Here is a 72089-nt window from a genome sequence, read left to right as displayed (position 1 = left end):
TTGGTATTTGAGGGCAACTATTGATTATGCATTGTTTTATGCAGCAGGTGTACCATTGCAGCTATATGGGTACAGAGATGTAGAGTGGGCAGGTAGCATCTCAGACAGGAGATCTACCAGCGGATTTATATTTTCATTAGAAGTGCTGCTGTGACATGGAGCAACAAGAAGCAGCCCACAATTGCCTTGTTGAGAGTACAGAGGAGCTACGATGGCAACGTGTGAGGTAGCTTGGTTACATAAGCTACTTTGCTGATTTGGGGTTGCATGTGGAGAGAAAGATTGTCATATATTGTGACAATCTTAGCAGTATACAGCTGGCCAGGGACCTAGTTTTCCATGCGCGAATGAAACACATTGAGGTACATTACCACTTCATCAGGGAGAGAGTCTTGGCACACGACATCGACTTGGCCTACGTCAGCACACACAGGATCAGGTCGCTGACATCTTTACGAAGGCCTTGGGAGCTGAGTAAAAATTTGTCACGATTAAACTTAAAAATATTTAAGTTCATTCCAATTGAATATGACATTAAAAGGTTAAAAATTTGGCGTGATAAACTAGTTTAATTTTTAACAACCATGATTATCTCAAGTTATTCACTCATGATTCTCTTAGATATTCACGTCATGATTTTTGAGTTAGGTCATTGGTGAATGGTGCATAGCCAAACCAATTGAGGGAATAGTGCTAGTCAAGAGTATTACCTTAAATTTAAGGGAAAGGTAAAAAAAGTTAGACATGAAAAACCATAGTTGTTCACACCCTGAATAACTCAAACTTTGGGTAACTAGAGGTGCAAAAACAAAAACTTTATCAAAAATTGAAATTTAGCCTACTAAAACACTGTTGCATGCACTCGAGATTTGGAAAGATTTTGGGAGATGAAGTTGCTCGAGAAGAAGTGCATGAAATAACCAAGGATCTTCCTACCATAGGAGTATTAGATCCACGCCTTTGACTAGCACACATCAAAGTATCTTTGTATGGAGAGGTTTATATTCAAGCAAAACTAGTAGCAAGGGATCCATGGAAAATGCTCGGATGGTTGATGACTAAGTGGAAGAGAAAGTTTCAAGTTCCCCCACAGTTTTCGCTGTGCCTTGTTGAACATTGCCAAAGGGTGATTTGGAGTATTGCTGGATATGGAACAAGAGACTCACTTTGCCGATGAGGGTCGTGCAATGAGAAACCTATTAAGGATCCCAAGAGGAAGAGGAGTTAAATAAGAAGCACCTTCTACATAGGCTTTTGTGCTAAGGAAAATCTTCATCCATCCCCAAGAGTAAATCTCTTACACTCCTAGGATAAAGAGGGACACAAAGTGTATCACCATAACTAGAGAGACCTTTTTCCCTATGAGTGAGAAGATGGAGATATAGATGAAACAATTACAAATGTATAACCAACGAAAACAAGAACTGGTTGCTAGAAGGCCCCTCGCAGAATAGAGACACTAGGAAAGGGTGTCAATCCTAGAGCTAGACATACAAGAAAGGGATAGATTGGAGGTTGTGGTGCAAACCCAAGCCCTAGCACAAGCATTGGCAAAAGGTATACCCTCTCAAGAGGCCAATCCAGGAGGAACCAAAGGGTGAGCGGGAAACGACTACCCACCAGGGTCTAGTAGAACCTAACTCAAAAAGGGGGAAAACTACAAAGAACAATTTTACACTAAGAAGGACATTAACAAAATAATAACCAACCTTGATTTCCTAGTGTCGAGACTATTATTACAAGGGAAAGAGAGATTTCCCCAAGGGAGATAAGCCTTGAATATAGAAATCACATCCTTTGCCACCATGACCTTGAGTAGGAGTGTCATTAAGAGAGACTAATCCAGAAAGTGGAAGGGGAAGAGGGAGAGGACATGCACACTTCACAAAACCAATTCCAGTCTTAACCATAGCTACTCCAACTGATTTATTAAGGATGGGAGGTTGAAATCTGTACGGGGTTGCAAGGAAATTGGGGACTTCTCAAGTTCATACCGCAAGGCCAAATCCCATGAACCCGTTTCATATAGCAAAATTAATGCAAAGCTTCATTGTGGAAATGGGGATCCCATCCAACACGTGGAAATATTTGAAACCATTTTTGAAACATATGGACACATTAATGGGCTCATAGAGATCCATTAGTGGTACATAACACATAAGCCAAAGTATAAGGTCAATTTTACTTGGCTTAAGAACGTCTTTGCCAAGATTTGCTAGAAGCGGTGACAAGTGAAGCTAGAGGATGTGGAGCTAGAAGATAAGGCTGATTTTACTCGGCTTAAGAACATCTTTATGCTAAGCTTTGCTAGAAGCAATGGTGACAAGTGGAGCCCAGTGGGAAAAGCTCTATAACATTAAGCAAGAAGATCGAGAGTCAATGAGGGATTATGTCTCTCATGTTAAACATTTGAACTCTTAGTGTTAGCTTTGAGAGAGGCTCACCGATGAGAATAGTTATTGATGTTCTACTGGAAGGGAGTACGAGACCCTAGAATAGTTATTGATGTTCTTCTGGAAGGGAGTACGAGACCCTAGAATGCATGATTATTTGCTTTGGTCAAAACTAGCCACATTGGATGCGTGTTGCAAATTGGCCATTGAATTTGAGGATAACATGGTAGAATTATCCCAGCCTAAGGAAAATAGACTCCATCGTTGGCTATACCATCCTGAGTGTCAATTCATCACTTAGACACTAGGGAAAGGATAGGTAAAAATATAATGGTCGATGAATTAATCACTTTCATCCTGAAAAGTTTAAACCATTGCTCTATTATTACGCACATTGTAGATGCTTGGGAAATCTTAAGACATCCATGTGTAAATATGGTGCTCAATCATTTAGTATAAATTATAGATGCTTTGAAAATCATGAGACATCCATGTGGTGCTCGACTGTGCACAAATTCCAATAGCTAGACCAACCCTAGCTTTACCACAGCGCACCAATCCCCTATAATTGTAGTACTAGATCTACTTCCATGATGCAAAGATAAGGTTACACACATGGAATGTAGAGGGTACCTGACGTGCCCTCACCACCATGTTTATCATGCTGCTTCTACAACTACCTCCACTAAAGATCACTCTCATCAATCGAAAAATTCTGGAAGAATTTGAATATCCTTGTTGTGTGAATCTGAATTGAATCATGACTACTGAGAAAAGACACAAGATATTGTGCCTGATTTTTATGTTATGCAAGGAGCAATGTCAATGCCCGTGTTTCAAACCTTTATCTCTATGGAAGGGACATGAATATAGCACCTTGGAGGGCCACATTTCAATATTATCATTGCCAAGGACCTCATCATGCTCCACAACTAAGCTCCAATGTTTACTTGTATGAAGTTTGGAGTGGATAATCTAATCAAGGACTATATCCATATAGGAAGTCAAGCAAGGAAGCGAGAACTTCCACCAATATTGTAAACAAGCCTCCACTTGATAAGTATATAACTAGGACATATTGTATCCCCACTCAATGTGTTAACTCCAGCCCATCCCCACGAGTTAAACAAAGATAAGCTGGATGTTCACCAGTCACAAGTTTCTACCTCTAAAAAGGGTCGAAGAAGGTGAATACAAAAGGTAGGCAAGGGTGATTCAATGGTCTTATCCAAAAACAATAGAAAGAGGGTCAATAGAATCGAGTCAATACAAAAGGTCCTTATCTAAAAAGGGTCGAAGAAGGCGAATACAAAAGGTAGGCAAGGGTGAGTCAATGGTCCTTGTCCAGGATTGTTCTAAGGAGGGAACAATAGAAAGAGGTCAATAGAATAAGCCAAGAAAGTGTCCCTATACAAAAAACCACCAAACAAATGGCGTGGAAATATTGATAACCCCCAAGGGCATGGGAGAATATCCAATGCTGAAAAGGTGTTATGAGAGTTACTCTTGGTTATTGGAAATTATATTTCTTATTTTATATCAAGGACTCTTGTGTGTGTTGTGCCTGTTTGGTATGTGTATTTTGATATTATGGCTGTCTATATCTCATGAGACATTGTGTATTAGAATTTCATTAATCATTTGTAGCCTATCATGTGGCTAGATTATTTTATGTGCGAGTGAGCACAAGATTATTTTAAGTGTGAATGTGCACAAGGTTATTTTATGTATGATGTGCACAAGATTATTTTATGTGTAAAGGCCCATTAGTATTTATCATTGGACAAAGGTTTTGATATATAAACCCTAGAAACCTTGACAAGGTTATTTATATGTAAAGGAAAATCCCAAAACTGGAAAAGCAAGCTCAAAATTGTATGCACAACTATTATTAACTCCTTGGGCTATTTATTGAATAGAATTCTCGAAATACTCAAGTCGTGGAGGTGGGAGATGCATGCTTGAGGAGGGAGATTGAACCCAATACTTGTCTTTTGTGTGGTGAAGTGTTGTCTACTCTATCTCATGTTTTTATTTTATTTTATACTCAATCTTGTCAATTTGATTCAAATCTATGGTTAAATTTTTGATGTATAAGTGAGTTTTGATTAATTCTTCAAAAAGTACAGATAACCATAATATCAAAATACACATACCAATATGCACAACACACACGGGAATCCCCGATAAATAAGAAATATAATTCCCAATAACCAAGAGTAATTCTCATAACAAAGGGAGATTAAGAAACTAGAAACTTCAAAGGGATTAATTCGAGAAGCCCAACGGAAGTTTAAATAAAAGCTAAAAAATAGTAAAACCCATGGCATAGTGTATCCTCGAGAGGAGATGAGGTGAAATAGAGAATTGGACATTCTGAAAGATCCCTACCCCCTCCGTGCAACGAATTCGGGAGTGCTAGCAGCGGAAGTAGCACTTCTTGCGTAGGGCAGAGCCTCTCACTCGGGGCCTTGCCCACGGATATCCGGACAAGAGATTAATCCCTTGTTTTATTCCCAAACTGAACCCGAAAAAACGTCCCTCGCCCAGAAAGCATGGGTGATTCTTCCAAGATATTTTTTATTCTAATGTAGTCAAGAGCCTTAACTAACCAAACTGATCTGACCGAACCAGTAAGTCACATGGTGAGATCAAGGAAGAGACTTGCACTTGGATCATAGAGACCAACGCTTTTTTCCTCGTCAAAAGGCATAGCCATTGATTCTTTTCCATAGAACAAGGACTATCCGAGATTTAATTCACCCATCGTAACATAACAGAATTGAGTCTCATTTTAGGGATCCATCAGTCCAACCTAACCCCATCTAGTCCCATGGGTTAGCAACTACTGTGATAGAATCCATTTAGGAATTTGGTTATGTTTTGTCCTGGGTACCAGGGAAAAGAGTTCCCAGGCCCCCTAGCCAGCGGTTCAAGCAAACTTCAAGATAGTCACACCACATACACACACCCAATATGAAATTGCATGTTTCAAAGATTCAGGTGTTTTCAAAACAATCTTTTAATGAAACCATAGTATCATTGATCATAATCCTCCAAAATATCCAGGTTGAATTCTAATTTCCAATCATTCTTTCATCGGTGTACCTATGGCATCATTGGCAACTAGAACGCTCACCACGTGTTCACTCAGGGGCCTTTTCAATAGTTCCTAGCTCATAGTACCCGGAAATATATTCACTTATTAAAATCAAGATGGACTCTCCGTTGAAGATCAGCAAGATCAACCAACAGATCCATATAAAAGAGCCATGGACTCATCCGTTGATCAGCAAGATCAACCAACAGATCCATATAAAAGAGCCATGGACTCATCCGTTGATCTGTTGGTTGATCAGCAAGATCAACCAACAGATCCATATAAAAGAGCCATGGACTCATCCGTTGAGGACCAGCAAGGACAATCAACCAGATCCATGCCCAAGTTCAGAAAACAACTCTAACTCCTTGTTCCATTTTCTTCCTTGACGCACGTGTGGGTATCTTTGGCGACCTAGAGCTCGAGCACTGTATGGTCAGCACCCTCTAGGCTCCTTCACAAGTCACCTAGCGCTTCACTCATAGGCCACTTCCTTGGTCCCTTATCCACCGTACTGGAAGCTCACCATTTAAATCGAACCGAGGCTGGTCAAGACCTCGATCGACCTTGCTACGCGAGACGTCCTCTGTTGACTCTCCGTCAGCTGTTACAACTTTATCACTTAGGTCTCCATGACCTCATTCACAAGATGGTCAAAATGCTTCCCCAACATTCTTGACATAAAACAATCATTTAAAAACAAGTCATAAATACAGTTTCTAACGAACTCTCATCTTTCCACATTGTTTCACATCATTTCTCGTTATTCCACATTCTTCTACATCAATTCACATTGCTTAATCCACATCCAATATGTATTCCCATCGTCCTTCATCCATTCTCATCTAGTCACATCATATTACATCTCATCTAGTCACATCGTATTACATCTCATCACATCTATCCTCATCACATCTCATCTATTCACATCTACCCATATCCATATCACATCACATCACATCCATTCACATTACATCTCATCGATTCACATCTATCTCGATTCACATCACATCCATTTCACATCACATCTCATCCATTCACATCTATCTCGATTCACATCACATCACATTCATTCACATCTATCCCGATTCACATCATATCCATTTCACATCACATCACATCCATTCACATCACATCTCATCCATTCACATCTATCCATATCCATATCACATCACATCACATGCATTCACATTGCATCTCATCCATTCACATCTATCCCGATTCACATCACATCACATTACATCACATCCATTTCACATCACATCACATTTATTCACATCATATCACATCCATTTCACATCACATCACATCCATTCACATCACATCACATCCATTTCACATCACATCACATCCATTCACATCACATCTCATCCATTCACATCACATCACATTCACATCCATTCACATCTATTTACATCACATCACATGTCATCTATTCACATCTCATCGCATCCATTCACATCCATCTCATTCATTACATCCACATTACATCACGTCCACATCTCATTCTCATCTGTTTACATCACATCACTTCCTTTCACATATCATCACAGCTCAATCTCATCTCATCACATTCACATCCACATCCCATCCACATCTCTTCACATCCACATCCATTTACATCACATCACATCCCATCCACATCTCTTCACATCCACATCCATTTACATCACATCACATCCCATCCACATCTCTTCACATCCACATCCACATCCATTTACATCACATCACATCCCATCCCATCCACATCCATTTTACATCACATCACATCCCATCCACATGTCATCACATCCACATCCATTTACATCACATCACATCCCATCCACATCTCTTCACATTCACATCCATTTACATCACATTCACATCTTATCACATCCACTCACATCTTATCACATCCACTCACATTCTATCACATTGCATTCACATCTTATTCTCATCTTATTCACATCGTATTCACATCGTATTCACATCTATTCACATTTAGTAACATTTTCTACTTTTGATACCGATGGGACTTTTTCTAAATTTCTGCCCAATTGCTTAGCCTAGTTAAAGGTACTTTTTCTCGATGGATATTTTCATATTCTTTCTCAAATTTCTCAAGTGAAATATATTCAATATTCTTCTTTTGAGTAAAAGATTCATGGGATTTACAAAAATCAATTCTACCCATATTTTCCAATAATGCTCAAAATTTCACTTTTGATAAATACTAATAATTTGAATTATGTTAAAAATTCCTCTTTTCCCATTTAATTTCTTGGATCTCAAATATCATGGGAATTCCTCTTTTTGCATTTAAAGGATTGAATTCCAAATGTCATGGGAATTCCTCTTTTTGCATTTAAAGGATTGAATTCCAAATGTCATGGGAATTTCTCTTTTATCATAAAATAAATTTATCTAAAATTTCTCTTTTCTTTAATCAAAATATCCATTATTTCAAATATGCCAAATAATTCCACTTTTACCATTTAAATGATTGAATTCCAATTGTCATGGGAATTCCTCTTTTATCATTTAAATTTTCTCATGCATAAAATAAAATTATCTAAAATTTCTCTTTAAATTAAATATTTATTATTTTAATATACCAAAATTTCTCTTTTTTCATTTAATTACATGAATCTACATTATCATGGGAATTCCTCTTTTTGCATAAAAATAAAAATATCAAAAATTTCTCTTTTTTTAATTAATTATTTATGCATAAATACTAAAAATTAGTTTCCTATGAATTTGATGAAAATCATTCTTTTAGTATAGGATGTATAATCCTAGAATATGGTAGGAAGTCCTCTTTTCACATTATGTATAAAAATGAGTTATGTATTAATTTCTAAAAATTTTACCATAGCTTCACTGCTACTACTGATAATTTTCAATATTTCTAGAAAGAATAAGACTTTGCAATACAATTATGATAGAATACTATCTTTAGACTTAAATCCAATTTATGGAATTAAATCATAAGTTTACTATAATTTTATTAGCATAAAAGCATAAAAAAGCCACTTTCTTAACCTCTAGCTTAACAAGCTTAGATATTGATTTTGAATTAAGAATTTATCAATGAGAAGCATTCTTTTGCTAAAGATTTAGTCATAGGAATGACTATTCTTTTGGGGAGAGAGAGATATACATAAAAAGCATCCTAATTAAGCATAAAAATTAACTTTTTTATGATTAATCATTAGAATTCTTATAGAAAGCTTGATTTGCATTGAAAACAATTAATTTGAAACTTCTCAAGCTTGAGAGGGGTTGAGAAGTGAAATCTTTTGAGAACATTAATGAAAACCATGAAATTACTTCTTACCTCCTTGATTTGGCTTGCTTCTTTATCTTAGAAGGAAGCCCCCAACCAATCAATTGGTTTAGTATGTTGAGAAGAAAGCTCCAAGGATTGTTGAAGAGAGAGAGAAGCTCCAATCTCTCCAAAAGTAGAGGATTTTTAAGGGATAATAGAAAATATCATTATTTTAATGTAATATTGGCATGGTATAGTTCACAGATTTTTTTACAAAAGACTAAGGATCTATTTACAGGTGAGGGAGGCCACTAACCAAGTCCAACTGGGTTCTAGAATTTTCCAGGTTCAGTTTGACTCAATTTGGACAAGATTTGGACCAGTTTAGCTCCCTTTTTGATTTGGTTTGATCCAGGAGAGAGGAGAGATAAAAATATCACAATTTGTTTGAATTAAAAACTCATCCACATGTGTGAATTAGGCACCTATCTCAAGATTCTCCCCTTCCTTACCAAGGTGTCAAAAATTTATCATTTCTCCAAAATATCTCATTTTTTAGTAATATCTCTTAATTTTTAACTAATAAACCTTGTACTCAGTCAACTCTTCATCTTATGTGAGCATTTACTCATTTTTGGGTATTTTCTTTTATTCTTTGGATTTATCTCATCCCAACACTTGGATTAATCCTATTGGCCCATAGGAACCTTAATTGGACCATAATCCAAAAATTTCTAAAAATCTAGACCCTTAGGCTAAGGTCCCTTATATCATTTTTAATTGATTCCTAATGCACATTGGAAAGTTCATTTTGAACTTCTGTTTCAAGGGAAACTATTTTAGACACTAGGAGGATTTTTATATCCAAAGATATCTCAATTTTGGATTACCTCTCTTTAGACATTTTCTCTCTCTAGGCCAAAATAGGGTAAAACACGATCTTTCTTCTATTTCAGAGAGGGGAATAATTACAAGAACAGAAGGGGAGGTTCTTGCACCTTTACACCTCAAAAGTTGCAGGAAGGAATCTTACACATTCCAAAGGTAACTTGAGAATAAGATGAGAGCAAGAATGTCGCTCCACAGAAGGATCAGGAGATGATCTCGTGAATAGAATGTTTGAAAAAGATGAGGTGTGGCATAGTGTATCCTTGAGAGAAGATAAGGTGAAATAGAGAATTGGACATTCCAAAGCTAACTTGAGAATAAGATGAGGAGCAAGAATGTAGCTCCACAAAAGGATCATGAGATGATCTCATGAAATAGAATGTTTGTAGGGCTTAATTTGAGAAGCCCAAGGGAAGTCTGAATAAAATCTAAAAAATAGTAAAACCCATGGCATATTGTATCCTTGAGACGAGATAAGGTGAAATAGAGAATTGGAAATTCCAAAGCCAACTTGAGAATAAGATGAGGAGCAAGAATGTAGCTCCATAGAAGGATTAGGAGATGATCTCATGAATAGAATGTATCCTGATCAGAAGATAAGATTGAAGAACTAGTTAAAAAAAGTGAGATAGCATACGGACCATGGGATGTGGCTAGCTCGATGGCATTCTTGTCATCTCACCAACGGAGGTGAAAATGTCTATTGGACCCTTGCTTATAGCAATCCTACCCTAATCATACCTTGTGGAGGGACGTAAAAGAATAGGTTGAAGGAACTTTAGAACCACATGTTAAACCAGGACATGAGCAAGAGGTTGCAACCTTATAGCAAATAAGGATGAGAGGTTGCAACCTTATAGCAAATAAGGATGGAAGATTGTAATGATCCTAAATTCGTATACATCCCGCTCAATCAACCAGGAAATTACTACAACAATGAATACACGAATGATGTCATTCCTATCTATCATAACGGATATCATCAACTACACTCTTAGATGATGGAGTGGGGGGTGGGCATCATTACAACGAAACGGTGGAAAAAATGGGAAACACTGGGAAAATTTTGGACTAAAAAAGGGCTCTCTAAGAAGAGCCATTTGATCACTTTTCTTTAAAAAAAGGGGGGTCATGGGTGAACCTTATGTATCTTACATCAAAACCTCCACATGTGACATACCATTGGGAAAGCCCTTGAAAAGTAGATTGTAAATCTACCACCTCCCGAAGTTGATATGCTTAAGTTATGCCTTAGCTACTAAAAGTTAGGTTTCAATAATTATGACATCCACATAACATGGATGTCATATCGTCGGATATCCCTTGATACGTAGATTCTAAATCTACCACATCAGACAAATTTGGAGTCGATATGCTCAAGTTATGCCTTCCCCACTAAGAGATAGATTTTAAATCTACCACCTCCGGTAAATTTGGAGTCGATATACTCAAGTGTTATGCCTTCCCCACTAAAAGTCAGATGTGGTAGATTCTAATCTACAATCTCCGACAAATTTGGAGTCAATATGCTCAAGTTATGCCTTCCCCACAAAGGTAGATTCCAATGATTATAATATCCATATAACATTTACTACCTCTAACAAATTTAGTCTATATGCTCAAGTTATGCCTTCTCCATTAAAAGGTAGATTAGAACGATTATCACATCCATGTAGCATCTACCATCTCTCGATAAATTTGGAGTCGATATGCTCAAGTTATGCCTTCCTCACTAAAGGTTAGATTCCAATTATTGTGACATTTGTTACATAGATCTCACAAACTATATATTAGTGGGGAAGCCATAACTTGCCCATATCGACTCCAAATTTGTTGGAGGTGGTAGATTTAGAATTTGCTTTTAAGGGCTTTTCCAATGGTATGTCACATGTGGGGGGTTTTAACGTAAGATACATAAGATAGTTACATGGATGTCACAATCGTTAGAATCTAACTTTTAGTGGAAAAGGAATAACTTGAGCATATCAACTCCAAATTTGTCTCACATGTGGTAGATTTAGAATTTATTTTTCAAGAGCTTTCAACGGTATGTCACATGTGGGAGTTTTAACATAAGATCTCAAACGACCTCTTTGTTTTTAGAAAAGTGATGGCATAGCTCTTCTTAGAGTTCTTAAGTCCAAATTATTCTTAATGATCAGCTTTGGAACAAAAGGATCTTATTGTAAAAATGGTCGATGGAACATCTACAAGGTCCAAGGGAGTCTTGTGGTGGACTAAATTATTATTATTATTTGTTTCGGTATCATCACACATTTGTAGTGATGAGCTTCTTGTGCTAACCAGATTCATATGATGTCATACTTGGTAGACCTTTCATGAGAGTAAGTGTGCAAACCAATAATTCTTCCAAACAAGGGTGAGGAGGAGGACATGATGATGTATGCATCCCTCCCTTCTCTAGATTTTAGTGAAAACTTGATATATGTGTTATCCACGATCGATGTATTCCCTAGTTGAGGAACTAAGCGCATGGGTTTGGACTCAATGAAGCAAGGTCCTTCAACTTATGCCATGATGATGAGAGTTGGGATCTTTGTAAATGTGTCAAAAACAAAATTTTCAACAAGCTTGAATTGCGAATCATTGACCAAAAGAGAAGCACCTTAGAAAATGGTTAAGGTAAAATCGCTATTAGCCTAGATATAACAACATGTTATAATTCTAATTGATGGATGGCATAGTGGTAAAGACACACCAAAGCTACAAAGGTGCATGAGGAGTTTACTAAAAATTGGAGTGAAGAATCAGAAAAAAAACAATGTCCATGGTAAGACATAGGAAAGACCCCAATCTCTATAAAGTTGAGCCCCCGGCTTTCTAGATTCGAAACGTGCAAGAGAAATAAAGCCTTGGCAAAAGGGAAATAGGAAACCAAGAGGATATTGGCCCAGATGGAGGCAAAAGAAGATGATGTAATGGACTCAAGACCAGTCCTTGAGCATTATAAATCATATATAGTGGGTAAACAAATAGTTGTTCACCTTAGAGTCAATGCTCTAAGGAAGAGCAAGAATGAATTTCTTATGATGGGCCCCCTAAAGTCAAGGAGGTAGACCTAGCTAAACCTAGGGAGGATCCCCTCATCAAATGAGGACAAGAAATTGTAGACTTGGTGAGATAATTCAAGGATTACTTTGCCTGGAAGTACATGGATATGAAGGGAGTGTCGCCTGAGGTGTGTCGCCTGAGGTGGTACAAGACACAATCCCTATCTTAGAAGGATCAAGACCAACAATGCACTTATCAAATGAATCCTGAATATTTTGCCATTGTGCAAAAGAATAAATTGACAAGCTCATTGTTGTATGTGATTTCATTTATTATGAAATCGAGCACACAAATTGGGTATCACCCATTGTCATTGTGTCAAAGAAAAATGGAAAGTTGTGTGTGTCTGGACTTGAAAAAATTCAATGCAACCACACGAAAAGACCATTATCCATTGCCATATAGTGAACACATTTTGAAAAGAGTTATGGTAAAGAGGTCTACATCTTCTTGGATAGTTTCTTTGGCTATAATATTAAGTTTCCATGGCACCCATTGAGGATTAGCACAAGATTGTATCTTCAAAAAAATTAATTCATGCTCTTTGAAAATTATTCACAATTTCTTGAGCTTATATTTCAAGTAAATCCATGGAAAAACCAGGTGCCTGCAATTGAAGAAACATTTGAGATAATTTTGAAGGACACTAGATATTGTGAAGATGGCAATTATTGAGGCTTGCTTTTTCCCCCCCTTATCTTGTTGATTTCTAGTTTAAGTCTTAATTCAATCTTTAGATGTGCCTAAATTTTTATTTAGCATTAACACACTAACTAAATATTCAAAATGTTTCAAAATTTATTTATTCAAACAAGAAACAAAGAATGGTAATGCTACCATACTTTTGAAAAACAATGAATTTCTCAATAGGAAATAATGCATGACATGCTTAGATGTTTGAGCTATCCATGTACAAGGCTTTTAGAATTGTTATGAATAATTGAATTTGAAAGAGAAATATAAAAAAACAAAACAAAAGATCAATTGGCTCACCTTTGAAAATCATGTAATTGGTTTCTAATTAGAAGAGCTTCATGTCTGCAAAACTATTTGAAAGTAATTAGTGAGGAAACAAGATAAGAATTTTATTTTTCAAAAGGACAAAAGTGAATTTTCTTTTTCTTGAAATTTAAGTAATGAAAACATTTTATCATTAAGTAAAACTTGAAATGTAACAAAATGATTATCATTGCAAGTCTCTATTAGTAAAGGTTGTATAAGACAATAATCACATGAAGAATCAATGTTGTGTTACTAATGTCCAAATATAACAGATGCTTTTAAGCCCCACAACCATGTGCTCAATTGAAGGATGATTTGATGGATAATATGGAACTACTAAAGTAGATGATGTTTAATTTGATGGACAATATGGAACTACTAAAGGCGAGGATGTATTAGTATATGAAGCTAGTGTGTAAAAGACAATAAAAGTGAGAAATATTTTGTGGATAGGTTAGAACAAGACTCTCTAAATAGCCTCTATAAATCATGTTTAGTTTTGGGACTCCAAGTTTGTTGCACTACTAGGTGTTGACTTGTTTAATGTGACCTTTTTTTGAGAGTAATGGAAAACCTACTAGGGTGTAGCTTCCAAGCCCATTTAAATTACCATATTGCTCAAATGGGTCCCATAGCTCGAGGAGAGGTTATCCTATACTAAAGACCACTAATCACATGTATGGATCTATAAGGAGATATTGGTCTACACAAGTACATGGCCTATTCAACACTAAAATGATTATAAGACATTTTGTCGCCTAAGACAACATTCCCTACTAAGAATTTAAGTTGTTTAACCATGGCTTCTACACATATACAAACACATGCACATACACACATACACACAACCACACCATACTATAAAAGGAAACATATTATCATACTATAGCTTTAAGGATTATCAAAACAATCATGGTGTCTGTTTGTGCATGTTTAGGCTCCAAGGAAACGTTATCATGCAATTTATAGGAAACTTTGCCGAATTCTACTAAAAGAGAACTATAAACCATATAGCTTCCTAAACCATCATCCCATGCTAGTATCCTAATTGTTTAGTCTTGAGATTCCTTTGCGATTGTGTTGTAGGTTTCAATTAGGTTAATATGACCATCTAGTAATAATGAGTCACAAGATTGTGTGGAAGATTTCAATTAGGTTAATATAACCATTTGGTAATGAGTCATAAAATTGTGTGGTAGGTTTCAATTAGGTTAATATGAACATTTGGTAATAATGAGTCATAAAATTGTGTGGTAGGTTTCAATTAGGTTAATATCACCATCTAGTAATAAAGAGTCATAAGAAACATATTATTCTAATGTAGCTTCCAAGCCATCAAAACCATAATAGTTCCAATTTGGGCCCACAATTGAAGGAGATGTTAGTGCGAGTGAGCTGGAGCCTCACAAAAACCAATTTGAAAAAAGCAAAGAAGTAAGAGAGAGAGAGAGAGAGAGAGAGAGAGAGAGAGAGAGAGAGAGAGAGAGAGAGAGAGAGAGAGAGAGAGAGAGGATGATAAAATAAGTATACCAAAAAGTAGCTACCAAGACATAAAAAGAAGGAAGGGGCAAAGAAAAAGAAGAAGAAGAAGAGGAGGAGGAGAATTAGAAAGGCCAATAATGAGACACATAGAGTTAGGAAGGAGGTAGAGAGTTCAATACCGTTTTTAAAAACAATAATGAGACACATAGAGATAGGAAGGGAGGTAGAGTGTTCACTACCATTTTAAAAAACAATAATGAGACACGTAGAGATAGGAATGGAGGAATAGGTTTACCATTTTAAAAAACAAAGATGAATATGTGGTTAGAGAGAAAGGTGTTATTTACTAACGACTCACCAAAGGGTCTATGAGACCACAAAGACGTTACATAAACTTGGCAAAATTATGAATAAATTAGAAGAAGGAGAATAAGGGGAGAACGGAAAATTTAATACGTGTAAGCACAAGAGAGAGGAGGAGCAAAGCAAGAGGAGCAAGAGAGTATGCAAGAGTAGTAACAAAAGAAAAGGCAAAGACAGAGAGGAGGAGTAGGACAATGAATAATAGCTATAGTAGGAGGAGGATGAGTAGTAGTAGTAGCAATAGAGGAGGAGGAGGTGGAGCAATAGAGGAGGAGTAGTAGCAATAGAGGAGGAGGTGGAGAAGTAGGACAATGAACAACATCTATTGTAGGAGGAGAAGGAGAATTAGTAGGACAATGAACAATAGCTATAGTATGATAATAGAGAGGAGGAGGTGGAGTAGCAAGACAATGAACAACAGCAGCAGCAAGAGGAGAAGAAATAGTAGGACAATGAACAACAACTATAGTAGGAGGAGGAGGAGGAGAAATAGTGGGACAATGAACAACAACTATAGTAGGAGGAGGAGGAGCGGTAGTAGAAATAGAGGAGGAGGTGTAGTAGTATTTTGTGCATGATGGTATGCCCATGATTTAAATGATGTTATTGGTTCATCTATGAGGTGTATTCATGATGTGCAGTACCAACACAACATTGGTAGTAGACAAGGAGGATGAGGAGGAAAAAGATTATGACAATGTGTATGTTATGTCCATGATGTGTATGGCATGCTGTGATATGTATTGTATGTCCATACATGCCATACAACATCCGAATTTGGTCACTACGTCACCACATCAGCAAATCCTTTTTAGAACAAAAGCTTGCAAAACAAAAAGATTTCTCACCAAAAAAATAACCCAGACTTCAAACCGATGGCTTGCAATAAGATCAAAAGAAGAAGAATAAGGATGAACGTCTATTAAAGTTTGTGTGTCGAAGCTCCCCCAAACTTGGCCCTAAAAATCCAAGCCCCATGTTTACTTTCTCTCTTACTTGGTTATTTAAAGTCCCTTGGGATTAGTCTTGTGGAAGGCATGGAGCTCATATAAAAATCAGCAGGCTCTAGTTAACAAGCTCAAGTTGGTGAGGTTTAGATTGAGTAGTAGTGCCCTCAGCTAGGGGAAAAGGTCTTGGGTTCTAACCCTAACACTGCTATTGTGAGAGTGCATACTCAGAAGATTGTAAGATTGCATTAATTTTTGACCCTTATGAGCTAAAAATTATTGTGAGCACATTTAGAAACCTTTAGAAATTGCTAATGTGTCAAATTTTTATTGCATTTGTACCCCCCTCTCCCCCTCCTCTCTCTACCTTCCTTTCTCTCTCCCTTTTTTACAGCCTTGCTGACTTAGCTCTCCCAAAATCTATGGTTAGCCATGCACCCAAGAGAGAGAGGGGGGATGAAGCCTCGAGCTTGACCTCATATACCCTGCACTCCATGTAAGCTTCTAAACCTACAAAGCTTCTCTGTACCCAATGCCTTCGTGAAGATATCAACCACCTGATCCTCTATAACCTTCTCACTCACAAACTGATAATACACCTCAATATGTAATACCTTCATGGAGATGTCAAACCCCTCATCATCCTAGCAATATACACTGGGTTATTAGCCCGATTGTATGTTGCTCATATTGTCACAATAAATGCCCTATCCATGGTGCCATCTCCATGGGCTCACCCATATCTGTGGGTAGCTTTTTAACCCAACTACCTCACATGTCGCCATAGCAGCACCCTTGTACTCAGCCTTTATATTGGGAAAACTTCTTGCTGCTCTAGCTAACATCATCACTCCCAAAAGAGAACATAAAGCCACTAGTAAATCTCATGTTTGAGACACTACTAGCCCAATCTACATCTGTGTGCCCATGTACCTATATCCTAGCCTCATAGAGAAGTCCACAATGTATTGTGGACTTCAAATCCATAGAGAAGTCCCAGCTTCATCGAGAAGTCGATAATGCATTGTTACAGACTTCATGTACATGTACCGTTATCCTGACCTAATAGAGAAGTCCATAATGTATTGTGTAGCCGTGTACATGTACCTGTATCCTAACCTCATAGAGAAGTCTATAATGTATTGTGGACTTCATGTTTATCCTCCTAGCTGCATAAACTAACTCACCAATCCAACGGAATAGCTCAAGTTTGGCTTGGTGATAGTCATGTAAATCAAACTATCTACTATTCATATGTACATAGTAGGGTAAGAGATCACCTATATCAACACTGAGATTAGCTTACATCCTATCATCCCATACTTGGATATCATATCCAAAGCACACTACCTCTGCAAAAGCTGAATCCTATCACGTGATCTAATCACCTTATACCTAGGAAGTATAGTAAATCTTTCATTTCAAACTTCTTCTCAAGAAGCATCTTCAACTCATGAATGTCATATCACTATCACTTGTGTGACAATCAAGTCATCAACATAGATGACCACTAGCATAATCCCCCTATTAGTCTTTCTCACATAAAGTGAGAAATCAACATAGATGACCACTAGCATAATGGTTAACAACATAGATGACCATTATGTGATATTGGTCATCAACATAAATGTGAGCTGCATAATCCCCCTGTCAGTCTTTCTCACATAAAGTGAGAAATCACCATTGGATATATCCAAAATCCAATAGTGACAAGATTCTTCCCTATCTTGTCTGACCATGCTCTAGGTGCTTGCTTCAAGCCATATAAGGCTTTGCATAACCTACAAATAAAATTTGGGTGTGCATGATCATCATATCCTGGTGGTGGATACTTGGTGGGTGCATCATGTAAACTTCCTTTTCTAAGTTACCATTTAAAATGGTATTCTTTACATCCATTTGATGGAAAAAGACCACCCTTAGCTACGAGCAATAGCAATGACTACTCTTATAGAATCCTTCACCTGCATATACCATCTACTCATCTTATCAAACATAACATCCTTGCTCATGTGTAGTGGGTTATAGTTGTTAAAAGAAGATACATGGGAAGCTCAAAATTGTTGCTTGATTATTATGAGAGCCAATAGCTCTTTATATATAACTTATAAAAAGTAGAAACTCTAAAAACAACGAAAATAACTTTGCTAAAAACACCTAAGTGGGAAAAAACTTTGCACGCAAGCTGGACCGTTAGACTCGCCTTATCCTCGCCAACATCTTGAGCTTGTATTTTCTCAACAATCCTCCTCAAGCTCAAGTTCTTTAAAACAGATAGCCTGTACTACCACTCGTCTTGTCCTCGCCAACATCTTAAGCTTATCTTTCTCAACACTCCTCCTCAAGCTCAAGTTCTTCAAAATAGATAGCATGTGCTACCACTCGTCTTGTCCTCACCAACATCTTGAGCTTATATTTAACACTCCTCCTCAAGCTCAAGTTGTTAAAAATAGATAGCTTGTTCTACTACTCTTCAAGGTAGCTCCATCAATTATTCCCTTTAAGGCTTTCAAGTCTTCAATGTTGATGGCGAACTCCATTATTGACAATTCTATGTCATCAACCACCTTTGTGGTGTCGAAGATTGAGTCACTCTGACTCTTGGCCTTTCCATTGCTTTTATCTTTATCTTTTCTTGCTTTTACACTTGGTCTGTAAACTTTGACCATTCTTGAACTAAGTTCTTCTTCGAAACTTTGAGATCCATCATCGATGGATTGAGAAATATATCCAAATTTTCATTATTCTTGTGTGTAGTCGCCTCCTTTGGTGATCGATCCTCTCTTGGTGATCTTTGAACCCTTGTTTCATTCTTCGATGTGCTTGATGTAGACCAAACTCTAGGTTTTCCTTTCCAAGTCAATGTAGACTTTGAATTCCTTGAGTGTTTTTCATGTTCTCGAGATGTACCAATGTACCAGCTTTTTGATTCATCAAATGTCACTTCCCTTGTGATGTGTATTTCTTTTGTTAGTGGGTTCCAACATCTATATGCTTTTCTATTTGTTGCATATCCAAGAGATATACACCTCTCTGTCTTTGACCTTGTATCGTCGTTTGGTATACGAACATAGGTAATGGTTCCAAATACCTTCAAGTAAGATAGGTTAGGTCTATAATATGTGTACACTTCTTTTGGACTCTTGTATTGTCCATTTGCTATCCTATTGAGGAAATGTACTGCTATAAGTATAGCTTCACCCTAAAGATTATCTGGCATTGCTTTTATATTTAACTCTGCAACTCCATGTTAGGGTTAACTATATCTCCTTGTTGTTTTCGTATGCTATGCATCTTCAAAAATTTATCAAATTTCCATGTAGAGTCTTCTTGGCCATTATCAAACCTCAAGCATCTCACATATTTTTGAGTTTGTTTTTTTCACTAATGCTTTCTTTCCTTGGAATTTCTCCAAGGCTTCTTCCTTGTTTTTCAACAAGGAAATCCATGTCTTCTTGATGTAGTCATCAACAAGTGTCATAAAGTATATGTATCCACTCATAGTAGATGTCCTCTTTGGTCCATGTATATCCATGTGTACAAGATCAATCAATCCTTTGCTTTCTCGACCATTGCTTTCTAATGGTAGACTAGCTTTCTTTTTGAACTGGTAAGTTAAACATGTATGTGGTGTGACCCATCATTATTGAATTCAGGCAATCCTTTGACAATTCCCTTCCTCTGCATGTCTTTCAACTTGTGAATGTCTATATGGCAAATCCTTTTATGCCATAAATCAATGTTTGACACCTCTTTAAATCCTCTAGTTCCTTCCATATGTGTCATAAGAAAGGTATGTTGCTTCACAGCATCATCCTTGATGTCATTGCGATTTCTTTATTGGGAACCTTTCCTTTTAACATGTCTTTTATTTCTATAGCAATCTTTTGCTCAATGTCCTTGTTTTCCACAATTGTTGTATGTATTTCTATTATGCATATCATGTCTTTTTCCATGTCTACATTTTCCTCTAGTGAATACTCTTGTGCTCCCCTTGTGTCTATAGTCTTCTTGATATACAATCCCCCTTGTGGACTTTTCGAACATGCACAAAGTGTTACCCTTATCCATGTACTACTTTCTTTGCTTGCCTCTTGAGCTTATTATGCGAACCGTCGCTCTAAAACCATGAGAAGAATAAGGGGGAGAGTGTAAGCAGACACTCTTTGGAGGTGATCTAGACAAATGGAGAACAACCCATTTTCTTCTTTTTCCTTACTTCTTTACAACCATAACATAAAAATAAGAGTACATACTATATAGGAAAGTACTTTCCTACTAAAATATACAAGGTCCATAGTGTGAACTCGAATATAAGAAAGATGGAAGACAACCCATTTTCTTCTTTTTCCTTACTTCTTTACAACCATAACATAAAGATAGGACTATATACTATATGGGAGGACTATATACTATACTCGATTATAAGACAGATGGAGGGACTATATACTATACTCGATTATAAGACAGATGGAGGACAACCCATTTTCTTCTTTTGGACTATATACTATATGGGAAAGTACTTTACTACTAAAATATAGAAGGTATATAGTGTGAACTCGATTATATGAGAGCTGACGCTATAACTATGCCATAACTCTAGTAACCAAAGTGGCTACCATACAACTTGTAAACCATTGGTGGTACTTTACTACTAAAATATACAAGGTCTATAGTGTGAACTCGATTATATGAGAGCTGACGCTATAACTATGCCATAACTCTAGTAACCAAAGTGGCTATCATACAACTTGTAAACCATTGGCGTTTACTAATCATAATCTTAGCAACCATGCTAGTGGATAAGCGTGGAGGTGTCATCCATATCCGCACTAGTTGAGCGATATCTCAACCATGTTTGTGGCATAAGTGTAGAGGTGTCATCCATATCTGCACTAGTTGAGCGATATCTCAACAAGAGTGACACCATAGATGAGCAAGAATAAACAAACTCCATAGCTAGTTGCCATCTAAATAAGATAAATAGAGAGAGAGAAACTTATACCTTTTGGAGGGAGAGAAAGAGGAAGTTCCCCCCTTCCTTTTTTTGAGAAATATATATATATTTATATTAGTATGTTGTCCATCTACATGTACAATAGTCATCCTTTTACACATACCTAGGAACATCCTTTTTATACGTATCAAAGGAAGAGTTGAGTTCTGAACCAAAAAAAAGAGGAGAACCTAGCACACCACACGCCAATGAATTTTAATCCATATAAAATTTTCCGTGAGTGTGTGAGTGAGATACAGAGAGAGAGATGGCTACCGCAGTGACTGTCCCACGTTGGTTGGTAAGTCCTCGCCACAGCTGCTGCACTCAGGAAAGCAGAAGCACAACCAGCATTACCAACATCACCGTGAATAGAAAAAGAAGCAGCAGCTGCTGCTGCACCATCATAAGGTGCTCGCAGGAGGACTCCAGGCCTTCCATCAGTTTTGACTTCAGCAGCCTGCGGGATATTCCCACCGTCGACGTCAACAGCATCCGACGCGCCAACTACAACGCCCGCCGCAGGCTTATCCAGAATCGCGGCGTCGCCCCCATCTACCCTGAAGTCTACGGTAATCTCCCCCCCCCCCCCCCCCCCCTCCTCTCTTAATCACGGTGCTTATCACATATTATTTATTTTAATTACCTAATCCTACCTTCTCTCCAATATGCGTTGCAGGCCAAGCTACCAAAATTGAAAAGGTCTGGAAAGAGTGGAAGAAGGTTCTCAGAGAAAGCTACTCGCGTGGTCTCGAGTACCTCACCCCCGAGGTTAATAACTTTCTATTATTATTATTCTTATTTTTGGTCATGGTCTCTGGGTCGACCATGTTCTCGGCCTGCAATCTGCCGCACATTCCCTGTTGTGCTGATGTGCCGAACAGAATGGCCACCTTGAGAATGAGATATGTAGCGGTGCCCATGACATCAACAAATGGGCGCCTGTCCGCCCATTCCCACTGGCGTGCACGTTACTCATAGCCACCTCCAATGCAAGGCGATACATGGTGGCCTCCTACCATGGCATCAACAAATGGGACTGTCCGCCCATTCCCGCCTGCGTGCACGTTACTCATAGCCACCTCCAATGCAAGGCGATACATGGTGACCTCCAAGTGCCCATGATGTAAACATATGGGTGCCCTTGGCTTGCATGTACATTCGGAGTAATATGGCAGGCCTCCCAGTGTCCATGACAATATATGGGTGCCCTTTGGCTTGCATGTACATTCAGAGTAACGGGAAAGGTAGTGGCCCCCAATGGCTGTGCCGGTCTACCCATTCCTGCCGGCGGCCACGGTCAGCCGCACATGGAGGAATGGGCATCCCAGTGCCCATATCTTCCTCTTTAAACTAGTCAGAACAGTAGACTGTGCCTGTCAACATAAAAGGAAGGATCCCATGTATGGCCTGCATCAAGGTGCAAGTGACCCCTAGTCGGAGTAATACACTTAAAAGCCGCTGGTGTGCATGCTTCCAAGCAAATGGACAGTGAGAAATAGCACGGTTGGAGTAATAAAGTTGCATGCTGCTGGTGGTCATACTCCCGAGCAACTGGATGGCACGTTCATTGGCAGGCCAGGCAACTTCTGAGCGGATTAACCCTAGTGTCAAAGTCTATGACGTTCCAAGTGTAGAGAGAGAGAGAGAGAGAGAGAGAGTTACATGCGTGGAAGTGTTAGACATCATCTCCTTTTTGCTGGCTTCATGTTTGGTGTCCTATTTTACCCTCTAGGGCTGACCATGTTAGCTAGAGGGGCTGGTCACCCCTCACATATGTTTTCCCATATTATTCCCCATTTTATGGAGTCTTGGGTATTTTTCCCAGTCGTGGAGGATTTATTCCCTAGTCGGCTGCCTTCATATGGGCATATATATAGCTGGCTTGCCTCCCTCATTTCTCATTGCTTGCTTAGCATTGTTTGCTGCAGTCCCTCACATACGAGGTTTTCTCCACTCTTGCTCGGGACATGTATACCTTTGGATGATGATATTGAGAGCAGGTTCTCACCTGTGTTTCCTCTCCATCTCTCTCTCTCACTCTCTCTCTTGTGTTTCCACTTTCCCTTCTTCCGCTGCACATTCTATTAGGAAGCTCCGTGTCCCCTTTCAGCCCTAAACACTGATGCAAAACGCAAATAGATAGAGAGAGAGAGATGCTGTGTATTGAGTATATTCCATATGGTACAAAAAGGTGTTTGTATATAGTTCTCCAGAATAAGAAATAAAGCAAATACTCCTGCTTGCAGGAGGTCTTCAGTGGGTAATTTGGGATCCCATCTGGTGTCGTCTCTACTACATCTATATCAGATTTATGTATGTTGTTTTAAAGGATTGCTAAAGACTCACTAAACTCAGGTTTAAAGAAAGGCTTCGTTGTTTCACACGGTCCTAGCTCAGCGCATAGTACAAACTGGGAGTATTCTTGAAAGAACTCCTCGTCTAGCCAAACGGCTTCGTGGGTACTTCGATCTGGGAACTTCGTGTAGAATTGACGGAGTCTTCGACCGGAACCATGCGTCCAATGATGAAGAAGGATGTGCTCAGGCTCAATGATTTCTGCTTCGTCAACCACGTCTGGCTGCTGTTCATCTGAAACATCAAACACTTCTGGTCCAACGTATGGTTTTAGCCAAGAAACATGGAAAACATCATGCATTGTCCAACTGTTAGGCAGCTTCAACTTCATGGAGATATCATTTAACTTTTTATCTATAGGAAAAGGTTCAAAACTATGGAAAGAAAGCTTGGGACAACGTTTGCCCACTTGTTTCAATCTCTGTTTCGTGATATGGAAATAGATCCTATCCCCTTCCTTGAAGTGGACATCTCGTCTAGACTTATTTGCCTATTTGTGAATTGAATATTGGCCAGGCTCAGAATTAGAGCCAAACTGTATTGAGTACCAAACTTTGCGGAATCGACATATTGATCTTCTATGCTATCCAAGCCTTTTCCAGAGATTTTGAGAATGGTAGACTCTTGAATGGTTTGGATGCTGGTCTTTCTACTAAGAGCATCTGCCACTAGGTTATGCTGACCAAGGATGTACTTGATCATTCCTCCAAACTGGTGGAAGTGCTGACCGTGTCTGGGTGTGTCGATCACTCCACTGGGCACTTGGCATCGTCTGGAGCCTCTGAAGTGCTTGGTGGTTTGTTTTGATTGTGAAAACTCGTCCCTAAAGAACAGGCTTTCAATGTTGAGTGTTGTGATCATTGACTGCTTTTCTAGCTTGCCCTTGAAAGTCTTGGAAAGATGATAGGGAAACTTGCTAGGAGGTTCTATCCCAGGGACCAAATCGATATGATGATCCTCAGGACGAGAGGGTGGGAAACTGGGTGGGAGATCATCCTTAAGCAAAATGTTTGAATGAGAAAGGAGATCTGCGAAGTGAGGGACTGAAGAAGAAGATGAGACAGCTATTATCGATGAGATAAAAGCTATCTGAGCACGAACATAAACTAATGCTCCTTCCGTTCCCTTGCGATAGCTCGTCGGACCTAGAGAGGAGAAATCCTAGGAATGCTAAGAATGCTCCTATCCCCACGAATCATGACAGGCTCAGGAAAACCTTTAGAGATAATAAAAGTGTCTTGTACCCAATCTCGATGGGATGAGGCCTTTTTGAACTTGAAAAGGAAACTGCTGTGCCTTTTGAGAAATGTGGGTGTGGAGACCAGGTGTAAACCCGTCCACCTTCAAATGATAGGGGCACTAAGGTATAGCTCATGTTGGTAGCCAACTGGGGAGAGATGGCATCCTTAGAACTGCCCATGTCAAAAAGGACTATGAACTGACGGCCCTTGGTAGAGCCATAAGCTCGGATCAGGCTTTTCTGTGTGGTTGGAGCCTCACCCTCTTGCTTAGCATCAAGCACCATGGATGGCATGGGATGCATAGAAGGTAAGAGTTGAACCACATTGGTGGTAGTAGGCGGGTTTGGAGGAGCGGGAGATACTGTGGCAGAAGGCTCTTTGGAGGCTTGCTCCGCTTGCCATTTTTGACAATCCTTCTTACCATGCCCAATGGAATGATAGAAAAAACATCGGTTTTCGGATCGGTACTTTCTTTGCTTCTCTGGAGGAAGATATCCTCTAGTAATGCCTGCTTTAGCCTTTTCTTTCGGGGTTTTCTTCCTTACCATCTGAACTAGAGCTAGAACTGCTTTCAGTCTTAGTGTCTTTAGAAGATGAATTACCCTTCCCGGTTGGGGCTTCATACTAGACTGCGGTTGTTTTGGCTTGCCTCTGTTCGTTCTCGTTTCTTCATTTTGAGCGAGAGTCAAAGCCCGGTCATATGTGTTGGGTTCAAAGTTGCGAACTGTGAACCGGATGTCAGGATCTAATCCACGAATGAATTGATCCATCTCGGCCCTCTCAAATAACCCTAACTGTTGTGCTAAAGTGATAACCTTACCGGAAAATTGAAGGACGGGTGACCCGTTCTGTTTGAGTCCATAGAACTCATTTGCCAGGTTGGTCAAATACTAGGGAGGGAGAAATCTGGTCTTTAGGTTATGGACAAAGATATCCCAACGAAAAGTTGTGACACCTGTGATTTGGTCTGTATGTAAACTAGACCAATGCTGCCACCAAGTGACTGCCTCACCCGTGAGGTGGGGAGCCGCTGCGTGGACTTTGTCTTGAGGATCTGTTAGCTTTGCCAAAGGAAAATATGCATTAAACTGATGAAGCTTGGCTGAACCAAACCCTTCTCCAAAAGTTCATTAACCTGCTTCATGATTTCTTCGTATTGTGCGGCACTCACATGGTATGCGGGTTTGTTAGGTGGGGAACTACCTGGCACAAGATCTATGCGATGATCCTTGGGCCTCTCCGGAGGTAGCTCTCTTGGCAATGCATCGGCAAAACAATCTCTATATGCTTTAAGAAAATTCAACCTATCTTGAGTCAATACATCCACATTCACATTACGTTGTTCAATCTTATCACGAACAAAAACCAAGTACGCGGAAAGACTCTTTTTCATTGCCTTATTAATTTGGATGTGTGATACAAGTGGGATGGAATCCCCCTCTTTGCTAGCATCAATGGCATGCATGCGGCCTTTATGCATAAAAGTAATCCTGTTTGTTTTGTACTCTTTGCGGGGCTCAAGCCTATGAAGCCCTTAGCCAAGGCTTACCAAGCAATACATCACATCCATTCACAGACGAGCAATCAAGAAGTGCTCATGATCCAGATAACCTTGTATATGTATGCGCAACTTCCCAATAAGAGGAGTAACTTGCACCTCTTTGCCAACAAAAGCAGCCTTTGCCTCAATCTGGGGTCCCATGTCCCCAATTCTATGCCCAAGGCAGCTGCCATCATTGTAGAGATGAAATTATCCGTCGCACAATCATTAAACATAAACAAGGAAGGCTGATCCTTGATTTTCCCCCAAGCTTTGCGTACCACCCTCTCTTTGCCATCATGCTCGGTGCTACCTTGCACATCGAGAATGGCATGCACATTAACCTTAGGTTGTTTATCCTCTTGCTTTTGCTTGTGGGTTGGGCATTGCCTAAACATGTGCTCTTTACTACCACAAGAAAAACATTTCCTCTCTTTTGCATACTGCTCCCTTTGCTTGGTAGTCAAGCCAAACTTGTTCTTCTTTGGCCCATTGTCTTTAGTTGAGGTATTTTCTGCTTTACCTCCCTTTTGGGCTTCCCGAAAGTTCTTTTTAGGTGGCTGTCCACCTTTTTGCAGGTTTGGGGCAGCCCTTAAAACCCCCATTATCTTGCTTAATTTTAAGCACCAATTGCTCCGTAGCAAGAGCAGATGCTATGAGTTGTTGAAGGGTGTGTTTCGGGTGCAATTCGATGTCCGAAGGGTAGGCTGGTTGCAACCCGGAGCGAAGCTTCCTTTTCTTCTCATCTTCAGAGAGATGCATAAAGGGAGTAACCTCAAGTAAGACTTTCCAAAACTTGTTCACATATTGTTGCACACTCTCATTGTCTTTCTGCTCTAAGTCTATCCCACTTTTGTGTGAGAGTTTGCTCCGCATTTGGAGGCAAAAACTGGGCATAAAATCTGTCCTTAAGCTCTTTCCAAGTACAAATGGGATCTTTGGTGGTCTTTTCAGTGATCCACCAATGTGTGGCTGTCCCCTTCAAGAACATGCTTGCATGGCGGGCTTTAGACTTCTCAGTGAAGTCCTCATCACTAAAAGCAATGTCAAATTGTGCCACAAATGCTAGCATTTTAGATGCATCACATTCCCCATGAAAGGCATCAAACTTGACAGATTTATCACCTGCCTTAAACTCTTTGAGCTTTTTGGCATGTGACTCATGTTCTTCCCTCTTTCTCTTCTCCTTATCCAACGGGGTAGCCCTCTCTGCATGGGCTTCATGGGCAACCTATGGTGTTTCACGAGGCATCGTGGCATGTGCTCTATGAATCTGTGGCCCTGATGCATGTGACCTCCCTGAATGATGCAATGTCTCACCATGAGACAACTCAATGGGCAAAGTTTTTAGGCTTGCATGCCGGCCACTCTCACCATGATATACATGCTTTGAATCCACTGGGCCATCATGCCTGCCATTGGCTCCAACATGTACATACATGTTTCCTCTTGTTCCATGTGGAGTAGATGCATGGCGAGAAGTGACTGAGACCTCTTCCTTGTGCACAAAAGATCTCAACGGTTGAGATGCTGGGTCATCAGGCTTCAAACGAGGTGGATTCTTGAACATTAACTCCCCATCCTCTCCCTCTTTTAGATCACTCTTTCGGATGAGATAGGAGAGTGCCAACTTCCTTGGCTTCTTACCCACTTCACGAGCCATAGACTCAAAGGTCATATTCACCATAGCATCAGCTTTCTTTGCTTCTATGACACTTTGCACACGAGGATCGGTAAGCCCAACGGGGCGTGCAGTGATAGACTCAACCACGTGTCCAAGAGATCAAAATATAAAGAGAGGGGAGAGAAAAGGGAACAGGGATCTTACACAGTACACCACATTGAGCGGGGATCAGTCCTCGCCCCCTTTCAAGAATTTATTCAGGAATAATCCATGGGCACGCTGGCCAAGATCAATACAATCAATGAATACAAAACAAACAAATATGCCAATGTAGGATATCCAAATCGATGTCGATGTGCAAGATCTTTGATGTCGAGCACACCACGGGGATGACCCACAAGTATCTCTCACCGGGCTAGTATCAGATTCAATATCCAAATCCAATGGATCTCAAGTCCAATGAATCCAAATCCAAGTCCAAGTCTAAGTCCAAATCCCAGTCCAAAATCCAAGCTCCATGTCTAAGCTCTGTGTTCCATGTTCATGTCCAAGCTTCATGCCCAAGCTCTATGTCCAAGTTACATGTCCAAGCTCTATGCCCAAGTTACATGTTCCACGTCCAAGCTCTATGCCCAAGTTCTCCATGTCCAAGCTCTATGTCCCAAGTCCAAGAAACACTCGCTTATCCCATGAGTAATCTCCACAACTCCTATAGCCTTGTCCATGAAGAAAACCATGGAAAAGCTCTATCTCGCAAGAAAACTGATATAAAACAAGTTTGAATGGTTTTTGGGCGATAAAAACATCCAAAAAGCAGTTTTTAGGGTTTTTGAAAATTTTGTCCGTACAGCTCCGTACATGTGTCCGTATCGCCCATGCATATGTCCATACAAGTCTAGGGCTATTCGTACATCTGAAAAGCAAGTTGGAGAAGGTGTTGATGGCAAAGAAGAAGCTCTCCATGATCATAATGATTTCCACACATACACTCCACGATCTCCTTCATGATGCTACAAGAGAGGTTCAAGCCTTTTTATACTTGAAGAGGGCTCTGCTTTTTTGCCAAAGCTTAACCAAGCTTTTGCTTTTGTCTTTTTTCCTTTGCTTTCCACTTTATAATAAAATATTACTCACTTTTGTCAAAGTTCTTAAACTTTGCTTTTCTAACTTCAAGGCCTTGCTTTTTGGCCCTCGAGCTCCTTTTTGAGAAAGCGTCTTTTAGCTTTTTGGTCCGACTCAGTCTCCTCTTTCCAATGGTGCCCTTGGCTCGTGGTCAACCTTGTTTGACTTTTTGCTTTTTCTTGCTTTTTGACCAAGAATGGTGCTTTTTCTTAATCAATCCTTATTGCTTGGTTCAAGACTGCTCCAATGCAATCTCATCATGTTCAACCTCAAAAAAAGGTATAGAATATCCAACACTAGTCCTTTGCTAGCATAAAGTCTCAATGCTTCAAAAGGATTCCGTTTCAGCTTTGGTTCACAAAGATCCCATGGCTTTATTTGTCGAGACATGCAATGGGCTAAGCACCATTGCAAACCATTTGTAGAACTTCCTGACATGATGTCAATCTGATGATCTTCCGATCTCTCTAGCTTCTTTGCCTTCCTTTCCCTTACCTGTCCTAAAGAAACTGCACTGAAAGAGTAGACCTAGGAGTAGCTTCCTTGTCTCCTCCATGATAAATAGAGCGGGTAGCTCTAGATTCTTTTGCAATGGTGACTCGAAAATAGGCTTTAGCAGCTTCAACTCCTTCAACTCCTTCGGCTTCAGTGGCTCAATCCTTGATGAAATCTGCAAACATTTGAGCCCTTCTTTACTCCTGTTCTCTTTTGGTTCTCCAAGAATAAATTCGTAGTCTCTGAGAGGTCGTCTGAACTGTTGAAAGTCATGGTACTCTTTTGATGTCATGGCCGCAGTTCCCATCAAGAATTTCTGTAACAACCTCATGGTTGTTCCCTTCATGAGGCCCATGGTCTCCCTCTGCTTTCAGCTACACCATTTTGCTGCGGTGTATAAGGCACAGTACATTGGTGTTTGATGCCCTTTTGAAGCATATAATCTTTGAGTGCATTTGACATGTATTCTCCACCTCTATCTGAGCGGAGTGTTTGGACTTTACATCCACACATATTTTCAGCCATTGCTACAAAGTGTCGAAAGCATGTAAACACATCTGCTTTCACTTTCAAGGGGTAAGCCCAAGCAAACTTGGAGTAGTCATCAATGAATGTGACGAAGTAAAGATGCCCCCCTATGGATGATGTCCGCATTGGACCACATACATCACTATGTATGAGTTGTAATTTACTTTCAGCTCTAACAGCTCTATCTTTGGGGAATGGTTTTCGTTGCATCTTTCCCAAAATACACCCCTCACATACATGTCTTGTTGGAGACTCAAGAGGCGGCATATTATCAACCATATGATGCTTCTGCATAAGCATCAAACTCCGAAAATTTACATGCCCAAAACGAGCATGCTATAGCTCTGCATCATGCATAGCAGGAGTGTGGGCAGCCACTGTATTTGCATCATAAGTACGCTTGTCATAGCTGTCCAGCTTATACAAGCCTTTGTATCGTGTTCCAGAAGTGACTATTTCATAACCCTTTGATGGGTCTTTTACCAAACACTTCCCATCTTCAAATTCAACCTTTAAACCTTGGTCGTTTATGGCTGAGACGGAGAGCAGATTTTTCTTTATCCCTGGAACATACAATACATTTTTCATACAAATATTGGCCCCATTGGCTGCAATAAATATGACATTGCCAATTCCCTTTACTGGATATGTGGTATGATTTGCACATGATACAGTGCGGCCATTTGAAGTATAAACCAAGTGCTGAAATACATCTTTGCATGAAGTGATGTGGCTCGAAGCACCACTATCAAAATACCATGATGCATTCTGTCTGCTGTCAGATGCAATGCAAGACATATCATTGTCTGAAGCACTTGGTATGCCACTAGTGCGTGTGACCAAAAAGTGTACTCTTCCTGGATTACATTAGCTGATTGCTGTGCTTTGTCATCAGAAGAGTCTGCTACTGCATTGCCTGCTTCTTTCCTTTTCTCTTTTGCAATCCGCTTCCTACATTCACTGATGTAGTGTCTAGGCTTATGGCAGTAGTGATATTTGCCCTTCTTTTTGGGCTTGTTTGCATCCCCTTTGTCAGACTTTTCACCACCAGAAGAGGGCTGTCCATGACCAGCCTTGCTAGACTGTTGTCCCCCATGCTTAAAGCTCTTTGCTTTACCCTTATCCTTGGCTGTAAATGCCTTGTCTCCACCACGGTTGCTCGATAAGTTTGCTCTTGTTTGCTCTTCCTGCAAGAGTAAACCCACTAGCTCTTCAAAAGTGAGGGGATCACCACCTCCTCTCATTGAGAGGTTGTGAAAGCCCAAGTAGGAAGGTGGTAAAGAATGAAGAGTGTTGGTGACCATCTGTCTGTCTGGGATAACCTCATTAATGTTAAGCAATTGTTCTTGCAAATCTTTCACTTTGGTGAGATGATCTGCCATGGAGTCACCCTCATCCATAGAAAGAAGATCCAATTGCCTCTTCAAGTAGGCAATTCTTGCCTCGTTGCATACCTGATACATTGCTTCCAATGTGTCCCATGCAAGCTTCAATGTCTTGCAAGAACGAATGTGCGGAATAATAGTCCTTTTCACTGAAAGGGCTATCAATGACATGGCCTGTGCATCTCTAGAGTCCCATCTCTTCTGCTTTTGTGTGGGAGCATGTTCTACATCAGGAGCTCTTTGAGCACCTCCCACATGGGAAAAAGTGCCCTTGGTTAAGCCCTGTTCACACATAGCACTACCATAAGTGAGCATATGCCTACAGACGTGCTCTAGGCAAGTACACGAGGTATCAGACCCAATGGAACACCAATCCACCAAGCATTTCCGGGCATGTATACGGAGGCACAAGTCCCAACGGAAAGCCAAGTCCACAGTAAGACGAGTGGCATGAATCCCGGGCATATACAACTGCCATGGACACCAGTCCAATGTACATGCATGATAAGAAAGCACGGGTGGACCAATTGGGTGGCCAAATGGTGACGTCCCTTCCGGCTTCTAAATTGTTGTCCGCAATTGTAAAGCATCCAAATATGTCTGAAGCACATGCGGGCAATCTCTGAAGAACTCTTCATCTACCCATTTAGCATCATTGGGAAGATAGTTCTTAAACTTCACAAGGTAATGCCTCACAACTTTGCCAAAAGAAAGCTTGCGTTCCTTGTGATACACAATTTGCTCTGGCTGCAAGATCTCCTCAAGCTCATCCACTTTTGGTGGATCCTCAATGACCGTTTCATTGGGCTCCGGCCCTACATACTTGCGAAGGAGACTCACATGAAAAGCATTGTGTATGTGCCAATGACTAGGTAATGCCAATCTGAAAGCCACTTCATTGATCTTCTCGATCACTCAAAAAGGCCCATAGTACCTAGTTGCAAGCTTAGGATATGCACCCTCTTTGCCAGGCCTCTTTGCAAGTCTTGCTTTCTCAAATTTCAGCAATACCCAATTATTCTCTTTAACATCCAATTGCCTTCTATGCTTGTCGGCAGCCCTTTTATGCTTGTCTTATGACCTTGCAATGGCTGTCCGCACGTGGGCAAAAGCAATATCCAAGTCTCTTACATACTCATCAGCTGCAAATATCTCATCCTTTGTGCGAAGGATGGGTGGTAAAACCACCTTACCATAAACAATCTCAAACAGGGCCTTTCCCGTAGATGCATGCACCGTGTTGTTATATGCAAATTCCACAAGCGGTAAGTACTTCTCCCAAGAAGACTTCTGATCCGCCACATAACATTTCAAGAGATCCATCACGGCTGAATTTGCAGCCTCACTTTGCCCATCTGTTTGAGGGTGATAAGCTGATGAGAAGTCCAATTTGGTGCCCATATTATCAAATAAGGTCCGCCAAAAGAGACTTGTAGTCCTGGGATCTCTATCTCTCACAATGGACTTCGGCATTCCATGATGTTTGAACACTTGTGCAAGATATATTTTAACCATATGCTCAGCTTTGATGGTCTTTTTGATCGGCAAGAAATGAGCTTGCTTGCTTAACCTGTCCACAATTGTCCAAATTGCATCATTACCCTGTTGGGTCCGTGGCAAGTCCATAATGAAATCCATTGTAATACTTTCCCATGGCTGCGTGGGAATAGGCAATGGCTGAAGCAAACCTGGTGCCTTTTGCCTATCAAATTTCGCCTTTTGCCTATCAAATTTCACCTTTTGACAGGTGATACATGCACGTACATGTGCCTCTATGTCCTTCCGCATACCTGGCAAAAAGAAATATCGCTCAATCATGTGCGTAGTGTGTGGGAGAATTAGGGTTAGGTCATGTGGGAGACATACACAGAGAAGAACAAGGGAGAGAGAGAGAGAGAGAGAGTTGTGGGGATAAGTCAACTCATGAGGCATGAGTGTGTGACTCCCCTATCACACATGTATATTGCACTAGTACACATAGTGCACTTAGTACATTAAAAGTACTAAGTGTACTATGTACTATAACTTATGGGCTTGTACACACTATAAGGGTGGGCATTATGCCTTTACCCCAACAACCTCCCACTTAAAGGCAAAGTGCCCTTAAGTAAAGGAAAAGAAAAATCAGCATGTACATGATAATATACAAGGCCATATCAAGGCTGAAACTGGCCTCATCCAATGCCCATCAAGTGTCTGCAATGAGCAAACCGCTCCGGAGGCAAACTCTTCGTCAACAGATCAGCCGGGTTGTCATCCGTATGAATCTTAACAAGCTGAATTTGCTTGTTCTCTATCACCTCTCTGATGAAGTGATACTTCACATCCACATGCTTCGTCTTTGCATGAAAGACAGGGTTCTTTGCCAACTGGATGGCACTCTGACTGTCACAATGCAACAATGGAATATCCCCTGTATAACCCAAATCAACCACTAACCGAGATAGCCATAATGCCTCCTTGCAAGCCTCTGTGGCTGCAATATACTCGGCCTCTGTAGTAGATAAGGCTGTGCACTTCTACATCCTGGATATCCATGACACAGCACCTCCTGTGAATGTAAACACATAACCGGTAGTAGACTTCCGGTTATCTGGATGACCGGCATAATCCGAATCCGTGTAACCATGCACTAATGCATCCTGTTTGCCAAAGCAAATGCACAAATCCTGTGTGCCCTTCAGGTATCTCATGACACCTTTCACTGCTTCCCAATGCTTCTTGCCAGGGTTGGCCATGTATCTAGAAACCACTCCCACTGCAAATGCAATGTCCGGCCTAGTAGCAACCATGGCATACATGAGACTGCCACAAGCTGAAGCATACGGAATCTTGGCCATATCAGCCCTGTCTCTATCTGACTGTGGGCTGTCCATAGCACTGAGTTTCACATATGGAGGCAAAGGAGTACTAGTCTTCTTCCCCCCATCCATATTGAACCTCTGCAAGACTTTGCCAATGTATTCCTTCTGAGACAAATACAACACATGCTGATTTCTGTCCCGAAGTATCCGCATACCCAAAATGTGATTTGCATCACCCAAATCCTTCATATCAAAGGTTTGATGCAGCCTCTGCTTCAAGGCATCCATCTCTTTACGAGATTTCCCGGCAATCAACATATCATCAACATACAAAATGAGAATCAATAGACTGCCATCCAAAGCTTTCTTGGTGTACAAGCAGTGATCTATGTCACTTCTCCTGAATTTCTGGGATTTCATAAATGTATCAAATTTATGATACCATTCCCTTGGTGCCTGTTTGAGCCCATAAAGACTCTTTTTCAGCTTGCATACAAGCTTCTCCTTTCCACTTACTGCATAACCCTCTGGCTGCTGCATATATATCTCCTCATGGAGATCACCGTGAAGAAAAGCAGTCTTCACATCCATCTGAATCAAGTCCAGATCATCATGTGCAACCAAAGCTAACACAGCTCTAAGTGTGGTCATTTTGACCACTGGAGAGAAGATCTCATCAAAGTCCACACCATATTCCTGCTTGAAGCCCTTAGCCACTAACCTGGCTTTGTATCTTGGCTTTGCATCAGGTGCAACTTTGAGCCTATAAACCCACTTGCATGGCAAAACCTTCTTGCCTGCAGGCAAATGCACCAACTTCCAAGTTCCATTTTTATGCAGAGAATCCATCTCTGACTTCATGGCACGCTCCCATAGAGCTTTGTCTGCCCTCTGTAAAGCCTCCTTATAACATGAGGGCTCCCCACAGTCAGTGAGCATCAAGTAGTCAACCCCTGGAACAAACCTGTCAGGGGCTCTGGAGGGTCTTGTGGACCTCCGTACCCAATGACCATCATTTGCAGGTTGCTGTCCAGCCTGCATATCACCCATTGGTGGCTCCTGTTCCATGCCATAAGGCTGAAAAATCATGCCCGGTATTTCTTCTAACTGTGGTATATCCATAGGGATATCTTCTGCCATCTCTGGCTGTCCATTTGGACCATTTTCAGCACCATTTAAGGGCTGGTTTTCCTGCTGTAATGGCTGATTTACAGCCCTTTGTTGTTGTCCATGATGTCCATCATCATCAAAGATGACTCTGCCAGGCTCCTGTTGCCTTGCAGGCTCCTTATACATGCATGTTTCATCGAAAATGACATCATTGCTGCGTATAATCTTTCTATTCACGGGATCCCAAAGTCTATACCCCATTTCACCTCTGTCACCATATCCTAGGAATATGCATTTGTGAGACTTAGGATCAAGTTTGGTGCGCATTTCCCTGCGTATGTGCACGTACGCAACGCAACCAAACACTCTCAGGTGCTTGTATGACGGAGGCTTCCCTGTCCATACTTCTTCTGGCACTTTCCCACCACGCCTCGTGTTAGGTGACCTGTTTATAAGGTGAACGGCTGTCATAACAGCTTCAGCCCAAAAACCATGAGGTAACGCAGCATGTGACAACATAGAACGGACGTCGGACCTTCTCCTGAATGGTCCTGTTCATCCTCTCTGCTGTCCCGTTTTGTGGAGGATCATAAGGAGTAGAGAGCTCCTTCTTGATGCCTTTAGCATCACAAAAGTCCTGAAACTGTTTGGACATATACTCTCCACCATTGTCGGAACGCAAAGCCTTCAGTGTTTTGCCAGTTTGATTCTCAACATGAGCAACAAACTTCTGAAACACTGAGAATGTATCACTCTTCAAACGAAGAGGATAGACCCACACCTTGCGTGTGGCATCATCAATAAAAGACACAAAATATTTTGCCCCTCCCAAAGAAAGCTGAGGCATCTCACATACATCTGTATGCACAAGCTCTAACTGAGCATCTTTCTGTCCAAGAGCTTTCTTGTGGGGGCATTGTAGTTGCCTACCATATATACAATGCTCACAAAACTGAAAACTTGAAAACTTTAGAGAAGGCAAGTAACCCAAACGAGACAATTGCTCCATTCCCTTGACACTCATGTGTCCCAACCGGCTATGCCACATAGAAATTTCCGGCAGCTCGGTTGCATTTACATTAGCATGGTGACAAACACCTGCATGCATAAAATAAAGAGTGTCCACCTTAGAGCCTCTGGCAACAACCAGTGAGCCCTTACTAATTTTCCACTTTCCACTACCAAATGTGGTAACATAATCAGCATCATCAAGCTGTCCAGTAGAAAGCAGGTTCTTCTTGATCTCAGGCACATGCCTGACATCATGGAGCATAAGCTGTGAGCCATCTGAAAACACAAGCCTCACATCACCTCTGCCAAGAATCTTGCATGCATGGTTATCACCCAAATAAACCACTCCTTCATTGCCAGCAGTATACCTGACAAACAAGTCTCTGCAACCTGTGACATGAAAGGAGGCACCTGAATCAATGATCCATGAGTGCATACCATGACCACCTGTAAGAAGTGAATGGGCATCAAGTGAAGAAGTAAATAGGACCTCATCCTCACTGCCACCTGCATGTGACACATTGATTTCTTCAATCTTGACTCCACTTTTGCCCTTTGGCTTTACATCTTTGGCTTCATCCTTCTCTTTGTCTTTGCCTTTTCCCTTTTCTTTTTGATCATTTTTCCATTTGTAGCATTGCTTTTTAATGTGTCCCTTCTTGCCACAATAATGGCATTCCAAATCCTTTTTGGAGCGAGACTTGCTCCTTCCCCTTTCTTGGCTTTTCCCCCTTTGCTGGGATCTCCCACGTGCATTCATTGCATTGGACTTTCCAACAGAGTTGTTTTTCCTGTTCATCTCTTCTTGAAGAAGAGCACCCTCAACATCTGCATATGACAGTATAGCATTCGAATTGCTAGTGGCTGTCCTGAATGTGTCCCAACTCTCTGGCAAAGTGCATAACAAAAAAGTGGCTTTGAACTCATCGTCCATTGCCAACTTTTGATTGATGACCTGGCTGACAATACCATTAAACTCATTTAGATGGGCTGTCATAGAAGCCCCTTCCTTCATCTGAAGGCCTATGAGTTTCTTCAACCAATACACTTTGCTTGAGGCACTTTGTTGGGCATACAAGTCCTGCAATCTCTGCCACATTCCCCAAGCTGTCTTCTCTTCACGAATGCTGAAAAGTAATGAGTCTGACATAGACAACATGATAGTAGATCTTGCCAGCTCATCCATATCTTCCCACTCTTCAGCAGTAAGAGAAGCGGGCATCACACCCCTTTCTTTGATAGGCTTGTGCTGCTTTTTCTGGAGCAACACATTGTAGCACTGGGTTTGCCAAATATCATAATTATGCGAGCCTTCAAGCTTCTTGATGTGAAGCAATGAAGAGCTCTCACCTGTGGTTGCCATAGCAAAATGCAACCTGTCAATGCCTGACTCCCTGCAAAAATGTGCAAACACTGCACCAAAAGCACACAAAGTGCTCACAGTTATTCTCCCAAGCTTTATCTCCCACTGCGGAAGCACAAATGCAACTTTTCTCCCACTTTATGTGATGAAATCACCAAAATCTGGTTGCTGCAGATTTTGGACAGCACCTTAAATGTGCTCTTTTGCCCTTCCAAAGTACTGTACAGCAGTACCAAGTGCTCACCTGTGATGTACCAAACTTGTACCGGCAAGTACAGCAGCTGAAATTGAACCTTTTCCTCACTCAAATCAGTGTACAGCCATGCCAAAACATGCACAAAGCTGTGCCAAATCTGTACCAGCAGGTACAATAGCAATAAATGCTCTCCTGGCTGTCCAAATGAGTGAAAATCAGACTTTTACAGTCCCGAACACTGCATACAACAGTCCCGAACAGAAATTGGGCAAAAGCCCCTTGACTGCAAGCTGATTTTTTGAGGATTCAAGGCATAAATGTCTTGCCTGCTGCTTTGCCAAGCTCAACAAGCATACAAACTTGAAAAGCCCCTTGATTTAAGATCAATTTCTGATCATACATGGTACATTGACGCACATGAAGGCATCCAGAGTGTTCACGATGCTTCCCCCTGGCCACATATACATCAAATACATGAAACCCCCTTGATTTACAGGCACATTGAGTGCTTGTAAGGCATCAACACATTATCCACAGCATCAAATGCGATTGCCTGCGTGCAAATCAACCAAATCGGCACAAAAGCCCCTTGATTTGCACTGCAATTTGCTGCAATTTTGCCCAAATGTGCGATTTTTCACATCATACAGCATGTATGAGTGCTTAATTGCACAATTACATCAAAAGCCCCAAATTTCGACATTCAATTTCCTGCAAATTGATCCTGATTGTGACCAATTTCCTGCAAATTGATCCTGATTGTGACCAATGTCACCCAATTTTGCCAATTTTGCTCAAAATTGAGCAATTCGACACCTGTATCTGCTCAATTGTTGATTGTACTTGCTCAATTGCAAATCCCAAAAAAAAATTGAGGAAAATACCTTGTAATTTCTGATTTTTTGTTGCAGGAAAGGGGGGTGGTGATGCTACTGCAGAAAATTTGATGCTGTTGCAGAAAAGGGAGGGAGGCTTCTTGCTGATGTTGCTACGGGTAGCTCCAGGAGTGACTTGCTCCTAGGTCTACAGAGACACTTTCTGATTGTGGTTGTCGTTGAGGGGCACTGTAACCACTCCTGTAAGCCTGGTGGCAAATTTCGCATATCGTGTCACCTTTCTCATTGCACCAGTGCTGAATACATTTGCGGTGGGCAAACTTAGCCGTATTTAAGGAGCGGGGAAAGGAAGGGCGATATATGAACGTTGAAGCGTGCCTTGGCGGGTGGGCGAAAACGAGAGAGGCGGACCGTGACGTGTTTGACGGGGCCGCCAAGATCACCAGTTGAGACCTTCTGCGAGTCTCGGATACCGCAACAGGTGTTCTCGGCCAGACTTACAAGCGCCTGCTGTTGACGGGCAATGGTGTGTCGCCTGTGTTTCGCCTAGCGCCAGCCGACGCCCAGCGCTAGGCCTTCGCTCACCTGCCTCACCACGTTTGTTGACGCAGTTGCTCTTCCTCCCGAGTATGGACGCCTGCTTACGTGTCCGCTTGGGTATGGACACTCGCCTGACTACCTGCGACGACTGGTTCAACGAGACACATAGTCAACCAGCAACCAGCTGTGCACACAGGCGACCAGTTGTGCACTCGCTTTATACAGCACTCGATTTTCCTCTCTGCAAGCTTCACAGCTCTGCCGGCTGTACATAGCACTCCTCCAGGCTCTGATACCAGTTGATGGGAGAAAGAAAATTAGGGTTAGGTCATGTGAGAGACATACACAGAGAGAACAAGGGAGAGAGAGAGAGAGAGAGTTGTGGGGATAAGTCAACTCATGAGGCATGAGTGTGTGACTCCCCTTTCACACATGTATATTGCACTAGTACACATAGTGCACTTAGTACATTAAAAGTACTAAGTGTACTATGTACTATAACTTATGGGCTTGTACACACTATAAGGGTGGGCATTATGCCTTTACCCCAACACGTAGTAGGCATTATGCCTCTATGACTAGCATATGGAGGAGCATGGCACTCATCCAAAACCTTTTGCCTCATGTCAGACACCACACATAGGCAATTATCTTTCATGAGATAACCCTCTTTGATCACATATGAGGCATGTGCATGACCAGCCATCAAATCAGCCCAAATAGTGGCAAAATCAGCATCCGTATGATACAAATCACGCATGGTAGACAAGTTCCCATGAGAGGCAACCGAGATAGCTGCTACATACGGCTTTCGTGACAATGCATCGGCCACTACATTCTTCTTTCCTGGGGTGTGCAAGATCTGAAAATGAAACATAGAGAGGAAATTGGCCATCCTCATATGCTTCTCTGACAACTTAGTTTGGGTAAGAAAATACCTCAAACTTTGGTGATCTATCTTCACAGTGAAATTAGCCCCAAGGAGGTAATATTTCCATATAGTAAGTGCATGAATTATAGCCAAGAGCTCTTTCTTATAAATGCCAAGAGATAGCTTTGCATCATGCAATCTACGGCTCTCATAAGCCACGGCATGTCCCTCTTGATTAAGGACAGCTCCTATGCAATTTCCAGATGCATCTCATTCCACACAAAAAGGCTTTTGCAAATCCGGAATGATCAACACTGGACCATGAGTAGTTGCATCTTTCAATTTGAGGAATGCATCTCTCTCTACATTAGTCCATTTGAACACGGCCTTCTTCTTTGTCAAATCATGCAAAGGAGAAGCAATCCATGCAAAGTGCCGAATGAACCTACGGTAGTAAGAGTATAATCCAAGAAAACTACGGATCTCCCGAACTCAATTCGGGGCAATTCCGAATTGCATCAATCTTTGCAAGATCCATCCGCACTCCATCTTTGGACACAATATGCCCAAGATAATGTATCTCTGACAAGAAGAACTCACTCTTCTTTGCATTTATGAAGAGTTTATGCTTACGGAGTTCTTTAAAAACAATGGCCAAATGAGCTCTATGCTCTTCTTCGGTCTTCGAGAAGACTAGGATGTTATCAAAGAAGACACCTGTAAATTTCTTGTACCCACGGAATATGCGATCCATCATTCTATTGAATGTAGCCGGGGCATTTGCAAGACCAAAAGGCATAACAAGATACTCATAAAGCCCAAATGTTGTCTTGAAAGCAGTTTTGTGTACATCCTCAGGTACTACGCACACTTGATGATACCCACTCTTGAGATCAATTCGGCTAAAGCATGCCGATCCATCCAACTTGTCAAGGATGTCGTCTATGCGTGGAATCGGAAACCGATTCTTGATGGGAAGCTTATTCAAAGCTCTATAATCCACACACATACGAAAGGATCCATCCTTCTTTTGAACCAAGAGGACGGGTGAACAATACGGGGAAGAGCTTGGCTGAAACAAACCCTTCTCAAGAAGCTCATTCACTTGCTTCATGATCTCCTCTTTTTGGGATGCAGTTACACGATAGGCTGGCCTATTAGGCGGTGAGCTACCCGGCACAAGATTAATGCGATGATCTTCCGGTCGTACGGGTGGGAACTCATTTGGTAACTCATCAGCAAAACAATCATTGTGTTCTTGCAAAAATTTCAGCCTATCATTACTAAGAGTGTTTACATGTACATTATTTTCCTCAACATGATCTCGTACAAAAATCAAGTACGCAAAAACACTCTTTTTCATTACTTTCTTAATTTGTACATGAGATACAAGGGGAATGGTATCACCCTCTTCACCAGCATCAATTACATGTTCTCGGCCTTTATGCATGAAGGTGATCTTGTTTGTCTTGTAAGCCTTGCATGGATCAATACGTGTATGCCAAGGCTTTCCAAGCAATACATTACAGCCATTCAAAGGCGCCACAAGAAAATCCTCATGATCCACATAGCCTTGAATGTGTATGCGCAACTTGCCAAAAATAGGCATGACCTGCACTTCTCTACCAACAAAGGCAGCCCCTGCTTCAATTTGAGGACCCATGTCCTCCACTTCAGAGCTTGTTTGCAGTTGGAGTGGCATGTGTGGGTTGAATATAGGTGAGGTTAAAGGGGATGATATGGATGGTCATGTGGCTGAACAAGATTGTGTGCAAGATATAGAGCCCAATGTAACAAAAGCTGAATTGATGAAGACGCTTGCCAATACCCAAAGCAACTGCCATCTGTGTGGATATGAAATTTTCAGATGCACAATCATCAAACATGAACAAAGCGGGCTGATCCTTGAGCTGTCCCCAAGCTTTACATACAACCTTGTCTTTGCTATCATGTGAAGTGTTGCCCTGCACATCCGGAACCATATGCACATTAGGCTTTGATGCATTTGCATTATCACGTTTCTTCTTGTTTGGGCATGCCTTTGCAATATGCTCGGTGCTACCACAAGTAAAGCATTTCCCCTCACTCATATATTGCTTTTTCTGCTCCGGAGTGAGACCATAGTCTCACAGTTTGAAGGGATGCTTCTTGGTAGTGTTATTTTCAGCCTTAAGACCATGTTTATCTTGGTTTTGGTCCTTTTTAGGTGGCTGTCCATCATTTTGCAGGTTTTGGACAGCCCTCTCTTTGCCTTGAAATGAGGGTTTAGTCTTATTGGATCGACTCAATTTGAGTTCCAATTGCTCGGTGGCGATGGCGGCTGCGATTAGTTGGTGTAAGGTATGACCAGGATACATTTGTAGTCCCGCTTTGTACACGGGTTGCAATCCCGATTGAAATCTTCTCTTCCTTTCCGCCTCGGTGACATGCATAAATGGAGACACCTCCAAAAGCACTTTCCAAAACTTTTGTACATATACATATACCGATTCGCCCTCATTTTGCTTCACCCAATCCCACTTCATTGTTATCTCATTCAATGCATTGGGAGGCAAGAATTGAGCATAGAACCTCTCCTTGAACTCTTTCCATGATCTAACAGGATTCGGTGAGAGCTTCTCTGTGAGCCACCAATGGACAACAATGCCTTTCATAAACATGCTTACATGCCGGATCATGGATTTCTGAGTGAAATCCTCATCACTGAAAGCAATATCAAATTGGGTAATAAAAGCAAGTGTCTTTGATGCATCATATTCCCCATGATATGTGTTAAACTTCACAGATTTGTCTTCGGCTTTGAAGTCACGAGACTTTGATGCACGTGCGTGCATCTCAACATGTTTTTCCCCATGTTTGTCCATTGGGACAGCCCCTATGATTGGCATCATTTTAGGACCAAAAGGTGATGCATAAGGCATAGATACATGTGTCTTGTAAGCATGAGGCATGGCTGGCCCCTCAACATGCATTGATACATTTTCAGCCATAGCTTCTCCCTCATGAGCACACTCGAAGGCATGAGTGGCATGAGAGATACGCGGAATACTTGCACCAACAGAAAATTGCAGGCCATGTTGCATGTGTTGTGCATGCACATTTTCAGCCGGCAATGGCATTTGACATACATTTTGACCACTACCATAAACATTGTATTCTTCACGGGCTACATAAGGTATTGCTGCATGGCGTGAAGTCACTGATTGTTCCTCTCCCATAGCATGGAGATTCATCCTCTTAGACATAAGTTCTTGTTCGAGCACCTGTGGGGATTCCAAGACATGTGGGATGGTTACCTTTTCTGCATAGGCATCCTCAGTACGAGCCAAGTATGCACGTGTTGCATCCCTCGGTTGCATGTGCAACTCTTGAGCAATCATTGCCTTTGCATGATCCATATAAGATTTAGCTTTCTTGGCCTTCAAACGGTCATGTACCAATGAATCCTCGCGGCGGTAGAGATTCAATTCTTCTTGTTGTGCATAGAGAAGATCCTGTATACGAGTAAGTTCATCCCTCAAGACTATGGACTCTTCTTCCTGCATCTTCTCTTTGCCACGGGACGACTGTCCCACATATTCATGTTCCCTATTGTGCACCATATGAGTTTGCTCATCCTGTAAAGCATTGGAAGCATGCATTTCATTGTCCCTGCCTCTTGTGTTAGCATCTCCAACATTCATTGTATGGCTGTCCATAATGTTCTAAGTGTAGAGATAGCTAGTGTTCACGGTGATCGTCTTTCACGATAGAAGTGAAAGAGAACTGTATGCTGAAACCGGCCTCTGGTAGAAACCAAAGTGGGGTAGACTAACAGTCACCCTTCCAATTGTAGTCCAAATAAATAACAGGAGCTAGAATGCCCCAGAACTGAAAGGAAAACGACACCTGTTGGCCCCAAAGCTTGGCGCCCCTTTCAGTATTTCTTTATTCAAATTCAATGAAATGTATAACTGAGTACAACAAAGCCAGTCCAGGAGAGTAAACCTGCATGTCTAATCTGGCAGCCCTCAAGACCTCTTAGCACAGAGGATTCACACACAGATCTGTGTCCCACAAAAGCAACACACTGTGCTTCCCTCTAATCAACCAAGACAATTCAACAGGGCAGCCTTGAGCACACATCTGGCTGTTCCATGAACATGGTTTCAAACTCAGCTCAAATACACATCCACTATCCAATCTTTGTTTCCACCCTTCAAACTGCCATATCCCTCCTCTCACAAGGGGCTAGATGATACAACTCTGCAGCAGACATAAGCCAGTGGAAAGAAAGAAAGATTGATATGTTCAGAGCTTACCAATTTTAATGCGTGGTTCTGCACCAGAGGGACTGACCGACCAGTCTGAACTGTTGGACTGTACCGGACTGTATCCGCTTGTACATGTCCGTACAGGGCTGTACCTGCATGCGTTAGTGAACCTGCAGCCGCCTGCATTAGAAGATCTGCAGCAGCCGTACCAGCCTGCGTCAGATGACCTGAAGCGATTGTACTGATCTGTCCGTACAGTACCCGCTTGTAGCCCCTGTACCGTACAGGTCTGCACCTGCACAGCAGTCGACTGAACCTGCAGCCGCCTGTGTCAGCTGTCGTACAACAACAGCCGCCTGTACCAACTGTACGGAATTGTACCTGTTGTCCGTACCCTAGTCGCCAGCGCCGCCTGAACCAGCCGCAAATAAACCTGCAGTCGCCTGCTCTGTACGGCCTGCTACCACCTGGTCTGTACGGCCTGCAACCACCTGGTCTATACGGCCAATGTACTGTATGGCCTGTGTTCTGTACGGCCTGCTCTTCACGCAGCAAATCCAGCAGCCACACTCTATGCAGCCAGTCCACTCTTTTTCTCTTCTCCTCCACGCAGGTAGCTTGCACGACTCCTCCAAAAGCAAGAGAGAGAGAGAAGAGAGAGGCATGTATCTCCAAAAGTAGAGTTGCCCCTTTCCCCAAAAATATCCTAGTGGCCCCTTTCTAAAGTTTATCAAACTTCCTAAGGGTCACCTATGCCTAGGGGCCACCCAAGGTTAAAACATTAAAAATATTAATGTCCTTGGTCCCCCTTCACACTTGAGGATGTCCACACATAATACCATTTGTTCGGGCACCCAAATATGAATCATTAAATATTTATCTTGCTCACCAACCACCATGCCCACACTTGTGCTGTTCCACTTTCACAGGGTCATGACATACCCCCCTCTTGAAAAATGGCAAGCGTCCTCGATTGCAATCTGGTGATATAGCAAAATAACCAAAGTGAAATGTACAATATGGCAAGATCAGCGTCCCAATCTCTCTAAGCCATGCATATGTAACAACATTCACTGCAAACCAATGGTGTAGTAGTAGTCCAAGTTGTATACCACTGTGAACCATACACAACCACAACATCCAATGTGACTAGTACACATATATCATAGAAGTCCCATAAACAGATGTACTGTCAGCCATCAGAACCTTCGGGTGAGACAAAAGCTGCACCAAGCGACCTGTAGATGTCATCTGAGCCTGTCTATATCAAGGGAGAGGAGGTGCTACCCCCCTCTTGACCATCAGGCAATGCTCCAGACCTATGCTCTGCTGAACCTGAATGAGCCGTAACAAGAGTCGGCTCCAACTCAAAGGCATCGAGATAAAGCTACAAAACCTGAGGTGAATTTGTTAAGTCACCTTCCTCCATCCACTTCGCATCCATCGGTGAATAGTTCTTGAACTTCACAAGATAGCGACGGGAAACTTTACCTCATACCTTTCTTTCCTTATGTGCCAGTATGTGCTCTGGAATAAGAACATCATCAAGTTCCTCAACTTCCGGCTGAGCCTCATCTGATACATCCTCAGGCACATCCCCACGGAAAGCTCTAAGTAGACTCACATGAAATGCATTGTGAATCCTCCAGTGATCTGGTAGCTTCAAGCGATAGGCTACCTCACCAATCTTTTCCAATACCTGAAAAGGTCCATAATAGTGCATGCTCAACTTAGGGAATAAGCGCTCTTTACCCTTCATCTTCTTGAGCCTAGCTTTTTCAAATCGCAAAAGAACCCAATCACCCAATGCAAACTCTAATGCACGTCTGAGACGATCTGTTGCTTTCTTTTGCTTTTGCTGAGTTTTCTGGAGTGCCAACTTAACTCTCCGATAAGCTTCATCCATATTCTCCACATACTGATCAGCCTCAAAGATCTTATCCTTTGTGTGTAAAATGGGTGGTACCTTCTTCCCTCCTTCCACAATCTCAAAAGGTGCCTTGCCCGTCGAGGTATGGACAGTGTTATAAGCAAACTCCACCAAAGGAAGATACTTTTCCCATTGTTGCTTGTGCTCTGACACATAACACTTAAGAAGATCTAACACTGTAGAATTAGCCTCTTCCGATTGACCATCTGTTTGTGGATGAAATGAAGATGAAAACTTGAGAGTTGTACCCATGTTGTCAAACAACCCTCTCCAGAATAAACTCGTCATCCGTGGATCACGGTCACTAATGATAGACGAAGGCAAGCCATGATACTTGAAGATGTTCGCCATGAACAACTTCACCATATGATCAACTTTGATCGTCTTACGCACGGGAATGAAATGAGCCTGCTTACTGAACTTGCATATGATAGTCCAAATGCCATCATTCCCCGTTTGTGTACGTGGAAGATCAAATATAAAATCCATGGCAATGCTCTCCCATGGTCTATCTGGAATAGGTGAAGGCTGAAGTAACCCTGGTGTCTTTTGACGGTCAAACTTCACCTTCTAACATACGATGCGTTGCCTAACAAAAGCATCAACATCTCTTCTCAAGGTTGGCCAATAAAAGAAAGTCTCAACTGCTTTTACCGTGGCGTCAATACCTCTATGACCTGCATATGGTGGAGCATGACTTTCAATCATAACCTTGAGTCGTAATCGCCTCGTAACACACAATCTACCATGCATCAACAAAAACCCATCTCTGAGAGTATAATGATCATGCCGTTGACCCTCAGACATCTGATCATAGAGCCTTCCAAAATCCTCATCATGGGCATACTGCTCTTTCATCTCATCAAGCTCATGATGATAAGCAAGTGAAACTGCTGAGACCTGTGGCTTGCGTGACAAAGCATCTGCCACAACATTCTTTTTGCCTTCCACATGCACAATCTGGAAGTGGAACATAGACAAAAAGTTGGCCCATCGCATATGCTTCTTTGAAAGTTTAGTTTGCGTGAGGAAATAACGCAAGGTCTGATGATCTATCTGCACAGTGAAATCAGCCCCAAGCAAATAGTGTTTCCATGTAGAAAGAGCATGAATTACAGCCAACATCTCTTTCTCATAAACCTGTAAATGCTTCTCGGCATTCTGCAATATTCAACTCTCATAGGCTATCACATGTCCTTCCTGCATGAGAACTGCCCCAATGTTTTTTTTTTTCCGAGAAAAGATCCTTTCATTAGTTATATAAAAAACGCGCGTAGGGCTACAAAAGACCCTCTCCTGTTCATAAGAGAATAGAGCAGAGATCCAAGCAAGGCAGCTAGGGAGACTCTCCCTAGGTGCAGAAAAGTACAAATATCAGTACAAAGAACTGAGGGGCTATATCATACAATAGGAGGGGGGGAAAAGCCAAACAGGTGGCCTGTAGTGCCAGCGGGGGGAACCCGCGTGTAGGGTATAGAAGGGGCCGCTGCGCCAAGTGGTGTGAAAGGCCTGGCGCCGCAAGATCACCTCATCCGAGTCGCCCCGGATGCGGTCATACTGTCCTCGCAGGGTGTGGATCAACTCCTGCAAAATCCCCCGGACAGTCTCTGCTGGTGGCTCCAGTCTCCCCTCAAAGGCCCTAAAACACCGGGCTCTCCAGGTGAACCAGATGGTGAGGCTGCTGAGGAGCTCCCATCGTAGATCCCTCTCCTGTGTCCAGCTGGCGGACGAGAAATCCGGTGAAGGAACAAGGCGAGGCTGGCCCCTAATGAATCTGATGGCCTGGCTGTCCTGCTCCGTCTCATAGCCCATAGCAGGCCTTGACGAAGTCGACCAAGCAGCGGCACTCCACGTATACATGTCCTCTGGAGAGAGGGGGGCCAGAATGCGCAGCATCCGCAGCCAAATCTGCTGCGCTTGAGGACAGTCCCATAGGCAATGTCTCTGTGTCTCCAAAGGGTGGCCGCATCGGACGCAGGCCGCCGGAAGACCACTGTAGACAAGCCAGGTGCCAACTGCAGAGCCCCTGTGGGCGACCAACCACTGGAAAGTCGAGATCCTGCATGCCTGTCGACTAGCCTAGAGCCTGGTCCAAAAATCCTCCAGGAACTCCTGTGAGAGTCCCTGTAGCCGCCAATGCTTCGATGCAGCTGGAGAGACCATCCTCCGCGCCGTCAAAATATCTCCCCAACCAGACAGTGTACTGGAAAAAGGTGATCTCTGTGGCCTCGGGGGATGCATAAGGATCATGCCACTCGTACTCGCCAGGGTCCCACTGGAGCCGGGCCAAGGGGCGCGCTGCATATGCCCATATGTGCCAATCAGAGTCCACATCTGCAGGGTCTGGATCAATATGCCACTTCCGAGAAGCGGCGGCCACTACCCGTATCCTGTGAAAGATGCACTCTGCAACCAAAGGCGACTCCGCCTCCACTCTCTGAAGTCTGCCCTCATCCTGGATCTCATAGTAGAGGCATCTACCATCCTCAGTGCAAGCTCTGACAGCAATCAGGATCTCCAACTGTGTAAAGGCTCCCATCCACCGTGGGGCCACTGGCTCGAGAGGCGTGAACCACTCCTCTGTGAGTGCCTCCTGAATGTCATCCCTCATAATCAGCCCCCCTCTGAAGTGACTCAGCCTCTCCACCTGGATCTCCTCTGGGAGATTGCAGAAGGCCTGCCAGTCTCCAAAACTACGTGCTGGGCGTGCCGCCAATGGTCCCCAGGCTAGACGAGGCCGAGAACCCGACCCTGCTCTGTGCGTACCGCTGGGCTCCAGATGAGCGGTTGTCTGGCCCGCTCCTCATCACAAGAAGGAGGTCTCTGAGAGAGTCCCGGTCTCAGCAACTCCCAAGCTTGCAGGATGCTCAAGGTGAATTTGTCCTCCCATCCTCTACTGAGGCCTGTCCTCCTCATCTCTATGAAGATCCATCGTATCTCTGGTGCCCAAGTGCCCCCTGCTGGGGGAGCCCTAGCCTGCAGCCGCTGAAAAAGAAGCTCTTTCCAAGGCTCAGCGCCTGGAAGCAGCCCCCGAACAATAAGCTTCCCCAATAAGGCTCTACTCTGATCAACTGGATCTATAATGCCCAAGCCCCCCCTGGGCCAGCGGAAGTGTAATAACTGCCCAAGCAACCTTAGCCTGGGTTGGCTGACCATCCCGCCTAGACCAAAGAAAGTTCCTGATTAGCCTCTGTACCTGGCTGATGCAAGAGCTCGAGAAGATCCAGCAAGACGTGATGTACCACATGGTCGCTAAAAGCACCTGATTTGCCACCACCACCCTCCCAGCCAAGGATAGCCGAGCTGTACTCCAATACAAAAGCTTCTTTCGAATGCTCAGAAGAAGCGGGGCAATCTGTTGCTCAGGTGACAAATCTAGTCCAATCTGGCATCCCAAATACCGCACTGCTGTGCCAGGAGGAATCCATCTAAAACCGGGGTTTGGGCTCCATGCTGGAGTGGGAGCGCTACTGATCCAAAAGGCCACTGTCTTGCGCCAATTGATCAATGCTCCCGAAGCTGCACTAAAAACCTGAAGCGACTGCTCTGCCCGCCGAAGATTGGCCTCCTGGCCATGCAAAAATAAACCCGTGTCATCAGCAAACTCAGCATCGAGCAGGTCCTCCCCCCGGACTGGGAGCTGGAGTCCTCTCAAACCAACCTCCTCTGCCGTTAGATACATGCTCATAGCCTCAGCAAAGAAGAGAAAAAGAAAAGGGGCGAGAGGACACCCCTGACGGACTGATCTGGTCAACTCAAAACTCGGCCCCCGTCCTCCTTCCATCAGCACCTAGCTACGAGCTGTGGAATATAGAGCCGCCACTCCTCGAATCCAAACTGGCTCAAAGCCCAGGTGAAGCATAGTGCCCTCTAAGAAACCCCAATCGACCCTATCGTATGCCTTCTCAAAATCGAGAAGCATCACGACCAGGTTCTCACCGAGAAATCTAGCTCGGGCCGTCGCCTCCCAGAAGGTGAAAATGTTGTCAAGGTTACTGCGCTCCTTGACGAATCCTGTCTGGGTAGCATGAATCAACTCCCCCAGGAAGGGCTGGATCCTCAAACTCAAGGCCTTTGCTAAGACCTTGTAGACAGTATTGAGGATCGTAATAGGTCTCCAATGCCGAATATCATCTGATACTCCCTCCCCCTTGGGGATAAGAAAGATCAAGCCCTCTGAAAAGCTCTGTGGCATCACCCCAGTGTCCAAAACATACTGAAAGCCCCTGCGGAGGCCTGGCCCCAAAAGGTCCCAATAGCGCATAAAAAAGGCAGGCGTCAATCCGTCCTCCCCAGGGCAACTATGGTGCGGAAGGACCCTCAAGGCCTCAGCAAGCTCAACCTCTGAAAGAGGCTCACCCAGAACTGTGCGCATACGATCTGTGACCCTCCTCTGCACATGGGCCCACATAGTCTGTTGGCAAGCATCCCGAGCCTCAGTGGCTGGCTCCGCTGAAAGCAGGTCTCTATAGAACTCAGTGGCAATGGCTCTGATCTCCCCGGGCTTAGTGGCTACCGATCCGTCCTGCCTCCTGAGCTGGCGGACTCCTGCTCGAGCATGGCGAGGTCCAGTAATCTCAAAAAACTCCCCAGTCACTCTATCACCAAGCTGCGTCCACTGAGAGGCCTGGCGACAATAGTAGAACTCATGTCTTTGCTCCTCTGCCTCTCTAACCTTCTGGGGTGCCTGGCTCAGTTGGGACGCCATCCACTCACATGTAGGCTGCTGCTCCTGAAGGCGTTGAAGCGAAGCAAGGCTACGTCTCAACCGACGCTCCCGCTCACGAGTCTCTCCCAGCCGTGTCAAGACTGCAGTGTGCAAAAAAGAGCTGAGCTCGATGAGTCCCTGGGCACACTGGCCTGCTGCATCCTGGTCAAAGCTCTGGCTATCATGCCATATCCTCTCAATGTCCTCAGTGAGACTAGGATCTGTAAGTACCCTCTCTGGGATCCTCAACTGCAAGCTGGTCTCCCGTGTCCTCTCCTCAAGTGTCAAAATAACTGGCGCATGGTCTGAAAAAGAGGTGCCAGCGAGAATGCCAACGGAGCCCCCATGCTCCCCTAACCTGTCGCCCACATAGAAGCGATCAATCCGTGATAGATTAGTCCCTCCCTGCCGGCGATCCCCGACCGAGAGAAACTAAGACTGTCCTGAGAGCGGGAGAAAGCCTCATGCTGCCATGCATCAGTGATCCTCAGTGTCATGCAAAATCGCTCCCAAGCTGCAAGCTCCGTGCCGTGCACTGTAACATGGCTGCCTCCCACCCTATCGGCCGGGTCCTCAAGCATGTTGAAGTCTCCCCCGACACACCAATGTGCGGCCTCTGGCAATGCATCCGTAACCTGGGTCCAGAACTCTGCTCTGGCACTAGCATGGTTGGGCGCATAGACATTGAGCACGCCAAAGAGCTCATCATGCATCCTCAGAATGACATACTGTGCTCTACTAGGCACAATGATCCCGCGATCCACAATGGCCTGCCGCCATACATGCCGCCATACATCCGCAATGACCATACATACTCCTCCCTGCCCACCCAAGGGGCCAAACCTTGCAGACCAAAATGTGTCCCATCTACTAGGAATTACCGAACCGTATCTCTGGATCTTGCTCTCACCCAAATGGTGCTCCTGCATCATCAGAATATCAATACTGCCCCCAACCAGGCATCTTTGAAGCTCCTGCCTCAAGCAACCACGATAACGTATATAGTGTGCACGCCAAGGCCCTGTACATTCCATGAGATGATCCTCATGGATGACCTGCTGAGGTGGAGGCTGTCTCAGCCGTACGGCGGGCCTTCGCAAGCGGCTTGGATGGAGAATAGTCCCCATCCGAGCGGCTACGAATCTGCCCACCCGGTGTGCTGCAAGAATCTCGGATCAGGCGCCAGTGGCTGTCCCATGGCGACTGCCTCCCACTTAGACAGAGCAACCTCGTGTATGCATACATATCCAGGGTTGCGTGCTAAGTCTGCCACTATGCGAACCACCAAATGTCGAATCCCGGAGGCATCCACACTCCCGATATCAAAGAAAAAATGAGCCAACTCCCATAGTCGGCCTATCACGTCTGTCACCTCCAGATCGCTCACACGGTGAGAAAACTCAACTACCTGAGTCTTCAAAATGCTAAGAGCGAGATCCAGAGTCCACTCCCGGTCGCTAGGGCCACAGAGAGGGAATGAGAAGGCCACCGCTGAATCAAGTGCCTCCTCCCCTCGGGCCGGAGGTATCACTACATGAACTCTGATGGGCGCTGGCTCTCATGGGGGCCCTCCGCTCCAAAAAGCCGTGTGAAGGAGTAATCAAAAGCCTCCGAGCGCTGTGTAGTGTCGAGACGACTTAGCCGACTGCGGATAGAGGATATCCGTGAAGCCCGAATCGGCACGGTAAGTCTCCTCTGTGGTGCTCGAGCAAGGTCGGTGCTCAGTGTCCGCCGGACTGCAGGTGACCGCCAGGGCCTCCCGGGGAGCTGAGGCGAGCGGGGGGGGGGGGGGGGGGGGGGGGGGAAGAGGGGGGTGGAGAAGGAGCCGCTGCCAAAACCGGAGCGGGAACGGGAGGAGGCGAAGGTGGAACCGAGGCGGGAGGGGGGGACGGGAGAGGGGGGGGTGGGGGCGAAGGAGGGGGTGCTGGCATCTCCTGGTCCTCAGTCGGCGCTGGGGTCTCCTCCTGGAGGGGAGCAAAGCTGTTCCTCACGGGAACCCAGTGATGCTGAGACTGTGGTTGCTGCTGCATCGGTCTCTGGGCGTGCTGCTGTGGCTGTCTCCCTCGACGGCGCCCCTGTCCAGGCTGCCACTCCGAGGTCTCTGTGGGCTGAGCAGGTGTCCCGGAGGCTGCCTGCCGAGCCGCATCTGTGGGCGGGCCATCGGGGGCCTGCTGCTGCGGTGAAGGTCGGGGTCTCCTGCGAGGGCAGGCCTTGGCCGTGTGGCCGACCTGCCTGCAGATAAAACACTGGTTTGGGAGCCCCGAAAACTCCACTCTCTGATCAATCCATCCCCCCCCCTATCCTAGGTAGCTGAATGACCTTCGGAAGGGAGGAGATGTCAGGAACCAAAACTTTGACCGAAGGTAGCCCAGCTGCTCTAGCCACCACTGAAGCTGCTGTGGGGCCAGTCTCAAGCACCGAGCCCACCAATGCTCCTAGCCTAGAAAGGAGCGGAAGGTACTCACGGCGGAGTCCAGGGAAGCAAACTGTAACATGAAATAGGCGCTCTCCCTGCTCGGCCGCTGCTGGGCCAAAGCCATGCTGCCAAGGTCTGAAGAATGTCCGAGCGCCCCTGATGTCAAGGGGACTCATGGCTAGGACGTGGGCCACGCTCTGGGCTGTCTCGAACTCAATCTGGTAGTGTCCACGGCCCAGTAACTGAACGTCCAGGATCTTGCCCACATCTGCAAGAAGGCGGGCCTGGAGAAGATCCCGGATCACCCTCTGCTGGGGCAAGTGCCGACCATACGGCAGATGGTGGAATGTGCCTGGAGGCGTTCCACCTCTGCGGTGAGGCTCGCTTCCTCTTCTGGTGAAAGAGAAAGCCTGATGGGGGTATCCTCAGGGGCGGGCCAGGGGGCTGCGAAAGAGTCCCTCTGAGGTGGGGCGGGAGGAGCCTCCATCAGAGTCTGAAGCTATGTCGAAGGCGGAGCGAATGCGGAGAGTCCTGCAAGAACCGAGCTGCACACAAAGGGCGGAGGGGGAAGGCGGAAGGCAAAAAAACCCCAGGGGATGGAAAAAAAAAGCAGAAAGAAGGGGAGGGGGGGGGGGTAAGGCGGCGGCGAAGAAAAAACCAGGGGGGGGGGCGGAAGCAACGCGAAAGGGGGGTGGGGGGGAAGAGAGGGCGGAGGCTGGCGGAGGGGGGCGGGGTGTTGAAGAAGGGAGGGGGGCGCGAAGGAGAGGATCAGGGGGCGGCGGGCGCAAGAAAACCGGGGGGGGGGGGGGGTGCCGGGGGGGGGGGGGGGGGGGGGGGGCGGGGGGGGAGCATATGCGAGGCGGCAGAAACACAGGGCAGGCGGCCGGGGGGGGGGGGGGAGGGACAGACGTGAGGGCGGGAAGGGGGGAGGGCGTGCAGGCAGCATCGCGAGCAGGGGGGGGAGGGGAAGCTTCAACGAGCTAACAAGGTGACAAACGAACTGCCCCAATGTTGTTTCCACATGCATCACATTGGACAATAAAGGCCTTTCGGAGATTCGGTATCGGAGATTCGATAATACTGGATCCGAAGTAAGCTTTTCTTTAAGCTTTTTAAAGGCTGTAATTTCCTGATCAGCCCATCTAAACGGAGTTGCCTTCTTTGTTAAGGCATGAAGGGGCAAAGCAATCTTAGCAAAATACCGTATGTACCGCCTGTAATAGGAACACAATCCCAAAAAGCTGCGTACATCATGCACGGTCCTCAAATCTGGCCAATTAAGAATTGCTTCCACCTTCGAAGGATCCATACGGACTCCATGCTTAGACACAATATGCCCCAAGAAGTGTATCTCTTCCAAGAAGAACTCACGCTTCTTGCCATTAATGACCAGCCTATGCTTCCAGAGTTCTTCAAATGCAATGGCCAAATGCTTCCTATGCTCCTCCTCAGTATGTGAATGCACAATCATATCATCAAAGAATGTGCCCACAAACGCTCTATGAGGTCGGAAAATCCTGTCCATCATTCTGTTAAATGTAGCAAGTGCATTTATCAAACCAAAGGGCATAACCAAGAACTCATATAACCCAAAAGTGGTTCGAAATGCTGTCTTATGCACATCCTCGGGTCTAATACGTATCTGATGATACCCGCTTTTCAAGTCTATCCGACTAAAGACTGTGGAGCCCTGTAAGCGGTCCAAAATGTCATCGATCCTCGGAATGGGGAATCGATTCTTGATGGTATTCTTGTTCAGCGCACTGTAATCAATACACATGCGCCAAGAACCATCTTTCTTTTGCACTAAGAGCACAGGTGAGCAAAAGGGTGATGAGCTAGGCTGAATCAACCCTTTATTCAACAACTCTTGTACTTGACTCATAATTTCTTCTTGTTGAGCTGCACTAACACGGTACGGCGGTCTATTTGGTGGAGTACTCCCCGAGATTAGATCAATAGCATGATCTTCTGGCCTTTCCGGAGGAAGTTCCCCTGGCAATGACTCGGAAAAACAATCTTGGAACTTACATAAGAAATCAGTCCTGTCCTTATCTAACGTAGACAAATTAGATATAGACTCATCATCTTTTGCATCCTTTACAAAAATCAAGTACGCGGAAAGATGTTTTTTCATTACTGATGAAATTGCTGAAGCTGATACAATAGGAATAGATTCCCCTTTTAGCTTTACATCCAAAATATGTTCTTTCCCTCTATGAGTCAAAGTAATCTTCCTATTGTATGTATCCACCACCGCATGTACTCTATGGCACCATGGCATACCCAACAAAACATCACATCCATCAAGTGGCATGATGAAAAACTCCTCGCTGTCCACATAACCCTGCACATGAAGCCTGAGCTTCCCAATAATAGGAGTGACGGGTTCTGCATACCCAGGACAAGCCATATTAGCCTCACACAAAGGCCCCATCTCCTCTGCATGAATCCCCAATCGGCCAGCCAAATCTGGTGAAATAAAGTTGGCTCTAGCACCTGTGTCAAAGAAAATCAAGGCATTTTGATCTCTCACTTTGCCCCATGCCCTGCACAACTCAGTCTCTTCACCACCTGGCTGTTCCCCAACAAGATCAGGAACTAATCCTGCAGAAGGTTTTGGTTTCTTAGACTTGGGCTCCCCTTTAGTGTCAGAGTCCTTTTGGGACTTTCGCTTGTGACAATTAGAAGACATATGTCCCTCCTCTGTACAGTAAAAACATTTCCGAGCATCCATCAAAGCCTGTCTCTCCTCAGGAGTTCTCTTGGGCATTGATAACTTCTTATACCGCTTCTCTGTAGACCCTTTTGCATCACGCGAAGCATGCCCTGACTTTTCAGATTTCTTGCTTGAGCTTTTACTTCCTTTAAATCCAGATGAGATTCCAGTGAGTAGCGCATTTGCTGTCATAGCATTCTCTATCATCTGTGACATATTTGTTACTCGAGTCTTCATGCAATAGTCACGCACTTCCTTGGGCAGCCCACAACAATACTTCTCCACATGCTCAGACAAAGGCACTGCACGATAAGAAGTAACTGGGAGTAAAGCTTCCCAAAACTTCTTATTATAATCCTCAAGATTTTCACACTTTGTTGCATCCAACTTGTGCCATGCTGTCATTACATCCACCTCAAAAGTAGATGTGAGCCATACGGAAGAGAACACCTGCTTAAATTGTACCCAAGTAGATGGTGCTATGCCCTGTAAAAGAAGAGTGGACCACCACTGCAATGCATTACCCTTGAGAAAAGTCGCAGCTTTTCTCACTTTAGAGGACTCCGTGTAATTACCACAAGAAAAAGCAGCATCAAACTGCTGTAAAAAGGTGAGTGCCTTTAGCTTATCTTTGGCCCCAGTGAATGTGTCAAATTTCACAGCAGCTCCCCCTTCCTTATAATCCTTCGCCTTACCCATAGGCGTTAGATTATCGCATAGTCACAAGGAACGGGGGACGGTAACGGGGGACGGGGACGGGGACGGGACGGGGGACGGCCATAAGTAGGGAACGGGGACGGGGGAGGGAACGGCACTCAAAAAGTACTTTTTTTTTTAAAGTTTTTCCACCCTCAGGTAACTACGCAGGCACCGGCTAACTCAACTTTGTGAGTCCCCCGTATATGAGGAGAAGGCATTTATGAGTAGCACGGGTCACCTGATAGGTCCCGGTTTAAACACCGGATAGTGGTCGATTGTGGCCAGATAGCATGAGACGATTCTGGAGAAGGTTGGCACACTGCCAAACCAGGCTACATGCATATGCGGTGAGTTATTATACACCTACTGCATATGGGCTGTAAATTTTGGGTCCGTTGCGGCGCGCAGTTTCACACCAACCTACTTGGGGGAAGGTGCGGAGGGGGGCGTGAGCCCCTCTCTGCAGGGGGTCCGAAGGGCCGTTTACGCTAAACTCCATGTTTGTAGCCTTGCAGCCTTATTCTTATATAGATATTAGATAGGCAAGAGAGAGGCAAGGGCAAGTGAGAGAGAGAGAGGCAAGGGCCAAGCCTCAAGGGCCAAGGCCCAAGGCCCCAAAGCTCAAGCCTAAATGCCAAACCTCAAGGCAAGAGAGAGGCAAGGGCCAAGGCAAAAAACGGCAGGCGCAACGACAAAAAAAGGCGAGCAACAGCTCTCTGCCGTCCCCTCACAGTGCCGTCCCCGACCGACGTCCCCGTCCCTGCGCCGCCGTCCCCGTCGCCGTCCCCTGTGAGAAACGTGCTGTGGGGGACGTCCGTCCGTCCCCGTCCGTCCCCGTTGCTGGTCCGTCCCGAAACGCCGTCCCCGCGTTCCAAGCTGCCGTCCCCTCCGTCCCCTGTGACTATGGATTATCGTAAGGAAGTGGCTTCATAAGATTGCTACCCCCAGCATTCATGCCCATCATAGGGTCAACATTACCAATTCCCACACCTGGCATTCCATACATTCCAGCCATGTTTCCAAACATACCATTATGCATACCGGGCTGCATGCCCCCCTACATGTTGCCTTGCATTCCGGGCTGCATGCCTCCAAACATGTTTCCTTGCACTCCGGACTGCATACCACCATACATATTCCCTTGCATACCAGGCTGAAAACTAGCTCCAAAATTCCCTGGAATACCCATGCCTCCCTGAGGATAACCCCCAGTCATGGATTGGAACACAGAGCCACCACCAAAATAACCTGGATGCATAGACTGCTGTGGAATAGATGGCTGTCCGAAAAAGGAACTCTATGAGTTGGCACCAAAAGTATGTTGCATGTTTGGAAACTGTCCAAAAGATGGATCCTGTGGGAAGGCACCACTGTTGCCCTGAGGTGGGTTCTTAGAACGCACTTTCTTCTTCTTCTTTTTAGGCTCAGAACGGGATCTCATAAATTCAGCAAACTTCTCACTTTGAGTGAGCTGCATAAACACATCCATTACACTTGCCAAACGATTTTTAAACTGAGCATCATCTTCCTCTTTACTAGGCATATCTTCTGGCTGTGTTACATCCTCATATTGTGCATCATCTGCAGCCTGTTCTCCTGCAAGAATATCCTCAGATTCATTTCTTTCAAGAGAGGTCTCTTGCTCTTCCTCTTCATCATAAAAATATTCATCTTCTGTGTTTGACATGTTGCTGAATTTTTCAGCAATGACTTGCCTCGAGTCAACCACGAGCTCACCCCCTTAAGAAAGTTGATGATGGTCCCGGCAACGGAACCTTGAAACCGGCCTCTGGTAGAAACCAAAGTGCGGTAGACTAGCAGTCACCCTTCCAATTGTAGTCCAAATAAATAACAGGAGCTAGAATGCCCCAGAACTGAAAGGAAAACGACACCTGTTGGCCCCAAAGCTTGGCGCCCCTTTCGGTATTTCTTTATTCAAATTCAATGAAATGTATAACTGAGTACAACAAAGCCAGTCCAGGAGAGTAAACCTGCATGTCCAATCTGGCAGCCCTCAAGACCTCTTAGCACAGAGGATTCACACACAGATCTGTGTCCCACAAAAGCAACACACTGTGCTTCCCTCTAATCAACCAAGACAATTCAACAGGGCAGCCTTGAGCACACATCTGGCTGTTCCATGAACATGGTTTCAAACTCAGCTCAAATACACATCCACTGTCCAATCTCTGTTTCCACCCTTCAAACTGCCATACCCCTCCTCTCACAAGGGGCCAGATGATACAACTCTGCAGCAGACATAAGCCAGTGGAAAGAAAGAAAGATTGATATGTTCAGAGCTTACCAATTTTAATGCGTGGTTCTGTACCAATTGTAATGCGTGGTTCTGCACCAGAGGGACTGACCGTACCAGTCTGAACTGTTGGATTGTATCCGCTTGTACCTGTCCATACAGGGCTGTACTTGCATGCGTCAGTGAACCTACAGCCGCCTGCGTCAGAAGATCTGCAGAGCAGCCGTACCAGCCTGCGTCAGATGACCTGAAGCGATTGTACTGATCTGTCCGTACAGTACCCGCTTGCAGCCCCTGTACCGTACAGGTCTGCACCTGCACAGCAGTCGACTGAACCTGCAGCAGCCGCCTGTACCAACTGTACGGAATTGTACCTGCTGTCCGTACCCTAGTTGCCAGCGCTGCCTAAACCAGCCGCAAATAAACCTGCAACCGCCTGCTCTGTACGGCCTGCTACCACCTGGTCTGTACGGCCTGCAACCACCTGGTCTGTACGGCCAGTGTACTGTATGGCCTGTGTTCTGTACGGCCTGCTCTTCACGCAGCAAATGCAGCAGCCACACTCTATGCAGCCAGTCCACTCTTTTTCTCTTCTCCTCGGACCTCCACGCAGGTAGCTTGCACGACTCCTCCAAAGGCAAGAGAGAGAGAGAAGAGAGAGGCGTGTATCTCCAAAAGTAGAGTTGCCCCTTTCCCCAAAAATATCCTAGTGGCCCCTTTCTAAAGTTTATCAAACTTCCTAAGGGTCACCTATGCCTAGGGGCCACCCAAGGTTAAAACATTAAAAATATTAATGTCCTTGGTCCCTCTTCACACTTGAGGATGTCCACACATAATACCATTTGTCCGGGCACCCAAATATGAATCATTAAATATTTATCTTGCTCACCAACCACCATGCCCACACTTGTGCTGTTCCACTTTCACAGGGTCATGACATATGCTCTGATACCAATGTAACTTGGTTGAACACAATGCTAATCAATACACTTAAATACACTAAGATTTGGTGGACACTTGCTCAAATACAAGAAGTAAATTGCTGAATTGACAAGAGACACACAATGAGTCCGAACGGCCGATCCCTCCCTCAAATAAAGTATATTGATCTTGGGAGAATCAAGTACATAGTGTCATGGGCATTTCTGACCAGATTTCCATACCAATGCATATGAATACAGTATTGCAAACAAGTGGTTGTCGTTGTAGACTTGCAATCCACACTACCCTCTCAAGTGTCCATGTTTCCTACCATCTACTCTCTATTGTTCCACCAACACATGGTAGCAACAATCTGCAAGAGAGCACATAGGACAAGAGAACACTACACAGGGTATGTGATCTTAAGCTTACTAATTGCAAGTAGAGTCGATGACAGCGAAAGTCTTCGCGATGGAAGTCCTTGGAGTGAAGAGATGTTCGATTTGTCGCAATTCTTCGCGACAAAAGTCTTCAAGAGGATGAAGGGCACCTTGGGAAAGCTTCCCCTATGGTTCAACTTGAGAAAGGAGGGTTGAAATTAGGGTTTTCAGTAAAAAGATCAGAAATTACAGCTATAAAGAGAGCTGTAAAGAGAGACCAGAAATTACAGCTATAAAGAGAGCTGTTTTGCTGAATTTCAGTCATTGGGAGTGTGTAAGAGAGTGATTAGCATCCGGAATCACTCTTGGAAGCTTGAAAATCACCTTAGCAAGCTTGGAAAAGGAGTTGGGAAGGAGAATGTGCAGAAAATGCAGCCCAACAGCCCTTATGAAGGAGGCACCAATCTCTAGAGAGAGGAGAGAGGTGGTGAGTTGTCTAGTGTAGGTGGCAAGCAGGTGCTTTGTGGAGCAAGCTAGAGTGGACACATGGTTGGTTACTCCCTTTGTACAAAGGGAATAAGGTCTGGGCGGTGGACATTGGGTTATGTCCACCTCGGGACATCAATGTGTGTGAACACCGAGCTGGTCATAATTTATAAGTGAGTTTTGGCTGCCCAAAACTTAATGAAGTGTGTATAAATTAGTGCTAACTCCTAAGGCCAAGTTTATGACCAATACTTACTACCTGTCACATACCACATAACCATGTCAGGAGACAGTTTCACACGCATGGTTCCCGGGAGGGCGTCTCCTTACCCAGAACTACACATTGTCAAGTAAGCATGAAAATAGCATGCAATTTCAATTGCAAGCAAGCATATAAAGATGCTATGCAATGCAGCATTGGTATGGACAATCCCCGTTCATGAGACTATACCAAAATAGACGTGCTCTAGGCAAGTACACGAGGTACCAATCCACCAAGCATTTCCGGGCATGTACACGGAGGTACAAGTCCCAACGGAAAGCCAAGTCCATAGTAACACATGAGTGGCATGAATCCCCGGCATATACAACTGCCATGGACACCAGTCCAATGTACATACATGATAAGAAAGCACGGGTGGACCAATTGGGTGGCCAAATGGTGACAGTTGGTACCACTCTTGAGGCCATTGAGACCTAAGAGGGTGGAGTACTGATACAATGCATGAGCATCATTTTAGGGACAGGATGATTGGAGATTTCTTCTCTTTGGGGACAGGATGATCGGATATTTCTTCACTTTGACGGGCCAGCATTGCTATAGAGATGGCGCTCACCGCCTCTGCGGCCGGGATGTGATGGTGGCATTGGCCGCCCCCCCACCCCCCCGCGGCTCCCCACTTCTGTGGTTTGCCCCATTGCTACTAACTTTTACTGCCAGCTTATCTTGGCTGACCCACCCTCATCATTGACTAGGCTCACCGGAGGGTTTGGCAGCACACGAGGGCTGTTGTGTCGCATGGCTTGCAAAGATTTTTGGACTCAGATGAGATTAAGAGGGCTTTTTTGGCTTTCCTTTGTTGGAAGTGCTTAGGCAAGGACGGGCTTGCAAAGATTTTTTCGACTCGCCTTTCCCCCTGGCCGAGATTAAGAGGGCTTTCCTTTGCTGGAAGTGCTTAGGCAAGGACGGGCTTCTGGTTTCCCTCTTCCAGTGGCTTAGTATCTTATGAAGGTTCAATGTGGTCATGTGGACAAGTGTGCTTCTTGATAGGCTTGTTGTGAGCGCCTCATCCATTTGATACCTAGAGAGCACGTGATTGGCTTGAGGTGTGACAGTAGTGCCCATCACGCTTCCTGATACTGATACTGCTTATCGAATTCTCGCCAATGACTTTTGTGGCACCCTCCAAGAGTTGGAACAGCACTGCCTTCGGGATCGCCCAAAGGTGCAACAGGCTTGGTAGAGGATTCTCTGTTTGTTCACTTCTGAACCCAACACACTCCACTTTGTCACGTGGGGAGCGATTGCTTGCGCCATAGAGGTGGGAGCTGCTCTAATTCATGGGGAGGATGGCAGAGGTCTTGCCCTCCAGCTCACACACTTTTGGATTTTGGCCATCCTTGCCTCCTCGGTTACGGTGCCCTAGTGAACCTCAAAGTGCAGAGCGAGCTATAGGCACAGCTACTATGAAAAAGGTCCAAGGGCCATACATGAAAGGGAGATAGCCTAGGTTTGTTTTGTTGTCCCAAGTTGATGTCCTCCAAACCTACATCCTGCATTTTCAAAGGTAATAAGGGTCTATCAATAGGGGAACACCTGAGTCATACCCAAACCTCAAACAAGAGTTAAACATGGACAATCCATACCTGCCATCATCATTTCACAAGACGGCGAACAAAAGGTGGAAGTGCACGAAGTAAAAAGCTATGCAATGTGCATATTTCTTTTGAAGCCTTTGTACAAGCTGCAGCCAGCTATGCTAATTTCTAAAATTCAAAGTGGTACATTTGCCGCCCGCTTTTTTGTGTGTCCGTGCACGTGTGTGTGTTTTAGGTTAAGGTTAAGTCTGCCCCTCACCTTTGGAGAGGTAATAGGGACTCTGTATGGTGGTTTATCCAGGAAGATTCATCCACTAAAGTGGACTTATCTCTATCCTTGAAAATGCCCCCACTCTTCAGCACGGATGATGTGAGTGGGATGTCATAGCCTGTACTCTATGCTATGCATGATGGAGTGGGATAACTTGAAGCCTTGAGAGTAGATTCTCAGACATTAAGGTTGCACCTTGGTGTTTGTGAAGTTTGGGAAATAACCTGAACTCTCCATTGTTGCTGGCCCTTCAAGTGCCTCTCAAACCTCAAGGAGTGTGCAAAAAACTTAAAAAATAAAAAATGTGGTATTTATTAGAGTTGAAGCAATTTGTTGCTTTGTTTTTGTTTGTTTTTTTGGGTATTTTGTTTTTTATTTTATTTAACTTTTTTTGGAATCCTGTTTTTGTGAGGGTTTATTTTTTGATTGGCTTGTATAGCTATAGGGCCAGGAAAATGTACTAAGTAAAGTCATTTCTTTGCACAGGTAATTGACCCCGAAGATGAGCTTATAATTGCCAATGATGGCTTGTGGATTGAAAAGAAGTATCCTGACATTAAAACAAAGTCTACAATTATCACCAAAGAGGGTGAAGTGTTGCATTGAGCTTCTGAGATTTTCTATCAGATATGGAACTTTTGTATGTGACTTAAAAAGTTTTCTTTTTAGTTTTTTCTGTTAAATTTTAATATCAATCTCATCCTCAGCTCCTTTGTATGTGAAAGCGTTTTGTTGCAACCGGTTAGGTGTTAAAGAGCATAATCATGGTCTTTCCAAGATTCACCATGAGGTCCTTGTTATCACAAAAGGCCTGCAATGCATCCAAGTGTGGCCGAGTTCGAGATGAGGACTATGTCATGTGCATATAGTAGGATGGGTATTATTGTATGTGCTAGCTACGAGCCCATGCCACTGTCACCAACCTGGACATTTCCCAATATGAAAGGGGTCTTGTGGACTCCAGGATATCTAAATATTTGGAAAGTACAAGCTTTGGGAATGGGGGATTATCCTAGAATACAAAGGACCACACTCCTAAAATTTAGGAGAGTTGCTATTTTTGGTCCGACTTCGATGGAAATTTTGTTTGCGTCATTACATCTGGAATTGAGCAGATACCAAGAGTTGGCAAAGTGTCTATGACAGAATGTCTACTAGTTGGGATATTTTTAGAGGTAAAGATTATGGAAGGACCCATCTTTTAGATTGGGACATGTGGCAAGAAAGTGGACCAAAGTGAGACAAGTGGTCTGACACTTGTTAGAAAATGGATCAAAGTGAGACAAGTGGCCTCACACTTGTCACTTCAGCTATTGTGTGGCTCTCCACTTGTCATTGTAGCCTTCTCTTGTCATTTTAGCTCATGGGAGACCCAAATCTATAAATTGGAGCCCTCTCTCTTCATTAATGGAGGCTCTCTTGCTACACACTAGCCTCTACCACCGTTACAGGTTGCCCTAATGATGGTTACTCTCTTTCTCTCTCACTTGAAGGCTGCCCATGAAGAATACCGGCTGTTGGGGACTGTTTTGGAGGCTTCCATCGCGAAGAAATACTGAAGGCAAGGGTATTTAATCATTTATTATGATTTCTAGCCATTGTACATGATATTATTCTCCTTGGGTAATAAAATACTCCAAGGGGGGGGGGGGGGGTGGGGGGGCGGCCCATTCCGGCCTCTATGCGGTGTCACACGTGCAATCTCCATTTTCAGCATTTGTGGATGTTTTGTCCATCTTTTATGTTTTATGCAAAGTGATGATAGATATGTGTTAAGGATGTGGCCATGTTTAAATGTTTTAATATGCATTGATGGTATCAACAAGTGTGTCAAAGGCCCTAGTCTCCCGACGAGCGGCGCCGCGAGTTACATTGGTATCAGAGCATAGGCTTTCTTGGAAGCAGAGGCTTCCTTCTATCAATAAGGAAGAGAAAAGATCTCAAGTGGGACCACACTTACCATCATTGCTGTTAAGCATGGCCAGCCGCTTCATAGCTTATGAAGCAAGAGCATGAGTAGTAGACAGCTTGTTGATCTAAGAATTTATGAATTCACAAAATTTTATCTTGGAAGTGTGGAGTTGGCTTTATGTGCACATGTTTAGCACTCTTTCCATATGGATATTGTGGATTATATTATCAAGCTTACAGGCAAGCTATATGGAGATATATCTCGGGATATCTTAAGGATATGGTGAGGAGATATTTCTTTTGGCTTCATGACCAACTTGGCAAAGAAAAGCTAAGTATACTTTGAGTTTGCAAAGTTGGTGCTTTTGCTATTTACTATGAAGTGTTTTTGATGTTCACTAACCCTTGTATAGCCATGCAAGAAGAAAGGTGGTGTTGTTTGCCTTGAGATGGTTTCAGGGAAACATTGTTTATGGCTTCCTTTATTGGGATGGATTATATCTATGGAGAATTCTTTTTTGGACGAGATTTATATAGATATTGGGCTTTACAAGCAATTTCTATGGAGGAATTTGTCCCAGTTTATAAAGAAGAAATATTTGGATATCTCATGGATATGATGCTTTTATGGATAAAAGTCCACCTTTACTCCAAGGTGTGTGGTTAGCACGGAGTATGTGGTAAGAGTTATGGTATAAAGGTCTATGGATTCCTCGACTTCTTTTCTAGGGATTTGGATCTATCCTCAAGTTTATGGATTATTCTTTTTGGCTCTCTTTATTTGGGATGCATTGGACTTATGAAACTCATGGTTCACATAGGTAAGTGGAAAATATTGAAGAAAAGTGTCAATTAAAAATACTAAGACTTTATTGTTGGAAAAACATTTACTCAATGCTTTACCCTCAGCATAAACAACATTGCTTTTAGTGCTACTAGCAATGATGAAAGTGCTAAGTTGCACTAATACCAATACTTTTGGTGCTTAGTAGCACAAACAACATTGCTTTTAGTGCTACTAGCACTGGTAGGTTTTTTGTAAGTGTGGTAAATATACTATACTATTGTTAATTGTAGTGGTTAATTGGCTTTTCTATTGATTCTTTTGATGCGAACTAGCAGTACTTGAAAAGAGAATAGAAGAGACCATAGGAGACACACACAAACCCTAATTGCTCTCATTAAACCATCTCACATAATGTAGAGAAGCTCCATAACTAGCTTCATTCTCCTTCACTAAGATCAACACATTCTACAAGTGATAAGGTTACACATAACATGACCTAGTACTAAAGTCCATACACACTTGGCAAGTTCGGCATGTGGCCATTATTGTCCACACATCACTAGACTACTGTCGACACGTCTATTCTTAACACTCTCCCTCAAGCTCACCATGTCCATCTCATGCACGCTAAGTCTATCTCTGAAGTACTCATATTTCTCTTTACCAAGTGATTTGGTAAAGATATTTGCCGCATGATAAATTGGATCATTAGCCAACTGAGTACTACTCATGTTGTCACAATGTATGACAACTTCTCCATCATGATGTTGTCCCGAATAACCAAGTAACTTTTTCAGCCATACCACTTCACATGCAGTCATAATTGCTTCTCTATACTTTACCCGTGTGCTAGATAAAGAAATTGTGGGTTACTTCTTGTTGCTCCCACTCATTGTAGCACTTCTCATGCTAAATTCATATCCACTAGTAGATCTCTTGTCATAAGCATCTGTATAACCATACACTATTACAATGATGTCTTCACATTACCTATATTTTTTCCATAATTACCTGTGACTCAAGTCATCCACATAAATAACAATTACCACCAAACCATTCTGTGGCTTATTCACACATAGTGAAGACTCTGAATTTTCCACATGAAATCTAATGCTAATGAGATACGTGCTAATCATGTCACTCCATGCACGTGGTGCTTGGTTGCCTCAGTCCATATAATGCTTTCTTTAATCTACATACACGTGGAAAAATCTAGGTGTACATAACCTTGTGGCTGTTTCATAAACACCTCTTCTTGCAACTCTCCATTCAAGAAAGCATTCTTGACATCTATTTGATGCAATTCCCAACCTTTAGATGCAGCCAATGAAATCACAGATCTTACGGTAGCCATCTTGGTCACTGGGCTAAATGTCTCCTAAGAATTAAGTCCATGAGTTTGTGCATAACCCTTGGCGACCTGCCTTGTCTTTTATCTTTCCACGGATCTAACTTACATTTGACCTTATAAACCCATTTACAATCAATCTTGGTAACTCAATGAAATCCATGTGTCATTATGTACCAATGAAGCTTTGGTCCAAGCTTCTTTAAAGGCCAATAGTCTCATTAAAACATGTAGGCTCCACAGACTTCACCATAGATATCATATATGCATAATACATAGCATATCGTCTATATGTCAACCTTTGCACTAGATATCTCACTCTTTGTGACCTCCTCAATGGTTGTGGGTCATTACGAGCTTCATGAACTCTAGCATGTCATAACTGTCATGCTTTACGTCTGGAGTTCTAATCAGTGGAATTTTCAACTCATCATCAAGACTCTTTGAACTAGATGATTTTGTATGTCCAATGTCAATGTCTTTAACCTTCGTCTTGCCTTTGTCCAATGCACTTCTCAGTCTCACATAATGTCTCAATCTCCCTGACCATGGACTCACATTATCACTACTAGATGTCTCATATGGTTCAAGCATACTAATAGACTCCTCCAATGGTAGGTGTACATCTATATTGGTATCTATGTCATCAACCATGACATTCTCTTTTTTCTTACACTAACCAGCCATCTCATCAAATATCACATCACGACTAATGAGGACCTGTTTTGTCACTGGATTGTAACACTTGTTGAACTCTCTGAACTTCCCAAATGTTACAAAAGAAGTAGATCCATGTCATTCTACTATAGCCATCAACGAAGGTGACATAATGCTTGTAACCATTTATGGATGGGGTTTGTGTTGGACCCAAAATATCACTATGAATGATTTCCAAACGTCTCCTGCTCATTTGACCATCCTTTGGAAATGAAAGTCTTGCATGCTTTTCAAATTGACATGCATCACATACATGGTTGCTTCCATCATACTTGAATCTTGGCACAAACCACCAATAATTTCTTTGGTTTGCATAGACTTCAGCTTTTGGATATTCACATGTTTAATTCTCTTATCCCATAGATCAATGTCTTGCACAATACCATGGCTATGTGAAAACATGGTTGATTTCAACTCCGGAATACTTGCATCCAAAGTGAATAGTCTTCCTTTCTTACATCCATTCTTAAAGTCCTCAACAAAACAACCATACTCATTGCACTTTACTTGCAATCCCTACTTGACGATTTGACGGATGTAAGATTCTTTGTATTAATGGCACATACAATACATCCGACATTATCTTCACTTTCCCGTCATGGAATGGCACACTACCAACATGAGTAATGAGATGCTACGTACGTATCATCTCCAGTACAACTTCCTATCAAACCATTCACCATGACATATCATATGGTTTGATGCATCAAAATCCATGTAATCTCCTTCACTATGTTGTGAAGTTATAGTGCCCCGTCACATGCTTCATTGTAAACAAATGATCTTCATTTTCATGACCTGCATTGCCAGATGATGCCTAGTTACCATGCTGAATTTTGCCACCTTGCAAATCAATTTTCTTCTTGTGACATTCCCTGGCCATATGTCCAATCTTACCATAATAGTGAAACTCTCAATGCCACTTCTATATTATTGTTGAGGTTGCCATCTACCTCTTCCTCTAGAATTCAATCTCCCCTTGCCTTTGGAGTATGACTCTTTACCTCCTTGTACACCATACGAGGGCTGAGAATTCTGTTATTGTTATGGTGGTCTATCCTGCCAACCACGTCTCCACCTGTACGTCCTTCAGATGAGGATCTCCCTCTACTTCTTGCACCTCTTTTTGTGTAAAATGTATGGTTCCCCTTGCATGCCCACTGCTACTCGATGATGTACCTATTCCAAGCTTCAACTCTTCCACAATAAGAGTGAAATCAACTCTTCAAAATCTAGGGGATCACCACTTCTAACAGTGATAGAAGTGTCAGATGATTTATACTTCTTGCCCAAACCTTTCAATATAATAGCAACCAAATCATCATCATCCATTGGTACATTGATAGATGCCAACACATCTACACATGCTTTGATCTCCTGCATATAATCATGTATACTCCTATTTTTCCGTGCTATGCTATGCATCTTTTGTTTCAACTAGATCTTCCTTGCCTTTGTGTTCGTGTCATACATCTTCATGAATGTATCCCATGCATCTTTGGGATTGTCTGCATCCTGGATATGACATAACATCCCATCTACCACACAAAACAATAAGTAATGTAACACCTTAAATGCTCTTTTTGACCAATTCCTATGTGCTATAAGTTGTGCCGGAGTTACATTAATTGTGGGAACCCTAAGCTTTATCTTTTTACATGTCACACCAAATTTCAAAGCCCTTTGCCTTTTAAGAAGTTTGTCATGTGCTTCTTCCAATTTTGGAAGTTGGTCTTGTCAATCTTTTCACCAACAATTTTATCTGAACCATCACTCATCTTGGCCAAACACAATACTTTAGTAGCCACACCAACAAACCAAATCAATGTGATGCAGTACATATGTAACTCTTGCGCCCAATGTCAATGCCAAGTACATTCACTGGCTTAAGTTCATAACCATTCTGGAATTCATCTTCACATCAAATACATGCCCATTTTCAACATACATGAGCTCATTGTCTTCACCACATACACGTGCAAGTAACCAAGCTCACATACAAGTCACATACACCGCTTGTGGTAGTCGAAAACCATAACTAGGCTTGCATTCTTCCAAGTCCAACTTACTATTTTGTACATGCTTCATAATAGTCCTTCCTTAATGCTTTAAGTCCATCAATGACAATGTGTACATCATCCGCACATATCCCCATAAATGCTATATTACTCTCCCATAGCAATGGTGTTCATATATAAGCTTATTCATGGATGCCATAACTCAAACAAGCTCAAGGTCTATTCTCTGTTTCTTTGGTGACATTTCTGCAAGAACCTTAAAATTGTTCAATGATGTCCAATGTATGCTCTCCACCATACATATAATACCTCACCTAAGTGAGTTAGCTCACTTGAACTTGAGTCAACTCCATACTCACCTCACTATCAGTGTTCCGGTTGCTTTGTGATGCTCTGTTTTTTGTACAATCTGCTATAGTCAAGCTGCACCCCTGAATCCAACTCTATTTAGCTCGTCTACAGCTATTGTGAGTTCATGGAGGAGCTCACTACCACTTATCCAAGGTGTTGACCACTCAAAACAAAGTCTGTGGTCACTATTTTACTTCACACTCAAGCTCTAGTTAGCTTGACTTCAGCACAGTAGGTTCCAAGCTATATTGCTCTGATTTCTGCAGTTATCACTAGCTGCTCCTAGGTCATCAAAGCTGCTGTACAATGTTCCAGCCCTCCACCACTCACTACAATGCTTAGTAAGATTGTTTAGCATATAATCAAGGTGTTTAGGTGATATAATATGCTATGTTCTGATCAGCTACTGCAAACTCTCACTAACAGAAGCTTGCAGTGTTAAAATTTAGACTCACATTTTTTGCACCAGTAGTTGTATGCACTTCTTAAGCATAGGACATTTAAGAGCTAATTAACCTCTATAATCAGTTACCTATCAGCTATGGTGCATACACAGTTGACTGTAGTACTCCACGCTTCTGTTATGGCTATCCGATGGTTGTAAGATCCAATTCCATGCTCCAAACAATCTATTTAATGCTTCATGCACACATTTGCTCACATACATCAAATTGCATACTTTGCCTCTTCAATGGAACCTACAAATGCTGATTTTTGGTTCCCACAAGTGTTGTTTACATGCCACAACTCCTGTTTGATTTGCCAAACTCAATCTCACTGAGTATACATTAAATACGTAAGCTTTACACTGCCACACACATACATCTGCTCTCTTGCAGCTTTGATGGAAAGCTTCAAAAATCTGATTTTTGCTTTGCTTTGGGCAGCCAACACTTTGCTCAAATCTCTTTTAATCACTTGCAACCCACTACATTAGGGTTGGATAAACTCATCATCTGGCCTTAGCTTTTAGATCTGTAATATATGTGTGCTCCATAGTCTCCAGCAGGGGCTTCACAACTTCTTTCTTGCTCCAAACAACTTCTTCACCACTCTTTTTCACACTCACAAAACCCTAGAATGAGAGAACCAAGCTCTGGTACCATGAAAAGAGAATAGAAGAGACCAGAGGAGACACACATAAACCTTGATTACTCTCATTAATCCATCTCTCACATAATATAGAGAAGCTCCATAACTAGCTTCATTCTCCTTCACCAAAATCAGCACATTCTACAAGTGATAAGTTCACACATAACATATCCTAGTAGTAATAATATCCACACACCCTTGACATGTGTGTTGTGGGCATTGTTATGTGCACATTATATGTGCATATAATAGGAGGCTAACCCACCCTAGGCATGGGAGCATGGGAGCATGGGAACATGCTCTAATGGGGCAAGGGTTAGGTCTAACCTTGGGTTGAGGTTAGGGTCAAGCAACCAAGGGTCACACATGGAAATAGAGAGTCAAGAGTCACTTGAGGGCCCTCCTATATAATAGGGGCATAGGGCACTCTTAAGGGATATTCTCTTGTGTAGAGCATTGTATCTACTCTCTTGTCATTTCATGCTAGAGCTAT

At 43.3% G+C, this 72089-nt stretch overlaps 1 protein-coding gene across 1 annotated transcript; it reads left to right on the top strand.

Annotated features, from left to right (window-relative positions):
• Nucleotides 1–21643: 21643 nt before the first annotated feature.
• On the top strand, nucleotides 21644–64055 carry LOC147622802 (uncharacterized). The gene is made up of 3 exons (XM_086822447.1): nucleotides 21644–22065; nucleotides 22173–22264; nucleotides 63859–64055. Exons 1-3 carry the CDS (start codon nucleotides 21762–21764, stop codon nucleotides 63976–63978), a joined length of 516 nt encoding a protein of 171 aa, XP_086678573.1. The 5' UTR covers nucleotides 21644–21761; the 3' UTR covers nucleotides 63979–64055.
• Nucleotides 64056–72089: the final 8034 nt, after the last annotated feature.

The sequence above is a fragment of the Cibotium barometz genome, chromosome 28, assembly GCF_041138505.1.
Source record: "Cibotium barometz isolate CiBa-2024 chromosome 28, ASM4113850v1, whole genome shotgun sequence".
NCBI lineage: Eukaryota > Viridiplantae > Streptophyta > Polypodiopsida > Cyatheales > Cibotiaceae > Cibotium > Cibotium barometz.
Note: the sequence above shows the minus strand (reverse complement) of the source record. Positions and strands in the feature narration are given on the sequence as shown.

Excerpts from the sequence above, each read along its gene's own strand:
- LOC147622802 (XM_086822447.1), top strand. The coding sequence starts at position 21,762 with ATGGCTACCGCAGTGACTGTCCCACGTTGGTTGGTAAGTCCTCGCCAC. Across the intron at positions 22,066-22,172 it reads CATCTACCCTGAAGTCTACG|GCCAAGCTACCAAAATTGAA; the intron begins GTAATCTCCCCC and ends TATGCGTTGCAG. Across the intron at positions 22,265-63,858 it reads TCGAGTACCTCACCCCCGAG|GTAATTGACCCCGAAGATGA; the intron begins GTTAATAACTTT and ends TTCTTTGCACAG.